The sequence below is a fragment of the Ziziphus jujuba genome, chromosome 10, assembly GCF_031755915.1.
Source record: "Ziziphus jujuba cultivar Dongzao chromosome 10, ASM3175591v1".
Taxonomy (NCBI): Eukaryota; Viridiplantae; Streptophyta; class Magnoliopsida; order Rosales; family Rhamnaceae; genus Ziziphus; species Ziziphus jujuba.
Window position 1 is genome coordinate 12,711,176 of NC_083388.1, and position 72,089 is coordinate 12,783,264.

General features: G+C 29.6%; 5 protein-coding genes across 8 annotated transcripts; 3 read left to right on the forward strand and 2 right to left on the reverse strand.

The window, feature by feature from the left end:
* The first annotated feature begins 2,239 nt into the window (after positions 1-2,239).
* LOC107411329 (E3 ubiquitin-protein ligase RSL1) lies at positions 2,240-6,173 on the forward strand. The gene is made up of 3 exons (XM_016018895.4): positions 2,240-3,197; positions 4,309-5,081; positions 5,883-6,173. Exons 1-3 carry the CDS (start codon positions 2,433-2,435, stop codon positions 6,073-6,075), a joined length of 1,731 nt encoding a protein of 576 aa, XP_015874381.3. The 5' UTR covers positions 2,240-2,432; the 3' UTR covers positions 6,076-6,173.
* An 18,559-nt stretch (positions 6,174-24,732) lies between these two features.
* LOC132799679 (uncharacterized) lies at positions 24,733-25,662 on the forward strand. The gene is made up of 2 exons (XM_060812120.1): positions 24,733-24,791; positions 24,927-25,662. Exons 1-2 carry the CDS (start codon positions 24,733-24,735, stop codon positions 25,660-25,662), a joined length of 795 nt encoding a protein of 264 aa, XP_060668103.1.
* Positions 25,663-28,185: 2,523 nt separating this feature from the next.
* On the forward strand, positions 28,186-47,636 carry LOC107411310 (tRNA ligase 1). Of its 4 annotated transcripts, XM_048468120.2 has the most exons (28): positions 28,186-28,410; positions 29,259-29,548; positions 29,928-30,365; positions 30,806-30,856; positions 31,119-31,201; positions 31,933-32,032; positions 32,661-32,739; positions 33,419-33,542; positions 33,817-33,923; positions 34,693-34,818; positions 35,722-35,786; positions 35,928-36,092; positions 37,073-37,233; positions 37,372-37,403; positions 37,710-37,879; positions 38,877-38,956; positions 39,443-39,508; positions 39,618-39,904; positions 40,842-40,949; positions 41,492-41,589; positions 42,397-42,457; positions 43,073-43,149; positions 43,452-43,523; positions 43,626-43,702; positions 44,099-44,179; positions 45,312-45,414; positions 45,621-45,779; positions 46,846-47,636. In XM_048468120.2, the coding sequence occupies exons 2-28, from the start codon at positions 29,384-29,386 to the stop codon at positions 47,236-47,238; spliced, it is 3,528 nt and encodes a 1,175-aa protein (XP_048324077.2). In that variant the 5' UTR covers positions 28,186-28,410; positions 29,259-29,383; the 3' UTR covers positions 47,239-47,636. The 4 variants fall into 4 exon arrangements, with proteins under 4 accessions (XP_048324077.2, XP_048324078.2, XP_048324076.2 ...); XM_048468121.2 differs by lacking the exon at positions 29,259-29,548; XM_048468119.2 differs by lacking the exon at positions 28,186-28,410 and having other exon boundaries at positions 29,033-29,548.
* A 351-nt stretch (positions 47,637-47,987) lies between these two features.
* LOC107411311 (3-hydroxyacyl-[acyl-carrier-protein] dehydratase, mitochondrial) lies at positions 47,988-50,901 on the reverse strand. Its single transcript, XM_048468123.2, has 4 exons — positions 50,380-50,901; positions 49,581-50,053; positions 48,991-49,106; positions 47,988-48,886 (listed from the first exon to the last, which is right to left on the reverse strand). Exons 2-4 carry the CDS (start codon positions 49,845-49,847, stop codon positions 48,772-48,774), a joined length of 498 nt encoding a protein of 165 aa, XP_048324080.2. The 5' UTR covers positions 49,848-50,053; positions 50,380-50,901; the 3' UTR covers positions 47,988-48,771.
* A 298-nt stretch (positions 50,902-51,199) lies between these two features.
* Positions 51,200-52,288, reverse strand: LOC107411318 (adenylate kinase isoenzyme 6 homolog). Its single transcript, XM_016018882.4, has 3 exons — positions 51,978-52,288; positions 51,750-51,895; positions 51,200-51,658 (listed from the first exon to the last, which is right to left on the reverse strand). The coding sequence occupies exons 1-3, from the start codon at positions 52,179-52,181 to the stop codon at positions 51,469-51,471; spliced, it is 540 nt and encodes a 179-aa protein (XP_015874368.3). The 5' UTR covers positions 52,182-52,288; the 3' UTR covers positions 51,200-51,468.
* Between the last annotated feature and the right edge of the window lie 19,801 nt (positions 52,289-72,089).

Consider the following 72,089-nt stretch of genomic DNA (forward strand, 5'->3'; position numbering starts at 1 on the left):
TCAAGTCTACTAGGGGGCAAGAGGTATCTGGGGGTATAGCCAAAAAAAAAAAAAAAGTTCTAAACCCCACATTGCGAGATCAGCAACAAAATAAAATTTATTTTTGTATCTTGTATGAGATTTCCCTTGGCCAAATCTACTCAGCTATTGGTTTTTATTTATTTATTTTTTGTTATTTCCAATGGGATAAAGGTGGATTTTGCATCCAAGCTCATCTGCTTTTTTCTTCTTCGTTTTTTTTTTTAAATGCAATTTTCATATGATATTTTGTATGTAATAGATTTTAGTCGTAAATCAATAAAAATAAAAATAAAAACAGTTTTTTTGGGTAATATAAAAAAATGGTTTGAAAAATAAAAAGCTGTACAAATCAAATTTAAAATTTATAAATGTCTAGATACATAAAAGAAAGTAAAAAAAATATTTATGCAAAATATTTAATCAAATATTGTTATGGTAAAATAATAAAAAATAATTATGCAAAATATTTAATCAAATATTGTTACGGTAAATTAAGAGAATTAATTTTGTATGGTAAAATAATAAAATTAATTGACATATTTAGTTATTTATCGAATTTTATCTATCTAAATTTATCTATATAAATAATAAAACAAAAGAAATATAACAAAAATATCTAATAAAATATGAGAATAGTAATGTAATAAAATTAAGTGTGTATATGTTATTAAATATATAAATAATTATTAAATTATTTCCAATTGCAAGGTATTTAATTCATTTCATGATGCCATATAGGAAAGATAATTTTTTTTTTTTAAGGGAAGTTAATTGCATTGCGTAAGAGGTAATTTTGAATTGTTTTAAATCATAAAGTAATTTTTAAATAGGGATAAAAACATAGAGGGTCCATATGATATTAACCCTAAATCATATGCGGTATATTATGTATATTTATATTTTTATATAAGGATATATGTTTCTTATAACATGAAAAGAGTTTGTAAAATTTAAACTTAAATAATCAAAAAGCAATTAGTTACTAATATTTACAATTTTTCTTTTTAAGTGATCACTTAGCACTTTAATTTTATTTGGTTATTTTATTTTAAGTTAAACCATAAAAAGAAATTAATATTAATTAATGATTAATAAAAATGTTCTTGTTTAATAATAATGACATGACATAATTCTAACCATTAAATCTAATTTTGTTGACATGTCCGCATTTGGCAAACTTAAATTGAGTTCTTCTAATTTTTTAGAAATGAAGAGAAATTTTTGTTTGTTTTCTTGTTAGCTATTATTGCTAAAGCATTAATAAAGAGATTTTGTTTCTCCAAGCTTGACAAATAAAGCAAACAGGCATTTTCGTGATTTATGCCCATAAAAATGAAGTAGTATGTCTCGGACAAATCCAAGCCAGAGACTCCACTTATCTTAGAATAAAAGTTTTATTATGATTAATGTAACTTAAAAGTTAACATGTTGCTATGCGAAAATTGTAAACCATTTACAAAATTTTAAAGATATTTGTGGTTTAATTTGATATTATACAGCTAAAGTACAAATATGTTAAATTACAGATCATTAGTTCCAAAAACTCCCCCCCCAAAAAAAAAAAAAAGAAATAGTTATTTATGAAAATAAAAAAATTAAAAAGAAATAAACATTCATATTTATATGATTAATAAAAATAATAAATAAGAATCAAACTTAGCCATTTAAAAATATTTTTAATTTTAAAAATTTTCAAATTTAATAAAAATTAATAAAAAAATATTTTTATATTTATTTATATATTTTTACTGTATTATAATCCATCTAAATATAAATTTATCAAAATATGATAAATATATTTTTCAAATTTAACTAAGTTAGAATGTAAAAGTAATAATTTTAAAGGTTTTTTAAAAAATAATTATTCCCTCAAATGAATGCTTTCAAATTTAAAAACCTATCAAATACATTAAAAATTAATCTATAAAATAGTTAGAATAATTATTTTATTTATGTAGTTATTCGCGAAGTCAAATATGCTCCTAGATTAATATCTATAAAATTCAAATTTAAATTTAAAAATAAAATTAATTACGCCAAAGACCACCAACACTTTTTTATTTTTTATTATTATTATTTCTTTTTTTGGGGTGAGTTTACTAACACGTTTTCTATTCAAAAAAACAAACAAATAAAATAAAATAAAATAAATTCCGCTGGCAACGTTGTTATTATAAATATATAAAATAAACCTACAGTTTTATACCTAATTCCAAAAGAGGTTTACACAAAACATTCATAACATTTATTATTTCCCACAAAATCCAAAAATCCAATCGTCCATCCTAAGCTTCGATGATTCCGTCTCCATGGAATAAAACCACAGCAAAACCCTCCACCCCACCTTTCCGAGTTTTTTCCCAAAACAAATTTACTTCTTTCTTTTTATCTCCAAAATTTTTCTCTCGAAGATGGCCACGAGGAGGCCCACCACCACCACTACTAGACGCCCACAAGTCCGCGACGACGGCGAAGACGACGACGACCTTCACTCCTTGGTCTCCGAGCAACGCAACGAGCTAATGGCGGCTGAAACCCTCGAGTCCGACCTCGATCTCGCCTTCAAACTCCAGCTCCAAGAAGCTGTCGCTGCCTCACTCGCCCACCAACCCTCCTCTTCGGCCCCTCTGGAACCTCAAAACGACACCGTTTGCCACTCTGTTGGATTCGCCACCGTCCAGTCTGAAGAGCTCGTCAGGCTTCAGCAGGAGTTGAAGGACCGGCAACAGAGCGAGATCGAGATGCGGAAGATGAGGGAGGATCTCTGCCGTCGGATTCACGACCAGAACTTCGCTAGGGAGATACTCAGGATTCCCGAGGAGGATTGGAGAGATTGGGGTGATAACTTTGAGAAGCCCTTTTGTGGTGAAGGCTCATCGTCTTCATCTGGTGGCTCCACCGCTATTGGAAATGAATGCGAGTACAGGCTTTATTTCAAGGGCTTGATCAGCGACGAAAAGGTTGGGGATCAGAGGATCAAACTGGCTGGGATTGGAGTTGCGATTTGCGATTCCAGGGATAATTTGATATTCGAGGTCAGGAAACCTCTGATCGTCAATGGGATGAACAAGATTGGTGCGGAGGCTAAGGCTCTGATCGAAGGGCTTAATGCTGCTCTCGTTTTGGAGTTGAAGCGGCTCGTTTTTTACTGTGATTACTATCCCATTTTCCAATTTGTGAGTTTTCTCTGTTCCTAAAACATTTCTTCTTCTTTTTTTTATAAATTTATATTCTTGATTCTAACTGAATTGGTGGATTTTCCGCGAATTGAATCGCTCGATTTCGTTTTGTTTTGGGTTTTCAATAATGTCTTTGTCAATTTGGGGTGTTGTTTGGATTGTAATTAACTGCTGTTAATAAAACAGATGATTCATAATGTGAGACTGGTGGATGACTGGAATGGATTTTTCAAAAAATGAAATGAGATAATAGTACATATGAAGCAGGAAGAGGATTGGAAAATTTGATGATAGTAGATGCACGCTTTTGAGATGAAAACTCTCTATGTATGAAAGAACATGGTTCGAAATTATTTCATCTGCGAAATTTATTTGTAATATTGTACTATAAAGTCCATATAAGTTTCAAATAAGATAAATCATTAAAAAACATAGAATTATGAATCATGGAGTATGAAAATGTTCGTCAATCTGTCAATCTATCAAAATCTTTAAGCAAATCTTAATCGAGGTTTTTAGCTCTGCGTGCAATTACTTCATCTTCCTTCCTCTTTCATTCATTTCGTTGTCTCGTCTCACTTGATTTTCCCTCTCTGCAATTGTTTTTTTTTTTTTATTTATTTATTTTTACTTTCTTGACCCAAGTGCATCCCCACTCTTGCTGTTAAATCATTTTCCTAAAGTGGTTCAGGTTTCAGTTGCTCTGAACTGCTAAATGCAGAGGCTGTGCATGGTATAAGCCATTTGAAACTCTGGAGAAGTACATTCCTTTAAAGAACTTGTCTTATCGATTATGTTTTCACCAGTTGCCTAGTTATATATGTTTAGCACTATTCTCTCTCTCTCTCTCTCTCTCTCTCTCTCTCTCTCTCTCTCTCTCTCTCTCTCTCGCTATGACATTTTTCTTATTTAGCCCTAGATTCATCTACCTCCAGCGTTGTAGAGTTTGGGATTTATGGAAAAGATTTGGCAATTGTGATTCAAGTTTTATTCATTAATTGTGTGTTTTGAAATCTTAGTTTATGCTATTTATTATATTAGTATTTGTTTTTTATTTTTCCAATTTAACCTTGAAAGAACTTGTAGACATCGTATTTTATACTTGTAGGTTAACCAAAGATGGCCTGCAAAGCAGCGCAAGATTGCAGTGCTCATCAATCAGGTGAAGAATCTTCAAAGACAATTTACATCTTGCAATTCAAGGCTTGTGCCACGAAATGATATAAAGTTTGCATTTAAACTTGCAAGAGATGCAATAGTGTCTCAGACCAACAAGACTGCAGAATCTAGCCGTTGCAAGAGTCTGAATGAGACTTGTGTGATTTGTTTTGAAGATACTGAGGCTAGTCAAATTTTTTCAGTTGATGGCTGCTTGCATCGATACTGCTTTTCTTGTATGAAACAACATGTGGAGGTCAAGTTGCTTCATGGGATATTGCCTAAATGCCCTCATGAAGATTGTAAGTCTGACCTTGATGTTGGCAGTTGTGGCAAATTTTTGACACCTAAAATTATGGAGACCATGCGCCAACGCATAAAGGAAGCTTCAACTCCTGTCACAGAGAAAGTTTATTGTGCGTATCCAAGGTGTTCAGTTTTAATGTCAAAAACTGAACTTTTGGAGTATTCAACGAAGCATTTAGTTGATGTTGAGCGATCAGGAGCTCGGAGATGCATGAAATGTAATAACCTCTTCTGCATCAATTGCAAGGTTCCTTGGCACCGTAACATGACTTGTGTTGACTACAAAAGGTTAAATCCTTATCCCCCTGCAGAAGAATCAAAGCTGAAATTTCTTGCATCAAAGAATCTGTGGCGCCAGTGTAAGAAGTGCAATCATATGATTGAACTTGCTGAAGGTTGCTTCCATATGACGTGCAGGTATTTTTTTTAAAATTTAAATTTGAACAATAATACCATTTTTTTATTTTTTTATTTATTTTTGGGTGGTGGAGGAAGAAAGTTTTGTTTAAAAGATGTTAATCCACCTGACTACAATTTGTACATCGTCTAAATGTCCAAACTTGTAAAAGGGGTGATGTATTTGTCAAGACTCAGGGATTTTTTTTTTTTTTCTTTTTAAATTTTAATTTGAACTAATCTAGTTACAGCTGGTATGAAAATGGATTTTTGCCTTTTGAACATTGTGTAATCTTTCGTTAGCAAAAATTTTAAAATTAGTTTAAACCAACTTACAAAAGAACTTAGGTCATCAATCCATATTTGTTGGAAATAAAGCAGTCTCTCTCCTGGGTTCAAATCTTCTATCCTTTCCCATTCCAAGCAAAATAGCTGCATAGGAATCCTTGAGATAGACATTATATAGTATCGATGTTTATATGTGATAAAGAAAAAGCCAAAAGCATTGAAGGACTCAAATGCCTTAATTGAAATTGTTTATAAATAGAAGGAAGGGCTTCATTAGTTTGTTTATTTTGACAAAGTATTTTCAGACTGCAAATTAACAGTTGGTACCTGGCTTGCCTTCGGTAAATTAGATTGGGTTCTCAATTTTTCATTAATAGTAGTGCTTTCATTGCTTTTGTTGTTTTGAAACTGCAAATTAATAGTAGTTGATACCTGGCTTGCCTTCAGTAACTTAGTATTAAGTCTGATTGATCTAGATTGGGTTTCCATTGTCATTAACAGTGCTGCTTCTTTTTGATTTTGTTGTTTATGCAGATGTGGGCATGAGTTTTGTTATAACTGTGGAGCCGAGTGGAAAGAGAAGAAAGCAACATGTGATTGCCCACTCTGGATTGAGGATAATATATTGTACGATGAGGATGATGAAGAAGATGAAGACGACGAAGAAGAAGAAGAAGAAGACGAAGACGACTACTATGACTCTGATTCCGATTATTTTGCCATGTAAATGACCTTCACTTCTAAATTTCTTCCTTTTAATCTTGTTATGACTGGACAATAATCCATGGCATATGCTCGTATATATTGCAAATTTTGTTAGGTTTACCCTTCCCTCTAATTTATCTGCTGCATGCCCATCAATTTTTCATCCTCTTTATGAGCTCTAGAAAATTTAGAATTAAAAAAGTTGGAATTTTTTTTTTTCTTTTAATAAAAATAATAAAAGTTATTTAGCAGGTGAAATAGTCATATCATTATGCAAAAGCATAAAAAGCCCCAAGCAAATTACTTGGTCAGTACAGGTTGAAGCATGCTTTGCAATAGCATGGGAAACCTTGGAGTAGAAGAAGTAGAAACACGGTATTGTTGAAAGCCATGTTGAAACTTATGATTGAAATTGTTAATTGCGCCTAGCTAATCTTCCTCTCTTCCACTTTCATTTTGATTCACAATGAGTGGAAAGCAATATTGTTGAACAAGAGGTGTGATTGGAAAGGAGAGAAGGAGGCATAGAGAGGTGAGAATTGAAGGTGGGAAAAGATATCATGAAAATGAAAAGCAAGAATTTCAATGGAGGATATTATTTGAAGAGGGACTGGAAAAACTAATATTTATGTTTTGTTTTTTCTTTCTTTAATCTCTTTACACTAACGGAGTTGCAATTAAAAATAATGAGCAGATTTTCAAGTTGACATGCATATATATATATATATATATATTAGTGAAACTTAGCATGCACATTGGGATACCCATGGAGAGGACATAAAAATGGTGTTGGTTCTGTACGTTGATTGATGGATCATATACATATATAGTAGCCTTGATCACGTGGGTTGCACGTGGTCTTTAAATATATTTTTATTTGAATTTTTTTAATTTTATTTATTTATACTTTTTATATAAGTGTTTGTTCCAATTTTTTAAAAGTTGATATTATTTATGTGAGACAAAAAACGTTAAAAAATTTTAAAATAAAAGTAATGGGTTAATGCAATGCAAAACTAATGTTGTGCTCTTGGATCAAGTTTTTAAACGAACCGATCGAAGATAAAAAGAAATAAATGCATAAACTTTTAAATGGTATGGTTTTCACTGTTTGTTAAATTGGATGGATCGCAAAATGTAGCAAATGGAGTAATCTAATAGGAAACAATTTTAAGGTTTGTCTATTGCTGAATGTTTTTTTTATCCCAAATATGAAAAGTAATAATAAAACTAGTGGTTATTTTTGAAATATAGAATTTTATTTATACTTTTATTAAATTGCTTGTTTGTTGCCACTGGTTTAATTTTTAAAATGAACAGATCTAAGATGTTGAAATTTCTAATGATATGGCTCGACTGTGTGTTAAATTAGATGGATTGCAGATTAATAAAACAACGTGTATCATCAAATGGTGTAATCCAATGTCAACAATCTTTTTTTTTTTTTTTAATAATTTATCTAATTTACAAATTATTTAAAATTTTCTCTTGAAAACACAAATAAAGATGTTCACTTTCGTCAATGCCAAACAACCTTAGGCTCTACAAATTGAAAACTAATTATAAAACCACTCGGTGGCTATTTTTGAAGTATACGGATTGACCACAAAAGTTGGAAACATTATTTGAAAATAAAAATGAACTTGGAAAACGTCTTAGAGATGTTTCACATATATCTAAACAATTTTACAAACATAAATATTAAACAAAAAAGGTAATATTTATCATTTTAAATCTAAAAATATTTATTTAATATAAATATATATTATTATTTGATATATATTAAACATAAATTTGGATAATCTTACCACTTTTGTATAATGGAGATTTTTTTTCTTTCTATTTATCTATATATATATATATATGGATTATTTAACGTATATCAAACATGACTTTAGCATTTCAGTTTTCATAAGATATTTTTAAAATATATGTATTACCACACATGTTTTTAATTGTCGAAATAAAAAGTGCAATTTATATATAGTTTGAAATGGCATGTGAAGAAGGAATTTGTGGAGCAGACATTTTGTCTGATTGCGATCCCTTCTTCTTCTTTTTTTTTTTTTTTTTCCTCAGTTCGTACCAAATATAATTTCTCAAATGGGTAACTGAATTTTGAAGTCTACTTCATGAAATAGCAATTTTTGATCATTTGGTGTGGAAACAGCTTAGAAAGGTTATGCTGCCATATTGTCTTCCCCTGTTTTCTTATTCATGTTGCTATCTTTTTTTTTTTTTTTTTTTTTTTTTTTTTTTTTTTTTTGGTTGTTGTTGTTGGTGGTGGTAATAAAGTTGCTATGTTGTTGATCTTGAATTAATTTGACATCAATGGTACTAATAAGGAAAAAAGTTGGGTGACAAAAGCATAAAGCAATATGCTTATTGGGCAAAAATGCTTTCTATGGTTTATACTGCTTTTGCAGTACATGGGTTTTATCAATATTTGAAAAATTATGCATTTCGGGAAATCCATCTAAATTCCACTGCGAATTATACTCACTATGTCAGATTACCAAAGAGACTAATGCATACTTTCTTCTTAGCTCAATTTCATGCTTATTTCCTGGCCTGTTTTATTATGTACCAGTGGAAACTTGTAATCATTACGGCGCGTGCTTGTTGGCACCTCATTTGTGCTCCACAATAATTGCTTCTAAAATTTTGTCTTCTAACTTTTTTTTTTTTTATTCCACATTCTACCGTACTTTCTGCAGCATGGCTAAAACATTTTACAAATTGCTAGTCACAAAAAAATTTGATCTAAACATACATTCTTCTAGTTTAAATTTTTAAAATAAATAGTAATTTATTATGATATTAAAGTTTAAACATATGTAAGAATAAAAAATGGCTTCCCACCCAGCCATTTATCTATCTATTTAAGAAGTATATAGTCTCATTATGAATCTTTTGCCTATTCAGCCAATAGTTAAAGGCAAATTCTATGTAACGAATAGTTGATTCCATTGTTATTTGGCTTACAAATTCTCTCAAGGATTAATTTCATTGAGACTCTCTCAGGTTTATTATAAATACAAATGTTATCCTTAATTTTAGTATAATTACATTTACTTTCCTTGTTGTTAAGCTTTCGCCGTTATATTTAACTGAGAATGGATAATAAAGTAATTTTAGATTAAAAATGTGGGTTTCATGCTTGAGATAACATTGAAAAATGTTTGGACAATGTGCAAATCATGTTGAAGAAGTTTCTATTTCAGTCATATCAAAAATCAAATAGAACCGTGCTTATTACCCAGAAAATTGTCACCATTGTTGTACTTTACACATTGTGCGGTCTTTACCTACAAAACTGATGCCATTGTTGTTCTCTACCCATTATTCCCGTCATCATATCCTTAAAATTATACTTTAAAAAACCTAAAAGCTCAAATGAAAAGAGGAAGGAAAGAAACCCAAACCACCATTGGTAAGTTTATGTTGTTGATTAATGTGTATATTTTGATATGGTTTTTTATTCTGTTTTTTGATTTCGTCTAGGGTTTATGGTTCTTGTAGATTTGGGTAGCTAAGAAGGGAAACACTTGAAAAAATGTTGGCTCTTTCAAATAAGAAGTTAGTCATTTTTGTTTCTGTACATTTAGGTTGAGCTTTTTTTTTCCCTCCTTTTGATTTGGGTAAGCTTTCGATAGTTCTCCAAAAACAAAAGGAAAAGATGAACAAGGCTTTGACAGAGTGGGGGTTAATTCCCACAACTCATAATAACAATTGCCTTTCAAATAAAAATGTATGTGGTAATGACTCACACACACCTATACAGTTTTTTGATAAATGGTAGATGTTCTTGGATTGTCACTTTAGAATGGTAGATGTTCTATTCTTGATATGTAGTATTTGAACCTTTAGTTTGTGGTTTTTGAATGGTAAATAGTGGTTAGACATTGGGTTTTATTTGTTTTTTTTATTATTTATTTCTTCTTATTTGCAGCAAGATGTTATTTGAGATTATAACAGATATGTTTGGAATTGAACAAGATCCATTCTAAGGTATTAAATTGTGGTTGTAAAATCATTATAGGGCAGAAGATGTCTGTTAAAGTTAAGTTACCTTGGACTACAGGGGATAGTATATTTATAGAGAATGATGTGGATTTATTGGAGTTATTTGCAAAGTTTAAAGAAAAATATGTTGAGAGAATAAGAATGGAGGTAGCCTTTTTGCCATTAGACATGTATGATCCTAATGACGATCTAGAAAATGACCCAACAAATGGCATTCATCAATCTAATGAAATTCCAATCCCAAATGACACCTCTATCCAAGTTGAAACTAAAGCTCAACATCAATCTGAACCCCAAACAGAACCAGTTGCCACTTCTAAATCCCAATTTGAAACTGAACCAAGCCCTTCTCAATTTAATATGGAAACTATTGAGGAATCTAATGCCTTAGAACAGTTTGGATGAAGTGAATTTGAAACCGTAAATGGGGACTCTAGTGTAGATGAGGATTCGAATGTGAACCTGATAATAATTCTGATGTATATGAGTTAAATGATGACGATAGGAGTGTTGGAAGTGATTTTGAAGGAGAGAACCCAATTGCTAGAATGTCTAGGCAGATGGTAGGCAATGTTTATGTGCCTAGACCAGATGGAAAACCTTACTTCTATAATGGACTAATTTTTGATAATGTGGTCAAATATAGAAATGTTTTGTTAGATTATGCCATAGAAGAGGGATTTAATTATATAAGACTTAAAAATGAAAAGGATAGAGTTACTGTACATTGTGCTGTAGAAGGATATCCATGGAGGATATGTGCATCACCAATACCTGATAGTCAAAATTTTTAAGTTAAAATATATAATGAAGAACATACATGTACTAAATTGACCATAAATCCATTGGTTACTGCTGAATGGATTTCTCTGAAATTTGAGCAACAGTTTGGGGACAATCCTAACATAGATGTAGCTAAGATATTTGCAAAGGTCAAGTCAAGATATGGAGTGGAGGTTAAGAATTCAATGTTGTATAGGGCTAAAAACAAGGCACTGGTTAGGTTAGGTGGTGGCCATGGTAAGAGTTACTCAAAGCTGCATAAGTATGGAAATATTTTAAGGATTAAGAACTCTGGTACATTGGTTCAAGTAATAACTAGGAGGAATGCTTTGTTTGAGAACTCCACTTTCCAGAGGTTCTTCTTAAGTTTTCCTACACGAAATGATAGATTCTTAAAGGGTTGTAGACCATTCATTGGTCTAGATGGATGCCATTTGAAAGAACAATTTGGTGGTATGTTGCTAACTGATGTATACTTGGATGCCAACAGCAGTATATTTCCTATGGCAGTATGTATCTGTGAGGTTTGATAACTTGGATAGTTGGAGAGAGTTTTTGAATTTACTAAATGAGTATATTAGGATGCATGAAACTAGAACAATTACTTTTATGTTTGATAGGCAAAAAGGGATTTTGGTAGCTTTGAATGAGATTTTTCCAAATGATAAATACAGATTTTGTGCTAAGCATATTTTTGCCAATTTTAAAGGTAAATTTCCTAAAATGGAGATAAGAAAGATGTTCTGAGCAACAGCAAGGTCACCGAATGTCAAAGAACTTGAAGAAAACATGGAAGGCATGAAGAATGTTAGTCTAGCTGCTTATGAATGGCTTATGCAAGCGTCTACATGTCATTGGAGCATACATGCTTTTGATGAAAGTGCTAAAACAGATCATGTGACCAACAATATGACTGAATCTTTTAACAATCAAATAAATGGGTATAGAAGCAAACCTATCCTACAATTGCTTGAGTTTTTTAGGAGAAAAATGATGGGTAGGTTCTGGAGATGAGAAAAGAAGGCATTGTCGTGGACTACAGATCTTCCACCGAATGTCCAAATTAAAATGAATAGGAATCACAAGTCAAGAAGACATTTAAATGTTATTTGGGTTGGTAATGATGAGTATGAGCTTTTAGATGAGACAAATGTATTTATTATACACTTGAACAGAACCCAATGTGGATGTGGTTCTTGGCAAATGACTGAAATACCATATAAGCATGACATGACAACTATCAACCATATGAGAATGAAGTCTACTGCATATGTTGACAAGAATTTGATCAAGGTAGCTTATCTTAAGAATTATAGTGGTATGATTCATCCTATACCGAATGAAACACTATGACCAGAAGTTGATGTGGAAAGGTTGCAGCCTCCAACATATGGCAAGAGACCTAGAAGGTAAAAAATGATAAGGAGGAGGTTAGATGATGAGCTATCTCTAAAACAGAATAGATCTTTCAACTTTAGATATGGAATATGCAAAAACGTTGGCCACAACAAGAGATCATACTCTATTACAAATGTAAAAAAGTAAAGAACCTTGCAAGTAATTTAATAAGTCTTTTAATTTTGTTTATTCAGTTTCATTAAATTGAATAATAACTATTAATTGATATTTTAACTATAATATTCCTACATTTAGGGGAATAATGAAAGTGGCAATCCATCAACATCGGCTTCAAATGTTCCAAAGCCATCTTCTCAGCAAAGATAGTGGGAGCCACAATTATTTTGTCATCAAGTGCATACAATTAATCAGTACCTTATGTTAGATTATGTTTTGTTGCATTCAAGAATACGATTTGCTTAGACATTTTGGAGTGGCAAATTGTTTATTAAGTGCAATGAGGTATTGACCTTTACACAATGATTTTTAACTAGAGAGATTAGGTTTAACATGAAATGTCATAATCTATTTTTTTGTGCGTATGACATTGTAAGTAGGTGTTTGCTATATATGAATGTGTACATCATATATGACCATGTCATATTTATTTTTGAGGCACAGCACACATGACAATTGTATATAATAGTTATCACCTTGGGGATGAATGATGGAAATGTAATCAATTTATGCACCTAATGAGTTTAATGGGATATTTAGATACTTTAGATATTAATTGTGTGTTGAAGTTGTTCTTTCATTTAAACTTTAATTTATTTTCATATTCATGATACATAGTGTGATTATAACAACTGATATGCCAAAAAATAACATATTTATAAGTATCATATTCTTCAATCCACCTTGCATGTTTTCTAAATTCTCGATTGTTACAGTTAATGATTTAATATCATTTTGCCTCTGATTTTCAATTGCTTGACTATATCGTGTTTGCCTCCACCTGCTGCTACTTGCATTATCAACCATGTTAAACACCTATTCATCCGGTATCCAAAAAGAGTAATAATTGCATTTCCTTTATAAGCAAATAAAGTAAAGCTTTGACGGGGTTCTTGGTTGATTCTGAAATTCTAACCCTTGCCTTTTTGCCACAATTGCACCTTCTATTTTTAAATTTGGTTATGCCTCTATTAACTTCACTTTTACCACTTGATGCTTGCATTTTCAATAATGGAATGTATGATCAGCAGTTTCTTAAGTTATTTTCTATGCTTTTGTTGTGAGTTGTGGAGATTTTATTGCGAGTTGCAATTGTATAGTTTTTGTGAAGTATAAAGAATGAGAAGGTCATGTCATTTTCGAAGAAGTTTTGCAGGTTTTGTGTCTGTGATTTTGTTATGGGCTATGCAGGTTTTGTGAGTTTTGGTTGGAGGAGTGTGTTTTGCATATGTTGTTGAGTTAGGGGATTTAAAATGTGTTTTGCAGGTTTTGTGTGTTTGGGAGAAAAAGCTCTTTTGATAAAGGGAAGGGGATTTTAGAGATGAGCAGGTTTTGTGAGATATAGAGAAGCTGAAATTTAATAGTTTTTGAAAGAGTGTTGCTGGTTTTATAGGCAATGTCTGTCTATCTGTATGAGAGCATTAGTTTTTGTATAAAATTTATCTTCCAGGGGATGTCATTGAAACTCCTCAACTACTATTCGTGATTTTAAATGGTCTTTAACCATTATTTTAACCTTTTTTCAAATTTTCTTAATTTTTAAATCCTAACAGTTTCATCAACTAATGAAATAAGGGTCTTAATGTCATTTCAATATGCCGTGTAGGAAAGAGAATAAATCTGAACAGATGAATCACTCCGTAAAGGTGACGATTGAAATTTTACAGCCTCAAGGCCTATTTCATATTTTCCCATAACTTGAAGGGGTCTAGCTAGAATTTTCCCTTCTCTTAATTGAATTGTGCCTCATCTATTAAAAGTGAATCCGCGAATTTCGTTTACCAAAAAAATATATATTTCATCAATTCTAATATGTTCCCTCTAGCTTCATTTGATAATGCTTACTTGATGATAATACTTACTGTACAGGTGTTACATTTTGCATCCATCAATTAGACAACATTTTTCTTTCTACACAAAAGGGAAAGAAAAAAAAAAAGTTATTGCATTTTGTCTCCCAAACCACAAAATCCCTTAAATTGTATCATGAACTAATATTTTCCTATTAGTTTAGTGATAAGGCAAGTTTTCCAAATAAATTTGTTAAAATTAGGCATACATAGTGTCCAAAATAAAATAAAATTGAATAAGACAATTTGTAAACAAACTTACACGATTCTATATTTGTTTTCACTAAATTTATTAATCAAAATACATGATTGGTGTTCTGATAAGAAAATAATAGTGCACGCACAATATGAGAGATTTTGTAATATAGTGGGTAAAATGCAAAAAGTTATAGGTTTGAAAAGCATATAATGTCCCAATTTATCAAAAATAAAATAAAATAAAAGGTGTAAACAATTTTAACACTCTAAGAAAATTTATAGGAGAAAGACCTAACATAGAAAAAAAAAACAAAAGTTAGTATATTATTAGGGATGCTAAGAGAATCTCCGTTAAAAATGTGAATTATGAAAAGAAGCATGCCACGTAAATAATGTAATTATTGTTTTAAAAAAATTGATCTTCAGTGGTAATATCTAAAATGAATATCAAATTGATGTGGCTTAAATGTTATTAAGTTGAATGTCTATTTGCTAGACATTGTAAAGTTTTTTAAAAACAACATTTTCTTAAAAAGTCAACTTTTTCAAAAAAAAAATTCATAAAATATATAATTAATCAGTAGTTATAAATTATTTATGTATACATTACTTTTCAAAAATAATTTTATGATTGGTTATATATTTATATTATATAAATTTAAACAATTTTAATTTTGATCCTGTCTAAAAAATAATTCATATTAATCATTAGAAGTGCTTTAACAAGTGTTATGGTTTAATGTTTAAGGTACAACTAAGAAGGGAGGGGCAGGAGGGACCTCCATTTCTTCTCCCGTTTCCCTTTAAATTTTTTAAAATTCTAATGTTCTAAAATTTTTAATTTTTTAAAATAATATTTCAATAATATTATCATTTCCTTTTTCATATTAATAATAGAAAATATAATAATAACGTATAAAAATATTTTTTTATTATATATGTAGAGAGCACACAGATTATATTCACTGTGTCATCTTGGCATCCAGATTTAATGGGGCTAGGGTGGGTGCCAGAGCGACGAGGCAAATTACTATCTTAATGTGCTAAATACTTAGCAATTAAATACATTAACAAACGTTATTGTTATTTTATACAACAATTATCATTTAATTTAAGTTTGAAAACGTAAATGAAATTTGACAATTTACTGTACTTGTCATATAAGCTTCCATTATTTAATATAATCAAAATAAACTTCTAGACAATTATAAGTTTCATTAAAGTAGGTAACGTTTTATTAAACAATCAGCGAAAAATCAAATTTAAATTTTAAAAAATTTGTTTAAAGGATAAAAGAAAAGGAGAGAAAAATAATATAGAGCGATTCTAGAAAAATAATATAGAGGGTGTTTAATTAGGCATGAAAGAGTTGGCAACGTATCAATAGTACATATATATACATAAACTTTTTCTTTTCTCTTTAATTTATTTTCAGTTTATTTGAATGCTTTTTTTTTTCAATTTATTTGAATGCTATTTTGTAGTTTCAATTCCTACCAATACATTTTCAAATCCAGAGTTCTCCTGAATAAATAACCCATCTTCCTTTCTAATTAAAAAAAAAAAAAATTCGGGACCAATACACTAAATTAATAGTCACTCTAAATGCATTAATTATGTTTTTTAATATATATATATATATATTTTTTTTCCCAGGCTTTAGCATTTAGCGTTAGTTTCCTCTATTTGCGCTTCTTTCTTTAGAATATATATTCATTTATAATTTCTTTCGTGTCTTTGATGTTAATTGATAAGACTATAATAAAAAATGATTAAAGAAACTTTAACTATAAATGAAAATTTATATTTGTTATATAATATTATGACACACTTAGAAATTTTAAGCATGAATAGTAGGTACTACAAAAATTAAAATAAAAGAACTTAATTAAATTATTAAATGACCAATTATTCACTTTGTTTGCTAATTTATTTATGGAATATTTATTATTTTTTATTTCAGAATATTACTTATTATTATTATTATTATTATTATTATTATAATAATGATTGATAATATTATTGTTATTATTAATAGTAGCAGTATTAATAGTGGCAACCTTTTATTTTTATTTGAAGTGTTTAATGTTTTATTGAAAAAAAAGAAAATACTTACTGTTTAAGATATTTTAAAAATTAGTTAGATACATGTCAATTCTAGCTAATATTCACTATTTAAAAACAATAGATATTTTTATATATAATTTTTGAAATATTTATTTCCAAAAAAATATTATTTATATCTATATAATATATAAAAGAAAAAGTATATGCACCACGTATAAGCATACATTTTTTTTCAAATTCCTTTCAAAAAAAAATTTTTTATTTTTATTTTATTTATTATTACTTATTATTTATTATTCATTACCTTATATTTTATGGATATAACCAAATATATATAAAATAAATTTTTGATATAAATATTCATAACTATCACACAATTGATAAAATTACATATGGTAATAATTTTTAAATAAATTAAAAATGCATAAAATATTTTATTTTCTCTTATTTATGAAATATATATTTATGGCCTAATTAGTATACATATATATATTATAACTCAATTATACGTATATATGGTCTAATATATATACATATATTATAACAGAATTATACATATATATGGTCTAATATTAGATGGTTTAATATATATATATATATATCTATATATGGCCCAATATATATTATAACGAAATTATGGCTTAAATATATCTATATAATATATAAAAGTAAAAGAACCTGCAAAAAAATTTGCCACGTGTCATCCTCATATTCATTCTGATCCCTTTAAAAACATTAAAAAAATTAAAATTCAAAAATAAAATTACCTTAAAAATTCTACTATCTTAAAATGATTACCATATATTTCCTTATATTCATTTTATTTCCTTCCAAAGGTATTATAAATAACTAAAATACAGAAATAAAATTGTTTAAAAAATTTCACAATCTTAATAAAACTTAAAAGGAATAATTTGATCTTGATTTTTCGAAAATTTCCATAATGTATGAATATTATCAAGATTTAGCTATGAACCTTTGAAATAACATGTACAACCGTTTTAGCATAATTTATATAAATAATATTTTACAAATAATTTATATTAATAATCTATATAATATATAAAAGTAGAAGAGTTTTGTGTCACGTATCAGCATATTATCATTCCAAATTCCCTCCAAAATAATCAATAAAAAAAATTTCTTTTTCTATTATTTATAATTCTATTAAAATATTACTAAATAAAGCAGTTATTTAAAAATATGAATTTTTTACCTTCATTAGTTATATTCAAAAATATCTATTTTTATTATCTTAATATTCAATGATTGATTGAAAAAGTATAAATTTTTTTAACCTTTTATGATTGTACTTAACCATATACAAAATCAAAATTTGTTTTGAAATAAATTTTAAATAAACAATAATTATATATTTAAAATATTATATTTATATATATATATATATATAATTTTACTACAACGAATATTGTCATGCACATTAAATATAGATAATAATCAAATTATATGTAATATTAAATAATATATATATATATATATATATAACATACCATAAGTTATATATAATTTGATACTGATTTGTATCATAATATAAAAACTGACATATCTAATATTGAAACTGTAGATATATGGTATGTATATATATACACCTCTTTTTAAATCCAAATTATTTTTAATTAGATAATAATAATAAAAATAATAATAAATATGATAAAATTATACTATAAGGATTTAATATAGGAAAATTAATTATTTGTGAAGAATCAAAAATACGTTTGAATTTGAATATGAATTCCAAAGATGGAAAATATTATACTAATACATTTGAATTTGAATTAAATTATGTAAATACATATGAATTTAAATTTGAATTTGAATTTTATAGATGGAAAAAGTTAAATAAGTAAATATTTTTTAATTTGAATTCTAAAAATAATTTACCTTGTAAGGTAAAAATGTGTTTATAAGATAAATAATAATAATAATTAAATATTAAATAATTAAATCACATTATGAGTATTTAATATATAGAAATTGATTATTTGTAAGGAATTAAAAAATACATTTGAATTTGAATTTAAATTTTGTTGATGGAAAATATTATTTAGATATGTTTAAATTTGAATTAAATTATATAAATACATTTAAATTTTAATTTAGATTACATAGTTGAAAAAAATTAGATAGGAAACTTCCATTGATGAAAAAAATTAAATTGGTAAACATCTACATATCTACTTAATATATAAAAGCAGAAGGGTCATGTGTCACGTGTCATCATATTATCATTTCAAATTTCCTTCAAAATTATCAATAAAAAATCATCTTTTTTTTAATTATTATTTATGTTTTTATAAAAATATTAATTAATATAAAATGGAGTAGCTATTTAAAAGTATGAAATTTTTTTATCTTTATTAGTTGTATTCAAAAATATATATTTTTATTATTATAATAAAATTTTCTACTTTTTATGGTTTTACCCAAATATATATAAAATCAAATTTTGTTCTTAAATAAATTTTAAATAAACAATAAATATATAGTTATAATATTATATATATAATTTTACTATAATGAATATTATAATGCACATTAAATGTAAGTCATAATAAAATTATATGTAATATTAAAATAATATATATATATATATATAAAACACCATTAGTTATATTTAATTTAATACTGATCTATATCATAATATAAAAGCCGAAACATATTGTAGTGAAACTGTATATATATGGTATGTATATATATATCTCTTTTTAAATCCAAAATATTGTTAATTAGGTTATAATAATAATAATAATAATAACAATAATAGTAAATATAATTAAATTATATTATAAGGATTTAATATAGAAAAAATAATTATTTACAAAGAATCAAAAAATACATTTTAATTTGAAATTAAATTCTATAGATGAAAAATATTATATAAATATATTTGAATTTGAATTTTATAAATCGAAAATATTAAATAAATAAATATTTTGAAATTTAAATTCCATAAATAATTTATCTTATAAGGTAAAAATATGTTTATAGGATAAATAATAAATAACAATATTAATAATAATAATAATAAATAAATAAATAAATAAATTACGTTATGATATTTAATATATGAAAATTAATTATTTACAAGGAATTAAAAAATATATTTGAGTTTGAATTTTGAATTTTATAAATACAAAATATTATTTAAATACATTAAATTATATAAATGCATTTGAATTTGAATTTAAATTTTATATATGGAAAAAATTAGATAAAAAAATTCCATAGAAGAAAAAATTAAATAAGTAAATATTTTTTTAATTTGAATTCCATGATTGAAGAATAATATATATAGAGGTTAAATTTATAGTTCTCAATAAACTCTTTTAATATAGATTGAAGAAGAAAAATATTAAAATAAATTTATTAACAATAAAATTTTTAAATATAATTAATTATTATAGATTATTTTTAAAATTATCCATTATGATTATTATGTCGTGCATTGCACAGGAATGAATACTAGTAATATATAAAAGTAAAAAAATCAACAAAAATTTTTGCCATGTCATCCTCACGTTTATTCTATTCCCTTTAAAAACATTAAAAAAAATTAAAATTCAAAAATAAAATCTATATAATATATAAAAGAGTAATCGTATGTGTCACGTGTCAGCACATCATTCTTCCAAATTCCCTCCAAAGCACATTTATTTATTTATTTATTATTTATTATTTATTATTTATTATTCATTATCTTACCTTTTATGAATACAACTAAATATATATAAAATTAAATTTTGATATAATTTAATTCAATATGGTAATTGTTTTGAAATATTTTTATTTTATTTATTATTATTTATTATTTATCATTCATTAGCTTATCTTTTATGGATATAACCAAACGTATATATAATTAATTTGTTTATACAAATATCCATAACTATCAAACAATTGATAAAATTACATATAGTTTAAATTTTGAAATAATTTGAAAATAAATAAAATATTTAATTTGACCAAATATATATTTATGGGTTTGTGTAACCATAATTAAAAATGTAGGCTTGTGCATGTACAACATATATATAATTAAAGATTTAGATAATATTCCTTTGCATGTACTATTATTTAATATTTTATTTTATTTTATTTACCAAATAAATTAAATATATTTGACTATATATTAGTAAGTGACACCTATTGGTTTTTTAAAATTTCAGTATTCAATATTTAATTAGTTTTTATTTCTCTCATATTTCTATTTTAGGCTTTAAGTTTTTTTTTTTTTGTTTTTTTTTTTATTCTTTAATTTCAATTTTTTTTTTATGGATCCTAAACATGATCATGTTAATCATAAGCATGTACATGAGCCATGCGATGGATTTTTGAAAGAAATTATAATTCTGAATCAAGATATGATGTAATAACTCTTCAAAAAGAAGAATATACTTCTGATGAAGAATCCTTAGAATATGCTTCTGATGAAGAATCCTTACTTATTGATTCACCTTTATCTATCAACTTTTTCAAGATGATGGATAAGAAAAAGATAAAAATATTTTTTCAAAAATCCTTTCTTATTATTATTATTATTGTTTTGTTTTGTTTTTGAATATGTGTGTGTGTGTGTGTGTGTGTGTTTTTTTTTTTTAAATGTAAAAACGAGAACAAAGGAATTTTATTTTATATATTCAGCCTTCATACTAAAATATTACATAAAAGTTTGAATCCGACCATATATATATTAGGGCATATATATATATATATATGGCCTAATGTATATTGTAGTAAGTTTTATTTTTTTGGTTTATCATTCCATATTAGGCTTTGATATTTAGATTTATAGATTTGAAGTCATGGTGTAGATGAGATTTAAGTATTTCATTCTATGTTTTTTAAGATTTTTGTACCCTAAATTGTGTATTTGAGATTCTGGTTTCTATACATGAACAAGTGATAGCATTTTTTTTCCTTTTTTTTTTGTTTTTTATGATGATTTTTTTCTTGGAATGGCACAATAAGCTTTGAAATTTGAATGAGATAGACTTTTCTTTTCTTTTCTTTTCCTTTTTTTTTTTTTTTTGGTGGATAATGAATGAGAGAGTTGTTCTAGATTCAATATTTTTTTTTTCTTTTTTCACTAACAGCATCATTGGAATACATTAGTGAATAGTTTATGAATTTGGAGGAAGTCATGTTTTTTTTTTCTTATTGGTTACTTTCTTGTATATAAAATTGAAAACAAAAAGTTGAATGGATTTTGAGGATTATTGCTTATACTGATATAAGCTTGGCAATAAGAGCCAAAAGGAATTGTTCATGCCAATCTATTGGAACTTGGAAGCATATACATACATATATATATATATATATATATATAATTATAGTTTTTATTTGATTTTTAAAATTAGAATACAATTCAAAAGATAAATTAATATTTTAATATAAATCATGATTTTATAAAATTAGAAATTCCTTATTAGATAATTATTATATATATTATATTATGTTTTCTATATATATATATATATATATATATATACTTAGAAAGAGATAATATATGTGAAAAGGAGTTTTTTTACTTTTTTTAATTGATATGTTTAGAAAGATATTTTGTTTTTTATTTGATTATAAAAAAATATATATTTTTAGTATTTTTTATACAAAACATTTTATTTATTTCATAATTATAAATCAAGACGCATTTTTTTAAAAAAATATTGTAAAGCAAATTTAATATCTTTGAATACATAAATATTAAAAAAATATATAATATGTGATAAAATATTGGTTTTATATTAGGCCATATAAATCTTACTACAATAGCCATATAATATTTATGGCCAATATAATATTATATAAAAGTTAGAATCCGGCTATACAATTAGGCCATATATATATATATGGCCTAATATATACCGTAGTAGATTTTTTTTTTTAGGCCATAAAGCAATTACATTTGTGAAATAGCAAAATTATGATTCAAAAGATAAAAGATAAAATTCCTTTGTGAAATAAAAGATAAAATTGCTTTGTGAAATAATATATTAGAGAATCATAACTTTTTTTTTAATTCTTTTTTTGCTTTGTTTTTGAATGTGTGTGTGTCTTTTTTAAAAAAAAAATGTACAAAAGACAACAAAGGAATTTTATCTTATTTATTCAGCCTTCATACTAAAATATTATGTAAAAGTTTGATTTATTAATGATAATATATAACCAATTTTTATTATGCTATTTAAATAATTATTATAATGAGATTTAGAATATAAAATACATTTTTGCAAATGTTTAAATGAATTAAAATGCATTTTAATTTGACCTACAAATGTTTACTTTTGGCTTTGCTGATGGGTTTAAGGAAATAGAGAAATGAAAAAGAAAAGCCAAAAAACAAAAAAAATGATTCTATAAAATTATATACTAAATTTAGTGCTATAGATCTATGTGGTTTTTTTATTTTTATTTTTTTTCATGGACTATGCGGCAACTCAAGAAAAAATTCTCCATGTATGTTGGATGGAAGATGTACAAAACATTTTCCTAAAAAATATGTTGATTGCACTATAGTTGATGAAGATGGGTATCTAATTTACAGAAGGAGTGACAACAGAAGAACAATTGAAAAGAATGGGATTGCCTTGGATAATAGATATGTAGTTCCAAACAACCGTTACTTATTTTTGAAGTATAGTGCTCATATGAATGTTGAGTGGTGCAACCAATCAAGGTTTATTAAGTATCTTTTTAAATATGTCAATAAAGGACGATCAAGGTCTATTAAGTATCCTTTTAAATATATCAATAAAGGACATGATTGCGTTATCGCAACTTTTTATGGAAGTACTAATGACAGTAATGTGCATGGTCGCATGGATGAAATAAATATTTACTATGATTGCAGGTATATATCACCATGCGAGGCAGCTTGTAGAATTTTTTGACTTTGATATTCATTATAGAGACCCTCCAGTTGAGCGATTGAATTTCCATCTTCCCAATGAGCAAAACATAGTATTTTTAGATATTGATTCGATTGATGCTATCATGAATTGAAATACCATGAGCAATTCGATGTTTTCAACTTGGATGAACGCAAATAAAAAATATGTTGAAGCGAGAGAGCTGACTTATGCAGAGTTTCCTACTAGATTTGTATGAAAGAGTTCGGAAAGGGAGTGACATCCAAGGAAGTGTGGATTTGCAATTGGACGAATATTTTTTGTGCCTCCCGGATATGGTGACATGTAGTATTTAAGAATACTAACATAGTTCAGGGATCGAGAAATTTTTAAGAAATAATGAATATAAATGGCATTCAATATAATTATTTGAGAGATGCTTGCTATACACTTAGTTCGTTAGATGATGATAAAGAATATGTCGATGGTATAGCTGAAGCAAGCCATTGGGGATCTGCATATTATTTGAGAAATTTATTTCCAACTTTGTTGCTATTAGATTCATTAAGGAGGCCTGAATTTGTTTGGAACAAAGTTGGTGGTATCTATCAGATGATACACTCTACAAACAACGTAGCATGCTGCATCATCAAGGTTTTATATATTCTTTAATGTTTTTATTTACATAATAATAATGATTAGTATAATTTGATTGTTTATTTATTCCACTTGATAGATTTGCATCTGATTGACGAAGAGATAAAAAATTATACTCTTCTAGAGATTGAGAAGATCTTACAGAGCAATGGAAAAATCTTCGTGACTTTCCAATGATGCATTTCCCTAGCACCATTGATGTTTTTTGCTGCCAAAATAGGCTTATACAAGATGAGCTACGTTATGATAGAATTGCTTTGGCTGAAGACCACAATAAGTTTGTATTAAATCTCACAGCTAAATAAAAAAGTGTTTACTGGGAAAACTTTTATCTATAAAACTTTATCAAGAGCATTGAGGCCAAAGGGAAAAATTGTGTTGACTGTAGCATCGAGTGGTATAGCATCTCTTCTCTACCAGGAGGTAGGACAACACATTCAAGGTTTGCTATACCTCTTGCTCCAAATGAAGATTTAACATGCAACATTAAACAAAGGTAGTCCGCTTGCTGAGTTGATTGTTAAAATCAAACTTATCACTTGGCATGAAGCACCTATGATGAATAGATATTGTTTTGAAGCGCTGGATAGTACTATGAGAGATATTTTAAGATTTAGTAATCCACTAAGCTTGGAGCAGCCTTTTGGAGGTAAAATGGTTGTGTTTGGAGGAGATTTCAGACAATTTTTGCCGATTATCCCAAAAGGAAGTAGGCAAGATATTGTTGTCGCAACTTTAAACTCATCATATTTGTGGAAATATTGTAAAGTTTTGAAGTTGACAAAAAAATATGAGACTTCAAAGTATTGACTCGAACATTGATAATGATGAATTGAAGGCTTTTTCAGATGGATATCAAGTATTGGAGATGGAACAATTGGCAGTCCAAATGATGGTCATGCAATGATTGATATACATGATGATTTTTTGATAAAGGATACAGAAGATTTAGTTGCATCTATTGTAAATAGCACGTATCCTTCTTTCTCAGAGAATATTAATGACCCATCATATTTGCAAGAAAGAGCCATACTTACTCCGACTTTTGACATTGTTGAATCCATAAATGAATACGTGAGTTCCCTTAATCGCACTGAGGAAAATATACATTTAAGTTTTGATGCAACTTGTAAATCTGATTCGAACATTGATCTTATAGGATATCTTCATGCACCTGAATTTTTGAATGCTATAAAATACTCTGGCGTGCCTAATCATCAGTTGAAATTGAGGGTCGATGTCCCCGTTATGCTATTAAGAAATGTTGATCATTCTTCAGGTTTATGCAATGGGACTAGATTGGTCATTACAGGGCTTGGTAATCATGTTTTCGAAGGAAAAGTTATTTCAGGAATCAATGCTGAGTTTAAAGTTTTTATTCCAAGAATGACTTTAACTCCATCAGACACAAGGTTGCCTTTTAAGTTTAAAAGAAGACAATATCCATTGGTTGTATCATATGCTATTACTATTAATAAGAGCCGAGGTCAATATCTTTCGCATGTTAGACTTTATCTTAAAAGATCAGTTTTCAATTATGAACAATTATATGTTGCAGTCTCCAGAGTTACAAATAGGAAATGATTGAAGATATTAATTTGTGATAAATATGGAGAACTACCAATTCAACCACTAATGTGGTATTTAAAGAAGTTTTTCAAAATTTGGATTAATTATGTTGAATTGAAAATTTTAGTTTAATATTATTTTTATGATACTTTATATATGATTTGATTATAATTCTTTTTTACATTTATTATCTAAATAATGTATGGCAATTGTATACGCCGTATATCGCCCGGGTATGCGTCTAGTTACTTTAAAAATTCTACAATTTTAAAATCATTGCCATATATTTCCTTATAATTATTTCATTCTAAAAACATTATAAATAATTAAAATTCAGAAATAAAATTGTTTAAAAAATTCTACAATCTTAATAAAACTTAAAAGGAATAATTTCATCTTGATTTTTTGTAAATTTCCATAATGTATGGCCACTATCAAGATTTGGCTATGAACCTTTGTAATAACATGTACAACGATTTTAGGATAATTTATATAAATAATATTTTGTAAAATAAAAATTATATAATTTTCATAAAACTTTGAATAAAAAATTTAATCTTAATTTTTGAAAATTTCCATAAAATGCGGATATGAAGATTTTTTTTTTGGTGATGGAATAAAACTTGGCAAGATAAAATTTTTCTCTACTTATTTGGTTACTTTTTAAATTTTTTAAAGATTAGATTAAAAAAAAATGTATATAATAAAAGATATTTTTATTATTAAAGATATTTCACATAAAAACTCCATACATTAATACATATTTATATATGGATATACCTTAAATAGAATTTTATTATAAAATAATAAGATTAATATAGGATAATTACAAATGAAATTGATCTCTTTATCAGAAATTTATAATAGATAATACATTTTTTTCAATATTTTTCAAAAAATGCTCAAAATATACTTAATATATATATATATACACATATGACAAGATTTAATTAATATGGATTAATATAAAATTAATTTTATATAAAAGGTGGATTCCGTATTTAAAAGTATAACTGAATATTTATAATATAACGAAAATTGTACAAGATTAATGACCATAAATTTGATTTGTGATTATAACTGAGTTGATTTTTATGATCTTATTCAATAACGAATCTTAATTGCTATCCCATGCCGATTTTATTTTATTAACAAGAATGTTAATATTATTAAATAATTATTATATTCTTAAATATAAAAAATGGATAAATTTGAAATAATAATTATTAAATTTAAATTGAAAAATTAAAAATGATCTATAATTTTAATATCTAATATTCAATATTAAATTATCTAATATCTAATATTTAATATCAAACAAAATTGAAGATTTTTAAGAATATATTAAAGTATGATTTTTATTAATCATAAATATACATATTTGTATAGGGTTTGACTAATATTTACAAGATAAAATATTATATATATGGTATAAATAATTGTAAATAGAACAATGAATTATAAAATTTAATGAAAATAATGATTTTATCAAAAACATTTTAAGAAATATATAAAAGAAAAGATTCCTTAAATTAATATATATATATATATATATATATTATATAATAAAAGAGATATAGAGGATGCTATTATTTTATTTAAATTGAATTTTTTATTTAATCAAATTAAATATAGGAATTTAACATATAAAAATTAATTATTAATAAAGAATCAAAAAATATATTTAAATTTTAATTTTAATCCCATGATGAAAAATATTATATAAATGTATTTGAATTTGAATTAAATTATATAAATATATTTGGATTTAAATTTGAATTTAAATTTTATAAATGAAAAAAATAAAATAAATAAATATTTTTTAATTGAATTCTATAAATAAGTTATCTTATAAGCTAAAAATATATTTATAAAATAAATAATAATAATAATGATAAATAATTAATTACATTAAGAGTATTTAATATATGGAATTAATTATTTGTAAGTAACCAAAAAATATATTTGAATTATAATTTGAATCTATAAATGAAAAAAATTATTTAAATATATTTAAATTAAAATTAAATTATATAAATGTATTTGAATTTAAATTTAAAATTAATAAATATAAAAATTAAATAGAAAAATTTTATAGGTAGAAAAAATTATATAGATAATTTATACAGCTAATTTTTAAATTTAAATTTTACAATTAAATAATATTATATATATAAATCAATTTTATAATTATTAACAAACTTTAACTTTTATAATATAGATTGTAAAAAAAACATTTAAATATATTTATTAAAAATAAAATTTTTAAATATAATTAATAATTATAAATTATATTTAACATCATATATTTTGATTATATTATATCTTTCAATTTTTTTTTTCAATTTTATCTAAAACGTGGATTCATGTTTAATAGTAAATATTTTAATCTATTTTCCTTTAAATTTGTATTATTTAGTTTTGAAAAAGACAATAAATTTGTTAAATCAAATTTTACTTCACTGTGTAAATAACTCTATCCAGTCACAGATTTTTTAAATTTCAATAATGCCCTTATTGAATTTTTTCATTTTTTTGAACGAATTTTATTGAAATCTCTCTCTCTAAAATGTCTCACTCTTCGCTTCATCGCCAAAATTTCAACGGTTGGTACAGCCGGTGAGCCATTGTGGACCTTTTCCGGCGGCTTTTCTCACCCATGAGCCAACCCTAGCTATTCTCTGATCAAGCAGCTATTCTCTTTGCCCTCTTTCTCTCTCTCTCTCTCCTCGTCGATCTCACGCCTTTTTTTTTCTTCCTACGGTAAGTTTTTTTTTTTTTTTCCTTTTAAATTACTAACTCATTCCCTTTGTCCGTCATCGTCCATGTCTCCGATCTTCCGTCTAGGTTTTATTTATTTATTTTTTTTAGGGAACAGCTATTCTCTTTGCTCTCTTTCTCTCTCTCTCTCTCTCTCTCTCTCTCTCTCTCTCTCTCTCTCTGTGCTCAATAAGCATTTTTGATCTCTCTCTGATTTTTTTTTTTTTTTTTTTTTTTTTGGTTTCTTTCAAATTTATTGTGGGCCTCTCTAGACTCTGGTAATGAATATTAAAATATGTGAAGTGAATAAGTGATGAATTTATGTGGTGCCAAGTGGAAATTTCTGCGGCACCAACGAGATAGCTAGTGTTTTAGAGGGATGAGGAAGAAGAAGACCAAATTAAAATTTGAATTTTAAAACTTAAAAAAAAGGTAAATAAATTATAGATATTTTGGTCGTTTTAAATGCTCATGGAGTTTTTGCATTGCAAAAAGAAGTATTCTTTTGTTTTTATGTTTTTTATTTTTTTGGTAGAATATCGTACCTTTTTTTGTAGCAAGAAGAAGCAAGGGGTAGTTTTTTCTTCTTTTTTTTTTTTTTTTTTTCACCTGTTTCCCTCCCATTTTTTTCTCTGGCATTTTTGGTTGAATATCTGACATGGAAAAGGTTTCTACGTGTCATTTGATGATAGGAAGGAGTATATACAGTAGACGGAAAAGAGTTTTGTTTTTTTATTTTTTGTTTTGTTTTTTTGTTTTTTTTTGGTAAAATACAATGCAACAGAGTTGTTTCACCAGAATCCCCGTTGTAAGCCTTTTATGTAATATTATGGTTATTTTGCTACAACAAGTCTATCACCAGCCGCCACATTAGGCACACACCAGGAAGCTCCAGGAGCGGCCGTGTGTTAAGCCATTCATCTAAATTCGTAACAAGGAGGAATTTGTCTCGGGCCAGGCCTATATTACCAATTGAATGTCGGTGTCGCAGAAGATTCTCTGCACTTTCGTCGCTCCCTCTCTTTCAACCTTCTTCTTCTTCTTCCCCCTTCGCTCCTCTCCTTCTTACACGACCCTAGCTCGCTCAATCCCTTCCTCTTCCTTCATTTCTATTCCTCTTACAACCATGCCTCACCACCAGGTAACTAACTCCGCTCTATCCATTATTTGCTTTTCTACACACATACCGCTTACCTTATTATAAGCAGATGATTTTCATTTCTTTTTTTTTTTTTTTTTGGTTTGGTTTTCTGGAAATTTTCTATTTATCGGATTGTTTTTGTTTTGGGCTGTTTATCAGTAAAAATTGGAATGTGATATAAGAAAGTTTGATGATCGTTTTCGTATTTATTGTTTCTGTTGGATTTGCGAGTATTATGCTGCAGTATAAATTACTTTGCAAATTTTGATTGCCTACTACTTTTTATCTGATAACATGAAATCAAAACCAATCTGTATTTATATATATATATATATTATATAGATAAATATTCTTTGTAATGTGTTGGTCAAATTTGCAGCGAAGGATGGGGTATAGGGAATGGGAAGGAAAGCCAATGGCTAACAAACAAGCTACAGAAGCAGCTGCTGATGCTGCTACTAAGAAACTTGATAGATTGAGTATCAGTGAATCTGGTCATTCCAATGCTGCGGGTATCAATTTGGCAGACCAAGTTTCGATGCCAGCTGAAAAAGCAATCTGGAAGCCCAAATCTTATGGAACAGTAAGTGGAGGCTTAGCTGTAGAAGTCGAGGAAACACCTGTTGGTAAGACTGCGGTTGAAATTCAGGGCAGTGGAGCCGGAGCAGCGGCATCTGCGAAGAGCGGTGCTGTCTTGAGTAAGTTATTCAAGGGTAATTTGTTGGAAAGTTTCACTGTTGACAACTCTACATATGCACATGGCCAAATAAGAGCTACTTTTTATCCCAAATTTGAAAATGAGAAGTCAGACCAGGAGGTACTTCCTCTTTTTAATTTCATTCCAATTCATTTTATTTTATTTCTACTTTTTCTGTTTCTTCTATCTCTCCAGTTTCTGATCTAGATCTCCCTAGGTTTATGTCCCGAATTGTTCCCAGACTTGCAAAAAGATGTGCTATTCATCTTTTGAAACCATACATTTCACTGAAACTAGAACATTCAGATTACTTTCCTTCTTGAAACTAACACATCCATGTTAATGGAAGCATATTACTTGCATAGTTGCATTCAGTCGTTTTTCTCTTGCTGCAAACCTAAACTAGAAATGTGATAATTTGTCATAGGATTTCATCATCTTCTTTTGCTAGTTTACTCCTATAAAACACTGGGATTATCTATTTTCTTGGATTACATTGGGAATTTATTTTGTTTGTGTCTCTATGTCTGTTTTTCTTTTAATTCTATTTTGTATCTCAGGTTAGGACAAGGATGATAGAGATGGTGTCTAAAGGCTTGGCTACTTTGGAGGTAATGGAATTCTCCTCCTTTTTTGTTTCATTTAAAAAAGAAATTGTAAACTTTTTCTGTGCTGGAGATTCCATCTTTATTGGCTATAATTTTTGCATCGGTTCTTATTCTCTGCCATTGATAGTTTATTAGAGTGCCTCTACATGTTTATTTTTGTGTCTATAGAGTTTATTTTAATTGATTGATTATCTGATTGTCGAATGATACTTTGTTATTAATCTTCATTTGGTGGGTGGATTTATTGGATCTGATTCTTTTGCAGGTTTCACTCAAGCACTCTGGTTCTCTTTTTATGTATGCTGGCCATATGGGTGGAGCCTATGCTAAGAACAGCTTTGGCAATATGTATGCATATTACACCAAAAATATTTATTTTGTCCCTATATGTCTTTTCTTTACAGTCTATAAAATAAACCACCAGTTACCACATATACTTTTAATTTTTTTTCGCAAGATTCATGTGATGCTCTTGATGGCTTGTTTGTTAATGTAATGTTTTTGGTTTTCAGTTTTTATTTTTTTGTTTGTGAAATTAAGCACACATGAGTGACATCATTTATAATAGCATGATTTTTCAATTTAGTATTATTATTATTATTTTTTTTAAGCTTCTAGCTAGATGGGAAGCCTAATTATTATTTAAAGAATAAGCCAACTATGCACAACTTAAGTAAAATCTTTAAGAAAAAACAGAAAACCAAAAACATAAATGTTACCACTTGAGTGGTGGGTTAACCATTTTCAATTATTTAAAAGTCAGTGGCTACTCCTTTAACCATCCCTTTAAAATATGAGCAAGTGATGCTGATACATAAATAAAGCTAAGTAGATGCTTGTACGAGATAGTACACACATATTTGCTGTATTTCATCTTTCATTGGTTTCATGCTTGAATTTGTTTGATAAGCAAGCATGTTTTGGAACCACTACTGGTATTAGATTCTGATTGAGATGCATATTTGCTAGTGATGTCATTGTGCCGAATGCTTCATCACACATCCCAAAACATTATCTTCCCTTTCATTGGTTTGTTTAGGTTGATCTGTAGTTCACTTGACATTATATTTTTGGTTCAGATACACGGCTGTTGGTGTGTTTGTTCTTGGAAGAATGTTTCGAGATGCATGGGGGGCTGAAGCAGCAAAAAAGCAAGCAGAGTTTAATGAATTTCTTGAGGTACTATTTATGAAGGAAAGGGGGAAAATGGGATTTGCTTTCTGCATTTGTTTGGTCTTCATATTTTATCACAAATTTTTGTTCTATTTTATCTTTCTCATCAGACACATAGACATATTTGTATATAGATTTCATATTTTTATGTGATGTTCTGTTAAATATTAACTATGTTTTACCTGTTGAAGAAAGAAACTCATGTTGAAAGTTTACTTTGGTTAGTTTTAGTATACTGGGATACTGTATTGTAGACAGAAACTCAGAACCACCTATCAGAAGTTTGATTTATTGGGCATGCTGCAGATTTTACAATTCTAGGATGTCTGATACTCAATATAAAGTGTTATTAAAAGCCCAAAATTTTGGTTATCATTGTTTGTATTGTTAGATCTGATCTTGCATTATTGATGGAGTAAACATGCATAAAAAATAAATACATAAAGAAAGGCCCACTGAACTGCGATTATATGAAGCACATTGGGATGGATTCAACCTTTCAACCTCTCGACTGTTTATGTTTTATGGTCTATAATTTTAAATTTGCACAATTGCTGTCAGTGTAACTAAGTTCTTTCCTTGTTTATAAATGTCATGTTTATACCAAACCTGATATTGTTGGTCTCTCTTTCAGAGCAATCATATGTGCATATCTATGGAATTGGTCACTGCTGTTCTAGGGGACCATGGACAACGACCTCGAGAAGATTATGGTAATTTCTTTCTTTCCAAAATGTTTGATGTGTCTGAATGTGAATGTGTATATGAAAAATTGTTAGGTCTGTGCAAATGGTTCTAAATAAATTTGACAAACTTCTTATTGGGAAAACAGAGTTTTTCCACACCCACATTTTCCGTTATATAGCTGATGGAAAATAAGTTCACTGTAACATCTCTGTTGACGCTAGTTTTAATTTTGGGGCCTAACTGAATAACCTTGTCCTTAGCTTGTCACTTGTTGGAATTTTTCCGTCTCTGTGTTTATCATCAATGTCACCATTAGTTAATGTAACTAAGGTACTGCCTATTCTTTGGAAATGGGAAAACTTTCATGTCCATTATTTGTATTTGACATCTTGGTACTTATCTTTTGTTCTTTTCTTTTGATGACATGATATGGTCTTCAGTGTCTGAAAGTAGTTCCCATCATCATTTATTATTTATTTTACTTCCAAATTTCCTTGATGCTCCCTCCTTTATTGCATATCACGGTCTTAAAGTGTATTGTTTTCTGTTGGAAATAAAGCATGTTTCTTTTTACTTATCATAAATTTTATTGTTCTTTTTTATAATTCCTTGATGGAGTCTCTGCCTGATGATGATGTTTGTGGAAGATTTTTTAGTACTCATGTGATATTTAACTTATTTTCTCCTTTTCTTTTCCCTGAGCAGTTGTAGTGACAGCAGTCACAGAATTGGGCCATGGAAAGCCAAAATTCTACTCAACTCCTGACATAATTGCTTTCTGTAGAAAATGGCGCCTACCAACAAATCATGTTTGGTTGTTCTCCACAAGGTGATTGCTAGGTCTTTCTTGTCAAAGGCAACTTGATATCTACATACTACGTGCTCACAGACATGCCGTTTTAACAGATCCTGGTTTCTATTAAACAAATTTGATGTTCATATTTTTTTTATGGAAATTTAGGATTAAGTAGTCAAAACTTTTTCTGCTTATAAGAACATAATAGGCTATTTCCTTATGGTTAATCGTTTAATTCTTTCTTTCTTCGTTTTTGTTATTTTTTGTTATTATTTTTTTAACTTTTTTTTTTCTTCTGTAATTATAGGAAATCAGTGACATCATTTTTTGCTGCCTTTGATGCTCTCTGTGAAGAAGGTACTGCAACCCCTGTATGTAAGGCGCTAGATGAAGTTGCCGATATATCTGTTGCAGGTAAATTGTTTCACTAAATTTTCTTTTATATTTATGGGCAATACTAGATATGCTTTTCTTTCCAGATGTCTTGAAAAATGCTTGTGGTATGTCAATTTGTTTTTAGATGGAAAGAATGCCAAACTGATGGGATGAAGGGATGATTTGATAATAGATCAGCACACTAGTACTTGATTTAATAATTAAGCCACTTTTAATTTTATCTCATGGAAGAAGGATTGAAACTTGTTCAAGTATATTGACCATTCTCAGATTTCTTCTATAAGTTCAGCCTTAGGGCACCTTGATGCTTTAACATAGTATTAATGGCCATGTGATGTGATCAAAGCATGTCCCAAAACAGGTATGCTCCACATGTCGAAGGCCCACACATGAAAGGGTGTAAAGTGTCTAAACCATTTTCTGTCCACTTCCTTTAGGTTGAGCTTTTAGAAATAATGATCCTTATAATTTGGGCTATGATACTGTGCTAAGTTAGCATGAAATCATGAAAGTGGTCCAATTAAGTTATTGTTGAACTGTGCTATTTATGGTCAATCCACATGAATAATAAGAACGATTTTATGATGTGCTTAGTCTGTGTACTCCATGTCATGCTAAACTTTCTTTGATAAGTCTATACTTATTAGGCGTCGAATTTCTTTTTTTTTTTTTTTTTTTTAATTCTTATATTTGTTTAGTTTTTAAATTTGGGTGACTATCCTCCCTTGTCAATTTCGTTTCCTTTTATGTGCGATTTGTTAGTAAGCTGTGTGCAATTGTTGTACAGGTTCAAAAGATCATAGCAAGGTGCAAGGTGAAATCTTAGAGGGTCTTGTGGCTCGTATTGTAAGCCATGAGAGCTCAAGACATATGGAGAAGGTTTTGAAGGATTTTCCTCCACCAACTGAGGAAGGTATGCAGGTTCATCATTTTGCTTTTTTGTCTTCTGTGATTGGTTGCTTCAATATGGAATTAACTTGTCTTTGAGCAGAAGGGTCTAGAAAATCTGATAGGACCAGATCTCACCTTCACTGCTTTGAGGTTGCATTGTTAGTTTTTATGTAGTATACTATATGTCAAATTTTGTTTAGCATACTGGTGTTGTCTCTTGCTGGAAACAGCTTGTTTTGAGGTTCTGGGTGTCTTCTGGCCAAAAGTTTTTATTTTTTATTTTTATTTTTTATTATTATTATTTTTTAACTTAAAATGCGAAGTTCTCTTGAATAAACATTTGAATTGATTTTGTCCTTTTGAAACCGCCTCCTTATAAATGGAAAAAGAAACAAGAGGGAGCATAGCACCAGCAGCAATAGGACAATAGTTGGTACAGGTTGCAAAACGGAGAACTAGGGGCAGTCTATTTACTTGAATGTTGATTCATATTGTATTCTGGAGTTTTTTGAGATCAATAAAAAATAAAGGAGAAAATGATGAGAATATTATAGTTCTAAATTAACAATAAAGAAAGTAAGATTTAGCACATATATTTCCCAGTACAGAAAATTTTGAAAGTGACTGATACATCCATTTTAATGGTGGTTATCTCTGGATATAGACATTTTAGCTACTCTCTTTAATCAATGAGCTTCAACTTTCTGCTTTTGAGTGTTTCATAGTTTCTAGCAAGACCCAATAAAATGATATCTTTTGCATAAATAATGGACATATCTTTTTTGGTCTAGCTTCTATAACTATATAAATCTACCTTCCTTGCACCTTCTCTTGAAAATGACTCACATAACCCAAAAATATGATAGGCAATTTGTCTTGATGTTTTTATCAATATATTTAATACCTGAAACACTTTATGTTTCAGCTGGCCCTGATTTGGGACCAAACTTGAGGGATATCTGTGCCAAAAATAGGTCTGATGAAAAGCAGGTACTCTGTAATTTTTTTGTTCATGGACTCAAGTATGAAAGTGATTTACGGAGATTATTATTATATGACCTTTTTTGTTATCTTTTCTCTCCCCTTTTATTTTTATTTTTCTTCCCTCTCTCTCTCAAAACCCTACCACAGCAAATAAAGGCTCTTCTTCAGAATGTCGGTACCTCTTTTTGCCCTGATTATTCAGATTGGTTTGGGAATGAAGTTGGTGATGCCCATTCAAGAAATGCAGACAGATCTGTTCTCTCAAAGTTCTTGCAATCTCATCCTGCTGATTTCGCAACTACCAAATTGCAGGTTAGGATGTATTCCATTTTCAGCTACTTATAACAATTATTGCGAAGATTTAAATTGTTAGAACATGATCCTAACAATATATATATATATATATATATATTAAACTAAGAAAACATAACACTCCTTGTCTATAAAGTGTAAGCTAGAAAGTGAACCCAATAATGTAAGGTTACCAAAATTCCCTCATATTATTATTATTATTAATTTTAACTATGACTTGCTCATCTTTTTATAAATTATTGGTAAACTTGGAGTGCTTCCACACTAAATCCAAATAAAAGAGCTAACTAGAGAATCTACAAATATTAATGTGCTGATCCATCAAACCCTGCGTTAAGAGTATATTGCCTTTGAATCTGCATAATTACAAAGAAAGGGTCTCCCTTAAACCCTTTGCTATAGGAGCCAAGACTCCTTTGGCACATCTTCATAAAGACAATTTTGCATGTCTTCATTTTTCATATTTTGCGATTAGTTTAATAGATGCTAGCTTCATTTATACCTTTGCTGATTGTTAATTTTGAATTTCGACAGATATATCTTATCTGTTGTATCATTGCTTCGAAGATAGGTCTTTTAACTTTCTAGTTCTGCAAGTCATGACTGGACTTCCATATTTTTGTTTGTGAAATTATGCGGTCTCCCTGCTTCAATAAATAAGGCCATAGGTGCCTGTTGTATTTTCTTTTTTCTTTTTTCTTTTTTTTTTTAAAATGTTTCCTGTAAATGATGATTCGAAATTTCACCTCAATCAGGAAATGATTCAAAATAGATGTTAATTTGTTTTTAGCATTATTTATTGTTTTGAAAATTGGTCTTTCAGGTCTTTCCAGTTCTGTAAATCATAATTGGAATTTCACATTTTTGTTTGTGAAGTTATATGGTCTTCTAGTTTCATTTAATGAGGCAGCAAGTGCCTGATATTTTTTTTATTGAAATTCTTTTCTGATGATGATGATTTTATATTTCACCTCATTCAGGAAATGGTTCGCTTGATGAGAGAAAAACGTTTTCCTGCTGCCTTTAAATGTTATCATAACTTCCAAAAAATTGATTCTGTGTCAAGTGACAACCTTTTCTATAAAATGGTAATTCATGTTCACAGTGACTCTGCATTTCGGCGGTACCAGAAAGAGATGAGGTCTGGTTTCATCTGACTATTATCTTGAATTTTTAGTTCTTTCATGCAATAAAATAAAAACTTGGTTTAGGTTATCTCATCGTTGTTATATTTTGCTCAATTCCTGCTTTCCTAAGTCAAAATAATGGCACATTTCAGGCATAAACCAGGATTATGGCCATTATATCGAGGTAATATTCTTTAGTATATAAAACTCTTAGCTTGCATATAAAACTCTTGACTTTTCCTGGACAAGATACTGTTTAGTTTTTTTGGTTTCGAAATGGTTATCATATATGTAGATTTGGCTAATAAATCCAAATTTACCATTATAGATGCTTATTTAATAAATTGCAAACCTTTTATAGTATGTTGAAGAATATTTGTTGTATTTCTATGTTGGCATATATAAAAATCTTCATATCAGAAGACATATGTACTTTTTCTGTTTACTAAGTTGTATAATTTCAGTGTTGATATTTTTCACGTGTCTTTAGGTTTTTTTGTTGACATAAACTTATTCAAGGCAAATAAGGAGAGAGCAGCTGAGATTGCAAAGACCAGCGCAGGTATTGTAGAAAATGGTAGCACTGGTGCATCATCAAAAGATGGGTTAGCTGATGAAGATGCAAATATGATGGTTAAATTGAAATTTCTTACATATAAGGTTTGTGTACTTCTTCCATTTTTTTGCTTGTTATTTCAAAATTTTGAAATTAAATAATAAACCACACTTGGAAACATGTTTCATCTCCAAGAACCAAGCATTTGCAAAAATCCCTAGCAAAAAATCAGTAGTATTTTGGCGTTTTTAAAAACTTTGAAAGATAACAGAGAAAATACATGGCAACAGTATGTATGAATGAATTCCTTTTTAGCCCTGGCCGAAATACTATACTAGGGTTTTTAATTTGGAATTCAGCTTTCTCTAAAGACTAATTTAGTGATTGATCTGAACAATTAAGCCCATCCCACATTATGTTTTATTCTTTTCCTCCCTCTCTCTGTTTCAGTAGTCGGCCACCCTTTCCTCCTATCTCCATCTGATTGTTCTTTAATTTGCATCATTTTCATGGGAAATGGTTGATAAAATTCACTTCACAATTAACTAAGTGGTCTTTTTTCTCCTATTCATTTCTTTTACTTGAAAAACCTTATTAGCATCTTCTCATTCGTAACCAACTCTACCAGGCATGTTACAAAGAAATGTAAAATAAGTGATCTGTTAGATAACACCAATTGATATAAAGCAAACCAACTTCTTTTAGAAAGAAAGCCGCCTCCATCCATCCAATTTCTTATCTACCTTCTGAATAATGGGTTAACCAATTGATTTTGGATTTCTTCCCAGAAGAATATCCATATTAATTTTTAGGCTATCTATGGAACCTTGTTATAAATTACCATAGGCCCATTTATGTTGCAATGAAGCAATTTACTCTGTTATGTTTCAAACCAGTAGCTAACCTGATAAACTCCAAGTACATACTACTATTGACTTGTTTATAAATATTTGCCAGATCATAGATATTTTACCTTTTCCTGAATAGAAACTTTATCGCTGCTCACTTTAGTTTCTTTTTTATTGCTCCCCAAAAATAGTCATTATCTGAGGGCCATGAGATTCCACAATGATTATATGCCTTTGTTTTTCTTTGTTGCAGCTGCGTACCTTTTTGATTCGCAATGGTTTGTCAATTCTTTTTAAAGAAGGTCCGGCTGCTTACAAGGCCTATTACTTAAGGTACATTCTTGCGCTTTTTTCCAACTGAAAATTTGTCATTTTTTTTTTTTTTTTTTTAACACTCAAAAGTATTGCTACTGATTTATACCCCTATACATCATGGATTTTATTCTTGTTGGTTTGCCTGCGAACATAATACTAATAGTAAATCAATGGTATGTCCCATGGCTAAAGTAAACTTTATATCGTTTCAATTCTAAACAAGTTAATCCTTCAATTATTATATATATATTTTTTTGTAATAATCAATCTTTAATTTATTCCAGTCTAAGACCAGTTTTCCTTAACTAACCGATTACTCTGGTGGTTAATCTTTGTACAGCATGCAGTAGGCATTGAGTAACATAATGCAACTAAATTATTTCCATATTTTAAATCAGTCCTTAATAAAGACAATGATGGCCAGTTTCATGAACATATCTAGTAGTTGAATGCTAGAGAGGTCCAAGTTGTTTATAAAGTTGTATCTCTATTTTTGTGTTATAGGCAAATGAAATCATGGGGCACCTCAGCAGGAAAGCAGAGAGAACTCAGTAAGATGCTGGATGAATGGTAATGCATAATGAATCTCTTGTATGATCTACCATGATTTTACCGATTATAGTTTTGGATTTTTATTTTCAATTTGTCTGGGTGATTAAATTCCCATTTTCATATTTAGGGCTGTTTACATTCGAAGGAAATGTGGAAATAAACAGTTGTCATCATCAATATACCTCAGTGAAGCTGAGCCTTTTCTTGAACAGTATGCAAAGCGCAGCCCACAGAATCAGGCTCTGATAGGGTCTGCTGGTAATTTAGTAAAGGCTGAAGACTTCTTGGCTATTGTTGAGGGAGGCAGGGATGAAGAAGGTGATCTTGAGATGGAGCGGGAGGTGGCATCATTAAGCCCTGCTCCATCCAAAGATTCTGTTGTAAAAGATGAGGGTTTGATTATATTCTTTCCAGGTAAAACCTTTGCCAATTGGCTGAAGTCGTTGAATTTCTTGTGGGTGTTTAGAATTGTTAAAACTAATATAAGGTACTATTAACATAATATAAATAGAGGGGCTTGCTTAACAAGTATTATGCAAAATATTATTCTCTGTTGTGATAAAATAGCCAGCCATCTAATGCATATTTTCAAGCTTATTATAGGTGTCTCCTTTTTTTTTTTTTTTTTTTTTTTTTTGGGGTAAATATGGGTACTTGTTCAATGGGAAATTCTGGACTCGTGTCTTAGATAAATTGACTGCCTTGGATAATAGATAATTGGACGCTTGCGTAGCTGAGCTTCTAGGTTTTATATTTAGCTCTTCCAAAGGTAAGGATCCTTTTAGTATCATGTTGAATATCGATTGATTTAGGTTTACACATGTATCATTTTCTCTATATTTAACTTTTTCGTGTGGTTGTGGAACATTTTCACATTTCCAAGTTCTTATGTTTCCTCTTTTGGATGCACCTAAGTCACTTAACATTTGCAATTTTGAATACCATGTTAATCCAATTAAATCACCAGTTTTTTATATGTATTTATTTTATTTTTATGTTAATGAGATTCATATCGACCTTTGACACATTTCTAACTGACATTCTGCAATTTTGTATTGTTTGGCTACTTTTCTCTTTTCTTTTTTTTTTTTTTTTTTTTTTTTTTGGGTATTAACTGTTAATGCCAAAGATCGTGAAATATAGCATTTCTTTGTGAATCATGTCTTGCATGGATTTCCATTTTATATGTTATTTTAGATCTGTTTCCTGATCCTGCCCTTCAATGCTGTTAAATGTTTTCATGCTTCTCTGTTTCTCCCTCTATTTTCCCCTCTTTTTGCAACAGTTTTCTACTTTAAACATAGCTTCTTATCATTTTTTTCAACATTCATTTTTGACTTGCCATTTTCAGGAATACCTGGCTGCGCTAAATCTGCACTTTGCAAAGAATTACTAAATGCTCCTGGTGGATTTGGGGATGATCGTCCAGTTCAAAGTCTGATGGGTGACCTCATCAAAGGTACAACTTTTGCAGAAAATTTTGTGGATTGGTTAGTTAGTTAATAATGCCTTGAAAATAGCATCTGTTAGGGTAAATATTCATCCTGTTATTATTATGGCTACACAATGAACAATAATCTTGGTCATATTGCCAAACAAGGGAATATTATTTGTTAAATAATATGTAAATGTAAACCAGCCACTTCATCAATTCATGATTGTTAAATCAATCTTACTTGAAAGCTAGAAATGGATTTTGAGCTTTCTTTAGGTATTCACATATGATTTTTGTGTTGTGGGAATTATCCACTTGTTGGACACTGATGGTTTGTGAATCATTCTGACTATGAATGGATTTGTGAATGTGGGGAATGGTAATCAAGAAATTTTTTTGTAAAGTTTCTGTGCTGTTTAAAGAACTCATATATTACTATGATTATGCGTAGTTTCTCTGTTTATGGCTGCATTAGATGGGATTCCTGATAATCAAGTCTTATCAATTGTATTTTGCAATTTGGTTGCAAGACACCTTCTATATAACTTGTAATTTAATATCCATAGGAAGATATTGGCAGAAGGTTGCTGATGAGCGCAGAAGAAAACCATATTCTATAATGCTTGCAGACAAGAATGCTCCCAATGAAGAAGTATGGAGACAGGTAATTTGCTTTATCTAAATTAGATATGTTATGTGTTTGTTGTGTTTGCTTGCTATGCGTACTTGAGTCCTCTTTATGGATTAATGTGAATTATCAAGGTATTAAAACCAAGTATTTCTGGTTGTCGAATTCTAGTGAGCTTCTTATTTATTATTTTGCATGTATAAGGCTTGCTTTATGTTTAGTTCTTGGATGCACCTATTTGTAGAGTGTTGCAGTGTGTTTTCTGTGGGCTCGATTTACATGGCTGGGCTTACTTCCTATCTATTGAAGCTTATAGAACTATGGTATCGTAAAATGTATCTGTCCACCCAAAACATTACTTTGTAAGAATCGTGGATGGTGATTGCGTAATAGGATTAAATGAGGAATTAGTTTGGGCAAAAAGGCAATGAGTCAATTTAACAGTTGTTGTCGGACTGAAGACCATACCAAAAGATTATCATCGGAGGTCAATTCTACTACTTTCAAGAGACTCAACAGTGGAAGTGAATTGCTCCAGGGTTCTAGGTGGCAATGTAATCTAAATAGAAAAGTACCAACTAAAATAAAGTCCTAAAGTGGCAACCTCAAGGAAAGAGCGTCTTGCTCAATGAACAGTGGCTAAAAAATTGTGGCAAAGCATGAGATTTAGATTGAATAAAATTAAAAATACAAGGAAAAATGCTCTAAACATGCTGTCTGTTCTGTAATTTAATTGCCATTATTGAAATTTTATGTTTATTCGTTAATGAGTCCATAACCATACTGTCTGTTCTGTACTAATTGTAAATGCTTCATTATGACTGTTTCTTGCCAATTTTGCAGATTGAAGGCATGTGCCGGAGCACCAGGGCATCTGCAATTCCAGTTGTACCTGATTCTGAAGGTTACTAGTTCTCCCGAAGCTTTTATTGTTTGGATTTGTTGCTGTTAGGTGTTATCCTTTTGCTTTGGTTTCTCTATTTTCTTGTGAAAATTCTGTTTGAAGTTCATCTGTCTTATTTGTTGATATATCTACTTTTGCTTCCCCGCTTCACTAATAGTAATCTTTTTAATTTCAACCTTATTCTGACATGTTTATTTTTTAGATATTGAAAGACCACAAAAAATATGTAATTTCATTAAATGTCATTGCTCTTTGTTTCCTATTTAGATCCAGATTTGCTATCTCCGCTGAAAGCATTTTAGAACTTGAACAAGTTATTTGAATTTTTTTGCATTCTTTTGTAGATTTTTCATCCTCTCAGATACTTATTTGTAGGAATTGGTTCTGTAAATTGTCTTTGATTTCCTCTCATATACTTATTTGTAGGAATTGGTTCTGTAAATTGTCTTTGATTTCAGCATACATTACTTTGCTCATTATGTATAGGTATTTGGCCATGGGATGCCTTGGTTGTAGAATTTTTACTTTCCACAGCATATATTACTTCCACATATCTTTGGAACTTTGTTTCTTAGTTCTATGTTCCTCAGTTTACTGACTTGTTCAAACATGCAGGAACTGATTCAAATCCGTTTTCTCTTGATGCATTAGCTGTTTTCATGTTCCGCGTGCTTCAACGTGTTAATCATCCGGTATATGTTTAATTCTGATTACTTAAGTTTATGAGTAATGCTACATGCACTAACTTACTTACGAACTAACATGGCAAATGATTTGGCAAAATGTTAATGGTTAAAAGTTTAATCAAACTAAATTATAGACAAGTGTAGCCTTGAATGGATAAGTGAAACCTAATTGCAAATAAAATATTTTTAACCATTTGCACATTAGTTGGTAAACATGTTTGTTTTTATATTGTTCATATAGATGGTCAGACTCGTTATCTTCCAAATTTAGATTACCATCTTTCTAATACTTATATCTTATTCTTCAGGGTAATCTCGACAAGGAATCTCCTAATGCTGGCTATGTGCTGCTTATGTTTTATCACCTTTATGAGGGCAAGGCATGTTTTTTATTTTCATGTGGCTATGTCCTACTATATTTGTGGTGATGTAGATCCATATATCCCCTGCATTTTCTAAATGTTTTTGTTGATGTTTTTCAGAGTCGTGAGGAGTTTGAGGGTGAACTAATTGAGCGATTTGGCTCACTTGTCAAGATGCCATTACTGAAATCTGATAGGTATTGCCTTCTATCTTATAAAATGCTTTGTTTGGATAAGGTTAACAGCATCGTATGGAACCCAATTTAGTATCCACTAGAGTAGCTTCATTGCAACCAACTTGGAGAGTGTTCTCGTTATGTATTATGGACTTGATTTTGTATTATGCTTTTGGTTATGAATATTGAAATATGAAAATCAAGTAGGTGCCAGTTAGGCTGTCACACAGATATATTTTTGTTGTTTTAACATGCTAGTATGCTTTTGCTAGGACACTTTGTTCTTCCAATTTAAACAAGGATATTCTTTGTCTTAAAAAGAAAAGCATAAGAGAATGTCATATACTTCATCATATCTGTTCTCTTGGTCTAGCCATGCAGCTGTGGTAATGTTTTGGTCTCATTTTGCATATGCAGGAAACCCCTGCCTGATCCTGTGAAGTCTATTATAGAGGAGGGAATAAGCCTGTACAAGCTTCACACTAACAGACATGGAAGGTGCGATTATGACATTGATATTCTAGTCTTATCATTGTTATTTATTAATTTGTTACTGTCATTCTTAAAGCAAAGGTAGAACACCATAGAAACTTCGCCGACTTTATCATAAACCTTGATTTCGCTACGCTCAATAAGAACCCGGAATAGCAGAAATAGGTTCGTGTTCCAGCTATAGCGGGAACCCCGGAATCTAGAGCTACTTGGCGTTCCAACCCAGTTCCAACAATGCACTTTTCGGGGAAGGATGTAGGATTGTCTTTTGAATCAAATACAATGATTAATATTAGGAATATTTGCATCTTATAGATCATCCTGCCATTGTTGTCTGCATTAATTTTTTCATCAATGGGTAAAATGGAAGTTAAAATGCAGTTTTTATTAGGTAAATGATGTAAAGAAATTTAGGTGTTCCATGTTGTTCGACATATGTATGAATTTGTTTGGGTCCTCCTTAATACATCTGCAATTTGTGTTTAGAAATTAAAGTTGCATCTTAGACACTTTATGTAGCCAAACAAGTTGCTCTAGTTCAAATGTGTCTATCACTGAGTTTAGAGTATCTTTCTCTATAAATAACTTGATTTTTCTAAAATTTTATATTTGTGTATATGTATAATTTATTTATCATATATCTATCAACACATCTATTGGTGGAACTCAAGTCTTATTATAATATTTTTGTAAAATATGACAACTTGTTGCTCTATAATGAGGTGATCAAACTTCCTAAAAGCCCAGTCATGCATTAGTCCAAGGCATTTATTCAAGAAACGAGAGTCCAAACAAAAAACCATAAACAGGACTGGACTTTTTGGCTTTGTTTCATTTTAGCGAAGTTCATGTTTGTAAGATTTTTTCTTTTGTCAAAAAATCCTCATGCACCATTTAAGTTGCACAAAAAAATAAATAATTAAATAAAAGAGTTGAAGTTGCTGACGTTAACAATAACTCTAGTGATGGAATGACACTCTTGTTTCTCTGTCTTATTTCCCCTGTTTTCCTTGCTTGGAATTTGAACAGAATAGATCTGTAAATGCCTTCTTGTAGCATTTTTTGTTTGGCCTCCGCACTATAATGCTATTTCTTATTAAGTGGACATGCTAAACGTTTGCCGGTAATTTGTAATCAGATTGGAGTCTACTAAGGGATCCTATGCAATGGAATGGGCTAAGTGGGAGAAACAATTGAGGGAGGTCTTATTTGGCAATGCTGAATATCTTAATTCTGTTCAGGTCAGTATCCATTTGTTCTTCTGCTTTTTGATTTCTGATTCCCTTATGTCCATCTTCATATAATTTGTACCATATTGCATAGAGTTCCATTTGTTTATATTGACAAGAAACAAGATAATCACAAGATATCTCAATTGGAAACTAGTAGATGAAATTGCCAATTTCTTAGATTACTAAATGAATGTTCCTTCATCTTAATGTCCCAGGTTCCATTTGAGTTTGCTGTCAAGGATGTGTTGGAACAACTGACAAAAATTGCAAAAGGTGGCTACCAAACGCCAGATACTGGAAAGAGGAAGTTTGGATCTATTGTTTATGCGGCTGTCAGCCTGCCAGTTATCGAAATCAAAGGTCTCCTTGATAATGTGAGTGAAGAGTTGCATCTATTCCTTCTACTCTTTACCTGTGATATTACTCATAGAACCTGTTCTCATTTTCTTTACTTATATATCAAACCTAATTGGTCCAATTTACTTCATTTATGCATGCCTAACCTAATTAAACAACTTTCTTCTATCAAATTCTCTGGTAACTGTGAATTTTACCTTCCCAGGCAGTGTGGAAGTCCTGACCTGCATGGCTCTGTTAACAGTTGAATGGTTTTTGTTTGGGCTTTTTGCACTACATTGGTCACATTTTAGACCTGCAATTTGGGTGTGGATGCCACTGAACATATATGACATCCAGACCTAGAGAACAAAGACATTTTCATAGTCCTCAGAAATCTTTTGAATTCTATAATAACCTGCACCGATAAAGTAAATACTTACCCTATACAGACTTTTTGGAGTGAGGTCTGTACTTTGACATTGGAAGACTAGTCTGAGCCAAAGGCCTTGGCAGGACTTTATTTTATTTTTTTATTTTTTTTGGTTTTTGGACGTGCAGGGGGGGGGGGGGGGGGGGGGGGGGTTGGGGTGTGGTTGGGTTGGTAAATTTTGGCAGGATAGTTACTTGACTACCTTGTTGTGAAATTAGTGTGATAGAGCATCATGATTTGGATGTGATGCCATTTCTGTTGCGCATGTGATGAATGGATTCATCTGCCAAAATATGGGTCCGGAATGATTTGAGAAAATAATTTCAATTTTCTAATCACAGTCAAGATCAGCATAAAATTTGATGTCAAGTTAAATTTTAAGCATTTTACTTTTATTAAACTAATTGAGACTTTCCCTGGAAAAAAAAAAAAAAACTTTTGTCTGTTGCTTTGGAAATATTCTTTGTCAACTTGCTTCTAGAAATTTGTTATCTTTCCCTCTCCTGATTCTGTTTTTGCTTTGAAGCTGTATTTTGTTATTAATTAATCCTTATGGTTTGTTTGCTTTCTTCTTAATACTTATGAGAATTCTTGGTATAGTATTCTCCTGTCATGAAAAGAAATGATGATTTCCAATTCCAACAGTTGATTCTTTCCATATGTTTTCACAGTTGGCCGAAAAACATCCGAAAGCTGAAGCTTTTCTAAAAGACAAGCACTTGGAGAACAGCCTGGCTAGGGCTCATGTTACTCTTGCACACAAGAGAAGTCATGGTGTTACAGCTGTTGCTAATTATGGCATCTTCCTCCATAAGAAGGTCCCTGTGGATTTGACCGCATTGCTTTTCACAGATCAAGTGGCTGCATTTGAAGCTTGCCTTGGTTCAGTTGATGGTGAAAGGATTGTCTCAGAGAACCAGTGGCCTCATGTCACCTTATGGACAGGAGAGGGGGTTGCAGCCAAGGAAGCCAATGCATTACCGGAATTGCTTTCCGAGGGGAAGGCTACATGTATTGAAATCAACCCACCTGTTACCATATCAGGCATACTCGAATTTTATTGAGCCTTCTACCATTTATTTGTCTTGTACTGCATGCTTGGTAGGTCGGATCAACTTTGATGTATAAAAGAGCAGAATTTTCCGCTATCTTATGTGTAGTCGTTAAAGGTAGAGCCGAGGGAGAGAATTTTCTTTTGCATGCAAGCAAATTTTGGGAGAGAACTTTTGTATATACAGGCAAATTATATAATGCTGTGTTTTTCTGGGGCTCAAACTGTTGTGAAGCATCTGTTCAATGAAAACCATTGAACCTGGTATGGGTTTAAGGTAGAGAATGGTGGTTCAATTCGAAAAGGCTCTTTATAATCTACAAGTGGACTTGTATAGCATAAACTTACTGCCTTTTGAGTGACAATATGTATATTGTATTTCTAGAAAATTATAATTTTATATTTATTGTATTGTAATGTGTTTTTTGCCTTTTATGTACAAAAAGTTTTGATTTTTATATATAAAATTTAATGTAAAAAAGACGGATTTAGAATGGTCTGCTTGTTTTTTTCTGTTCTTATTTGTATTTGACTTTCAATTTTAACCATTTATTGTTAATCTAATAGATAATATCAATTAAAAAACACGCAAATTAAAAAGATAAGTAAATTTAATTTACATGTTTTCTGAAAAACCAAAAAAAAAAAAAAAAAAAAAGGAATTATACATGTGCTGAAATATAAGCGTTAAAAAAACAAATACTGACAATCATCAAACAAACACAAGTAGATGAAAAAACAAATACCGACGAACATCTAACAAAAACAAACAGATGATCCAAATTTATTTATTATATAAACAGTATATAGACATAATTTTAAATTGAATAACTGATTTTGCACCTTATAACAACTCAAGTTTAGAATTTACAATTCCCGTCATGCTTTTTATTCTATGTTATGGATTCCTCGTCATTCTTATTTTCGTTCCTTTTTTATTGAACATCCACTGTGAATACTTTGCATTCTTTTTGATCTTGTACCTACGGAGTGGTACACCCAACAGCAATCCAATCTTGTTTAAAAAAGAAAAAAGCATAGATCAGTTGATTGTATACAGGAACTATAAAAGTAGACTTAAAATATTAACAATTATGAACGAAATAGGTGATATTATGGAAAAATAAAATAAAACAAAATACAACCGATCGTTGAAATATGTAGAAGCTCAATAGAATTTTTTATTATTATTTTTTATTTTTATCTTTTTAAATTTTCTCACATTTAAAGAGAGTTCTAGGAATATATCGATAGAGAAATGTAGTACATCATTTTGCAACACCGGTATCTTCCTTTCAAGTCAAACTACAGGGTTGTCAATTCAGTTAGAAACTGTTTCTTAATTAAAGACTGTAGAAAGTATATCAGCCAAACAAAAAGAGAGAGAGAAGAGAACTTTGTCTAAAATAAAACACTTTCCATTTGCTTCAGCTCTTTTGTTTTCTTGGTAGAAATTGCTTTAGCTCTCCAAAATTAGAATGTAAAGTGATGAATACCAGCTTCAAGATGCTAGTGCAAATGCAAATGCGTCACTGGTCGATAGAAGCTACTTATCATTCGTAGAACACACTTGTGCCACCGTCAGCGAGGGTAAGATAGCCATAGCTTCGCCATCAATAACAAGCTCACCATTTTTGTAGCATTTTGTTTTGAATTTTGCTCTGCACCATACACAAGTAAACATTCGAATAAGCCAAAAAGATCAAATTGTCTATTTCGCTATGTGATAATAGAGGCAGCGCCTTGTATTGGTGATGTTACTTACAGGTATCTGTTCTTGTTCTCTCTTAAATTTATAGCTTGTACCTCACCAACAACCTTTTCTCCAATATAGACCGGCTTCCTGAAATTCAAGCTTTGGGAAACATATACAGCTCCGGGCTACAAATTACCATACCGATTCCAAAGAACGGGACAATCATTATAACGTCTTGTATCCAAGTCTCTCACACCATAAGGGCAAAGATGGATGATTTTTTAAGATGTGATAATGGAGAAGACAAATTAAAAACATTTTTCCACCACAAATTATATAAGAGTTACTATCCATGAGAAAAATAGAAAGAAAATGCTAAAATTTCTGACTTTGGGTTTGTATATTTTTCTCAAATAACATGGCAGATGCTAAAATTTATCAGTTCAAAAACTTAGATTCAGTTTTTATTTATATACTGAGGTGGCAATCCATGGTTCAGTTGAAAAAAAATTTGGGAGCCAAAATGGGACAAGGCTCAGGTTTTGGTAAAACTATATACCCAATTAGTTTTCTATGATGCTCTTATGATAGAAGTTGACAATTTGAATAAACAAATAAGAGGTGAAGAAAGGATAAGAAATCTAAAACATTTCACTTACGAAATGAGAAGATAATATCCGAGGAAACATGTTGGCAACAAGCATCCCGTGAACTAGTCGATCTTGAAATCCAGCATTTTGAGCAAACTCAGAATCAAAATGCAGAGCATTAGAGTCATGGGTGACCTTGGAATATTCAAGGACATCTTCATTTGAATATGTTCTCGTTTGCTTTAAGATGTCTCCGACTTTAAGCAAACATGGTACTGCAGATGAAAAGTATCTCAAACAGTGGATGTTGATCGAAAGTAAATTCCTGATCAGCATGATTGCAAGGGCCTTCAATACTCGGACTATAATGAAAGTATAACTGCAACTGAAAGTTTCGGATTAGCAAAGCCCATATGGAGGAATCACCAACATGTTCAACCCTTGACTTCTCCGTGGCAGTGAAATAAGTTGATTCGTCAATTAAGAACGTTCCTTGTGGCTAGGAATATCTTCTAAAACCGCTTTTCAGTGTGTGATTAAACCTGCAACCATCACTTCAAGATCTAGGCGTCAACAAGGTTCTTCTAATTAAGAAAGTTCAAACTCAGTGAATGGTTTATTAACGTCAACGAATAAATATAGGACTTCAACTAGATTATATCCACTTTTGAATATTTAAATGCAGGCGCGACAACACATGATCTAATATTTTGTATCCGAACAATCTCAGAATCGTTACACCCATCATTCGTTTGCTTTTATTCATTTTGTCAAGCAGTTAGAGTGCAGTCCAAAAATATGTGAAAACGTTCCTTTCAAGCGGTAATATCAGTAGGGATTTCGAAAAAAAACCAACAGGGTTGAGTACCTGAATACTTGTATTATCCAATCTCCATGTAGTTCTTCATGTTCATGGAGGAAGAGATCGCAAGCATGCAATTCCCGGCTTAAGCCGAAGCGCTAGCTAACAAGATTTGATTGCATTGTTAAGTGGGTAATCGGTTATTGTGTAACCCGTTTACGATGATACAAATACAGGCGTATGATGTGGAAAAATCTTTGACAGGTATATTCGAAATACCAAATGTTAACTCGGTTATCAAAATATAGGACTAAAAAGTGACTAACGAATGTTTAGCAACCAAAAAAACTATAAAAAATAAAAATAAAAAATAAAAAAAACACAAAAACACAAAGACTAATCAATGTACTCAATATATTTTTGTATTTAAAAAAAATCAAAGTATTTGGGTATGCTTTTTATCCATGATAATGCTGAACGTAGCCAAGAAGTTCAAAAATCGTTACATGGATCCAGTCTAATTCTTTGATACCGATTTGCTTTAATCTGGTCACCAGGCTTTGTTTTTTTTTTTGGTGGTGAAGTTAATCTGTCACCATTGCTTTTTATAAGTTTATGCGTATTTTATTATTCTCAAGTGCCAATCATGTTTGCCATGCAGTCACAAAACAAATAAGGTTACGAGAAGACCTAAGACTGTCAATTTCACAACTTCGCCAACCATTAAGATTTTAATTCAAAAATCACAAAAAAAGCATATGATTTTTTTGTCCTAATTGCCCATTACATAGCAGCACAATTATCTCCATAATCAACAAAATGAAAGACTTTTCCAACACAATAAATAAATAAAAACAAAAATTAAAATTAAAACAGACTTCTTAAATCAGTTCCCAAAACTAAAAAAGTTCTTCCATTAACAATTTCTACCCAAAAACAGAGTTTCAACAAGCATTGTTGAGCACAATAAATAAATAAAAACAAAAATTAAAATTAAAACAGACTTCTTAAATCAGTACCCAAAACTAAAAAAAGGTTCTTCCATTAACAATTTCTACCCAAAAACAGAGTTTCAACAAGCATTGTTGTTATACAGATAATGCCCCCCATGGTTAACATAACACTACCAAAAAATACAAAAGAAAAAAAAAAACACTAGGCAGGTGGGTGTTGCCAATTTCTCACCCAATCACTCAAATTAGACACATTTTTTGAAATGTCTTCAATGTTATCACTCTTCAATGCCACCACAATATCCTCAGCATAGCTTTCTTTTGCCTCCTCCAGCAGAACGCCAAATATTTCGCATTCTATATTGTTAGAAAGCTTCGATTCCGAGTACCCTCTGTCCAAAACAAACACACAAACACTTACGTTTTCGACTGAGGCATTTTGACAATCATAACAACGACAATACTAAGAGACGACGTCGTTACCTGTTGCTCAAGCGATCATAAAGCACAGAATTGTCGGTCTGAAGCACAACCACAAGATCGAACCATCTTTGGGGAAAGAAATCGGAACCGTGGTAGTCCACTATGTTCCCTCCTCCTTCCATCAAATCCTCTAGCTCATCGCATACCTGAAACCATTTATTTATATATTGAATTGAAAAGCAATTAAAATTTGGGGATTAGGGTTAGGGTTAGGGTTTGGGACAGTACGAGGTCTTCGTTGATGACGTAGCAATCAAGCTGTTCGTCCCAACCCTCGTGGAGGTTCTTCTCCTTGACCAAATCTCCAACGTTGATGTGGCGGAGCTGGGTAGCATCTGCTAAGGCCGAGGACGTCGTCGTTTTGCCAGTCCCTGGTGTTCCCGTCACTAGTATGTTCGGCTTCTTCCTCCTCTTACCATCGTCTTGCGTCATGGCCTCTTTGTCTCTCTGTCTCTGTCTCAGTCTTTGCACTTCGCTTCACTTCGGTTCGAAAGCTTCTTAGGTTTTGCGAGGGCTTTTGTCTTGCGAGTACACACTGTTTTTATTTATTTATTTTAATAATTAATAATTAAATAAAGGGATATTATTAACACAAGTGCCTAAATCACATAATTTGTTGACAGTTTAGTCCCTTTTTAAACAATAAAATCCCTAAACTCTTTATGATGGGGCACCGTTGGTTCAAAGTTCAATTTCCCTCCAAATATTTAACAAAAAATATATACGGTTGTCATATATCATTATATAAGAGCATTATATATCATTTTGATTCAATGACCCTCTTGTTTTCTTTCTAAATCCTTTTATACTGAAAAAAAACTTTACAACATTGCTTTTGAAATTAAGGAACAATGAGTTGGAATCCAAAATCTCTATATTCTTTCAATAGCATTAGCACATCTATTCATCAAGGAGAAAGCCCTATCCCTTTTGGAGTGAGACTTGTTTGGTGCGATCATCGGCATATCGAAAGGCTCCATTGAGGACATCAAGGTCATCTAGCTAAAGGAAATAGTCGGGCCCTACATCAATTGAGTCCTCAACTCCAGATTCCATGTGGGTCCTAGATTTGGAAACTCCCTTGTTGTTCTTGGATTGATTTTTTTTTTTCCTAGTTTGAAAAGTGGATTTATTCATTTTAAGACTTGTTGAATATTGTTGTAATTGATGCTATTTACAAGGTCGTACCTAGATTGATATCAGTGTTGGAATCATACATACAGTGAAAGCTTGATCGAGATTGAATAAATCATGTGATAAACTAGTGTCATTATTCATTAAATTTTACTAACCTTTTATGCAGGACCTTTCAAGCTATTCTAGTTCCAACAGATCTGTGTATGAGCATATCTAATTACTAAAAACAAAAAGGCTCAAAGGTTTTATTTTCTATTTTTGTTTACCACTGAGGTTTTCAATATCTGGAAACTAAAACTACAGAAACTCTGTATGGAGGCTTTTTAGAAAGCAATTTATTTCAAGACTTCAAACCCTAGCCTCTCAGGGATTCTTAATAGCCTTGGGCCACACTTGTCTCTAAACAATTAGTTAGTGGACTTTATCACTTTATTAGCTAGCTTGAGGATTCAACAGCCATTATTAATTAAGGCTCTTGATCAACTGCTTAGATTGCTTCTGGAGTATAAATCTAACAATCTCCCACTTGTTTAGGAGCAAATCTAGGATTGTGATCTTACCTCGTGCTATTCCATTAAAGTCCCATATGTGAACTCTAAAATTAATAATGTATATATTAAATGTATTTTTTCCTTTGTAAAACATCAACAATTAATTGATAATACGGATCAATTAATTATTTACTCTCTTGATTTATCAATTTCTCTAACGAATCCAATACATTGGCCAGTAACTTTTAATATCCGAGTATCTAAACATGTCAAGATGATATTTCATACAAATTCCATTTTATATATTTCATAAACTCTAGTAATCAAATAATCATTATTCCCAAATCATCAAGATATTGGCCTTTTAAAAATAGACCCCACTTATTGATAACTCAAAGAATAATAATCACTTAACTACTTATTTATAATATACTCAGGATTAAGAAAAATAACATAACTAATATTGCCTAAGATTTAATTCCTTTTCACAAAATATTGTCTTTAATTAAATCTCTCATGATCATCTCAGAATAAATACAACACAATTCATTCTAATATTCTATAATAACATAACAAATTATTTTGTAGAATATTAAAGTTTAAATAAAGCACCCAACTTTATTTATTAACTGTGAGATAATTCATTAATTATGAGAATTTATAACCATGTCTTCTATGAAAATATCCATATGATCATATACTACATAATGAGTCTGGACCTTATACGTAAAATAAAGCTTGCACAAGAATTCAAGAAATTCATACCATTAAATCATAAAATAAAATTACAACTAGTTTTGCTCCTAAAGCATAAATGTAACAAACTCCCACTTTAAAGTAAGCTTGGGATCCTCTTAAAACCCATACAATTTACATACTTTTCAAACACATGTTCAGGAAGAGTCTTAGTAAAAGGATCTGCTAGGTTCTCTTCAGATGCTATTTTAGTAACCATTGTATCTCCTCTATCAATGAAATCACGGATCAAGTGGTACTTTCTTAATATGTGTTTCCGCTTTTTGTGAGATTTTGATTCTTTGGACTGTGCTACGGCCCCACTGTTATCACAGTAAAGGATAATAGGCCGATTTGTACCTGGTATCATATGAAGATCCAAAAGGAATTTCTTAAGTTATACAGTTTCCTTTGCAGCTTTAGATGTAGCCACATATTCAGCTTCAGTTGTGGAGTCGGCAACACAAGTCTGTTTAACACTCTTCCAACAAATGGCTCCTCCATTTAGGGTAAACACATATCCTGATGTTGATTTACTAGAGTTAATATTCCCTTTAAAATCAGAGTCCATATAACCAAGGGTTCAAGACTCCCAGTAGAATGTACAAACATATAATTCCTTATTCTTTTTAAATATTTGAGTATTTGCTTCACTGCAGTCCAGTATTTTATTCTAGGATCTGATTGGTATTGGCTTACGATTCCCACTACATAATAGATGTCTGGCCTGATACATAACATGGCATACATGAGACTATGAACAATCGTAGCATAAGGTTTCTTAATCATGAGTTCTTTCTCTTCGGGAGTTTTTGGTGATTGCTCCTTAGAAAGATGAATTCCATGTCTGAAGGGTAGAAGTCCCATTTTGGAATTTTCCATGTTGAACCCGATCACTATTTTGTCAATGTAGGAAGCTTGGGATAGAGCTGACACCTTATTCTTCCGATCTCGTAAAAATTTGATTCCTAAAATATAGTTAGCTTCACCTAAGTCCTTCATATCAAACTGCTCTTTTATGTAACCTTTTAAATCTGACGTAAAGAACTAGAAAGACTACCATTATACCTTAAATCTTTTTATACATAGATGGTTCATCAGGATTTTTCTCAAAATCGTATAATTTGATAACTTGATCAAACCTGATGTTCCATTGACCTGGATGCTTGCTTAAGTTTATAAATAGATCTATGCAACTTGCAAACCATATGTTATAGACATTTTGCTATGAACTTCTTCGGTTGCTGCATATAGATATCTTCTTCCAGCTCCTCATTTAGAAAAGTTATTTTCACATCCATTTGCCAAATCTCATAATCGAGAGCCGCTGCTACAGCTAAAGGAATCCAAACAGATTTAAGCATGGCTATTGGCGAAAAAATTTCATCATAATCTATACTTTCTTTCTGGAATAATCTTTTACCATCAATCTAACTTTGAAGGTCTCAACCTCTCCGTCTGGTCCTCTTTTTCTCTTGTAGATTCATTTGCACCCAATAGATTTTACCCTTCTAGGAGCTTCTACAAGAGACCATATTGAGTTTGAACCCATAGATTCTATCTCATGGTCCATTGCTTTTTTCCATTCTTGCACATCAACATCCTTCAATGCCTCTTCATATGTAGTAGGATCGTCATCAGAATTATCCAAAATGACTTGATAAGTCTTTCCTAACAAGGCATACCTTGTAGGTTTTCGTATCATTCTTCCATTATGAGTTTGCTGCAATGGTTTTTGTACATATACAGGAGGATCCAAGTTTTAGGGTCCAGTTGGATCACCAATCTCTTCATTATATTCTTGTTCTTGAGCTTCTTGAATTTGGTCCTAAGTTGTTTCCTATGTTTGTTGATCTTCGGGTACATTTTGTACATTTTTTTCTCTTTGAACATCAACAAGAAATAGGGGTGGAAAGCTAAAATTTTCTGGTAGATGTTGAACTGAGTCAAGCTCTTCAAGAACCACTTTACTCTTAGGTTTAAAATTGATCATATAATCCTCTTCTAAGAAAGTGGCATAAGTACTCACTATCACTTCTTTTCCTTCGGATTATAAAATATTTCACCTCTCATTTCCTTAGGGTAGCCAATAAACATACATATTTCTATATGAGATTCTAACTTTTGTTGCTTCTGTAACAAGACATGTGTTGGAGCACCCCAAATTTTAATATGGTTTAAGCTGGGCTTGTGCCATTTCCATAATTCTATGGGTGTCTTTGAAACAGATTTAGATAGAACCAAGTTTAGTATGTATACAGCTGTTTCTAAGGTATATCCCCAGAAAGATTCAGATAATAATGAATAACTAAGCATTGACCTTACCATATCTAAAAGGATTCTATTTCTCCGTTCAGAGATTCCATTTTGCTGGGGCATACCAAAAGATGATAATTGAGAAATTATCCCCTCTTCAGCCAAGTAAGACTTTAACTATCCAGACAAGTATTCACCGCCTCAGTTAGACCGAATATGCTTGATATGGACACCCAATTGCTTTTCTGTCTCAACCTTATACTCTTGAAATTTATTAAAAATTTCAGACTTATGGTGTATTAGGTTTTACATAACAATATCTTGAATATCCATCAGTAAATGTAATAAACTACTCATACCCACCTCTTGCTTCAACGCTCATTGATCCATATACATCAGTATGTACCAATTCCAATTATATGGTGACACAATTTCCTTTGGCTTTGGAGGGCCTCTTTATCATTTTACCTTCCAAACATGACTCACATACTGGTATAAGTTCAAAGATCAAGAAATTTAAAATTTCATTTTTAATCAAACTATGAATTCTACTAAATTAATATGACCTCATCATAAATGCCATAGATAGGCTTCATTTGAAACCTTCATTTTCTTAGATATGGGAAGTTGCTCATAATCAGTATTTTTAATGGCATCAATACTGTAAGACAAAGGAATTAAAAAATATAGACCATTTATCAATAAAACTATTACTACTCTTTATTGAAACTAAGGAATTAAACTGCACTATTAAACCATGTTAAACTAAACAACTAATAAAAATCAAATTTCTCTTAAAATCCAGAACAAACAAACAGTCTGATAAATATAGAGTTTTATTATCAAAACATAGCTCCATTAATCCTACTGCCATTACAGAGACATATTCTCCATTTCCCAACTTCAAGCTTCTTTGTCGTTTACTGAGTGGGCTGCTTTGTTTGAGCCACTGCAAAGAGTAACAAACATGGTTAATGGCTCCTGAATCAATGATCCATTTATTATTGTAATTCTTCACTAAACAAGCCTCAACAACATTTAGACTACCCATACTTGATTTAGGACAATCCTTCTTCTAGTGACCTTTCTATCCGCACTTGAAGCATTTGCCTTTTGGCTTCTTCATTACAACTGGTTTGATAACCGAATCTATTCCTTTATGCTTTTTGTTCTTCTTTCCACACTTAGGTTTCCATTTAGGTTTTGAGAACTTTCAGCATGAGAAGCACTTCCCTGCTTCATGAGAGACATTTCAGCACTCTCAAGCTCGTGCATCAATCCAATAGGAGTAAGCTTCAGTTTGTTCATATTATAGTTCATTTTGAACTGACCGAAGCTATCTGGTAAAGATTCTAAAATCATGTTAATCTTCATCTCTTGTTCCAGATTAGCCCCCATCACTTCTGCAGTATTGATGTGCCCCATCATCTTTACATAATGGTCCCGTACACTTTCTCCAGTCATATGAGTGTTCATGAGTACCCCTATGGCTACTTGTCGAGCAGTACTGCTGCTTTTAACAAACATCCCATATAAAGTCTGATCAATTTCTGATACACATGCCAGATCATCAATTTACTTTCACAGATGTTCTGCAACGCTGGTAAGAATATAACAGTGAGTTGTTGTATTTGCCCATTGTCAATCTATAAATTGCTTCTTCGTTTCCTCTGAAGCATTAACAGCGGGCTCCTGGGGTTTCAGAGTTATTGTAATAAATTTTATTATCTTAAAGTCAAGGGCAATGTAAAGATTGATTTTTCATAGGTTGTAGTTATTCCTATCCAATGGATTTTGACTCAAAATTGTAGCTAGAGGATTCAAGGATGCCATTTTTTGAAATTTAAACTGCACATATATTAACACGTAATCAACATAACAAACATATATGTAAATCTCTCAAACTACTTATTATTAATATTTATTATAACAATAGTTTAGTTTTCATTACAAATACCTATGTTGGGTAAGACATTTATAATAAACTAAATTTTGAATATGATATGTAAAGTGTCCTACCAAGTTAGCTCCCAAGAAAGGTGAGGTGGGTCAAACACTCTTTAAAAACCTACCTCCTTAAATAGAGCCTTCTCAGATAAAATAAACACATACAGTTCAAATTTGATTTTACCAAAATCTACCATTTTGAACATGATATATATAGTGTCCTACCAAGTCAGCTCCTAGGAAAGGTGAGGTGAGTCTCAGACTCCTTAAAAACCTACCTCTTTAGATAAAGCCTTCGTAGATGACACTAACATATATCACTCAAAATTGATTTTAGAAAAATCAACTATTATTTCAATAATCTTTGGGTTTTTGATAACACTAACAGAGTCTCGTTGATAGGATTATTAATGTTACTAAAATTGAATGTAATAACCATTAATTTAGTTTCAAAATTATCTTTAATATCTAAGCATTGTCGACGTTGAACAGTACAACCTTATTAAAAGTTTAAAATTATTTTAAATCCAATCCAATAAAATCTGATTATGCTTATCCGTTGGGGCATCACTTAACCATTTTATTATTATACCTTTAATGGAGCTTGCAAGTTTCAAATTAATATTGAATTAATTTTAACCTTCACCTATTCAATATTTTACATTAATTAATTAGGATTTTCCATGATAATATTATCTAGATAAAACAAATATTATTATGTACATATATATCAAATGATGCAATTATATGACACCATCTATTTTAAATGGCATGTTAAGCACATATCACATGTTATATCCATATAATTTAAACAATTATAAACATAGATTAATTAATAGGCCAACTGCATCTGCTCCTGCATGCGTAAAAAGGAACCAATTTACCACCACAAAAGGAACCAACTGACCAAAAATGGTCCAATTCCAACGGTGCACAAACTCCCATGCGCCATATGAAGTCAAGCTTGTGAAGCCCACTTGTAGACATTTTAGGTGGCACATGTGGGCGCGTGCGGTGGTCTCCAGCGGCAGTCTTCCTCCCACCGATCATAATCCGTGTGCTGCATCTTCTTCTAGTATTGGTTTGTCAAAATACAACTTCAATAGGCATGAAAAACGATGAACAACAACATGTATACAATTTTTCTCAGGTATTTTTACATATCTTTCCAATAAATCCGAATTTACGTATAAAATTTCAAATAAAAATTACAGAAAAAATAAATAAATAAATCAATCAAGGAGGAAACCTAATCTTATGATTAGCCTCCCTTGCTACATCCAAAAAAAAAAAAAACAAAAAGATATAAGCAAAAATCCACCATGGATTAAAGCCAAAAATAATCATTTATTCATAATACAAAAATTATAAATAACATGAATAATAGAATCCTAGGTATTATACATATGATATACATCATATATACATGAAAAATAAAACTAGTAAAAAAAAAGATTCGATTTATCACACACCCATTCAATTAAAGTTTTAATACTAATTATTACAATCATGCATACAGCGGAAGCCTGATCGAGATTGAATAAAGCATGTGGTAAACTAGTGTCATTATCTATTAAATTTTACTAACCTTTTATTCAGGACTTTTCAAGCTATTCTAGTTCCAACAGATTTGTGTGTGGGCACACCTAATTACTAGAAACAAGAAAGCTCAAAGGTTTTATTTTCTGTTTTAGTTTACCACTGAGGTTTTCAATATCTGAAAACTAAAACTGTAGAAACCCTGTATGAAGGCTCTTTAGAAAGCATTCTATTTAACGATTCCAAACTCTAGTCTCTTAGTGTTTCCTAATAGCCTTAGGCCCAACAAATGGGCCACACTTGTCTCTAAACAATCATTTAATGGGCTTTGTCAATTTAGTAGCTAGCTTGGGGATCCAATGCCATTATTAATTAAGGTTCTTGATCAACCGTTTAGATTGCTTCTGGAGCATAAATCTAACAGTTAGCTCTGATCACGGGAGCCATATGAGGGATTGGGGCAACTACTGTGGTTGCTAGGAAGAAGGTCGTGAAGAGATATGTATACATGTAAGGAGGGTTTGGTGAACATTGAGAAGCTGGTTTATGGTGGATGGGAATTTCCAGGTAAAGAAGGAATGAGATTGAGATTTGTATATTTTATATATTTATTTATTTATTCATGTTGTTACAACATTTTATTAAATATAATAAATAAATATAATAGTTTAAGGGATTAAATATAATAGTTTTTAAAGGATTAAATTTGATATATGTATATTTTGGTAAAACAATTAAGTTGGCTTTGAATATTGATTAGTTATCATATTTTCTTTTTGCAGCCTTGTATGTCTTGTAAAGTTTTCTAATTCAGGGGATGGGCGGGCGATGAAAGTGAAAATGATCTTCAATGCCCTTACAAAATAGTTATTTGAGAACTACACACATGTTTTGTTAAATATTTGGACGGAAATTGGGTTTTGGACTAATGATGTACCATTATAAAGAGTTTAGGAATCTAATTGTCACAAAAATTAGTTTAGGGATTAAAGTGCACAAATTATATAGTTTAGGGACTTCCTTTGAGATAATCCCTTTTTTTTTTTTTTCCCTTCTTTATGTAGCTACTTTTTATTTTTATTTATTTATTATATTTTAGAGTGATCACAAACCAAGCACATAATATGTGCATTTTGAATTTAACGAATCACTTATAAAAAATATGACTTTTCTCATTGCCAAAAAATTTTAGTGTCTTCTTAGTTAATTTTTCTGTTATAGTGGCTACTTCTGCATAGCTGTCTTTACACAGTCACTATCTCACTCACACTCGGTCACTCTCACTTTCACACCCTCTTACTTTTCCTATATATATATATATATATTATATTTTTCTACCTGCTTTTATTATTTCTTTTCTTTTTACTTTTTATTTTTAGTAATTCGTTTATCAAACTCATCTTCAATTTCTATTCATTAATCAAATTCTAAAATTCGAATTGTTTATTTTTAGTACTTAATTAATATTTATTTCTTTTTATTTTTTAATAATTAATCAATCAAAATTCATCTTTAATTACCAATCATTTTTCAAAGCTCCAAAATTTTCATTGCCCAATTACCTATTTTTCTTATAAAAAGGAAAAAGAAAAAAAAATATATTAGCATTAATTATGATATAAACAAGTTATTGGTCGTGTTCAATTGGAGAAAATATTACTACCATTTATAATTAATGCTCCGGATCGTCTTTTTATTTTTAACTTCATTACTACTTTCCTAATCTACAATAATCTAGTACTAACCTTCTTTTTATAATTCAAGTTTAAGTTTATTGTGTATTTTTTCTCCTTTCATTTTCATATCTTTTTGTTGATATGTAATGTATAACTCTAATATACATTTTTATAAATCAAAATAATTTATATGCCAATATAATTCTTTTCTAAAGCGATTATTGTTACTAATATACACTAACTGCTATCAGGCAGTGATTTTTTTGTTTTTGATACATTAATTGATTTAATTTCTTTTTACTACGCATTTTAATTTCTCTCCTTTTTTTCTTTTTTTTTTCTTTTTTTGTAATAGCACATTTTAAATTATGTCATGTATGAGGGCTTATGAATAGTAAAACATATCAAATATCATACTATATGCAAGATAGTTAATTTGGAAGGTAATTCCATTAAACTTAATTGCTCTATGCAAAATTTTATAGATCTCTTGTTAACATAATTAAAATTTAGATAGTGTTATTTGGTTGATATATGTTCTAAATCTTAAGTTTAAACCAATATAATATATATATATATATATATATATATTTGTATATACATGTATAATTGCAATAAGTTTTTTTACTTATTTTGATTTCTAATTTGATAGTTTAGCTTTGTTCTCCACATTAATTTTTTTGACCTTCTTTTTTCCCAATAAGAAAGTGGCAGCACTAGGCATATGCTGTAATAATTATTTTCAATGGTTTGAAAAATATAAATCTAAATGTTATAAATAGTTTTAACTTCGCTATGCTTTCAAATGTAGTAATTAAAATTTGTTTGCTAACTATGCTTTAGAGTGTTCATTGTAAGTCAATATAAAAAATGCTCCAAAATAATATAAATATGTCAACTAGTGTATGTATACTTAAACTAACACCTTGTTCGGTAGAAGAAAAAATATTGAAGGAAACTGATTCCCAAGAATTAGTTTTCTGGGATTCAGTTTCCCAAAAATGAGTTTTCTTAGGATTTTTTTTATAATATTTGGTTAATAATAGGATAATATTGGATTTACAAGTAATTAAATAAGTTTGTGCATTAAAATTAAAGAATAAAATTGTATTTAAAAAAATAAGTAAAATTAATTTTCTACGAAAATTTTAGAATGACACCTATTTAAGAGGATCAACTATCCCTGTTAGTTTTCCACATTGTAAGATTTATTTTCTGCTGGACCCTACGAATTCCTCCTTTTAAAGATCATCCAAATAAGAAAAAAAATATTTACTTTCCCAAAGAATTTCAGATTCTACTAACTTTGCAATTACTCAAATACCCTGTAAAAGAAAAGTATATTTAATTTATTTTTTTTCTCATTTTAGTTATATTCATGGATGTATGCCTTTTTCTTTTTGTCCAAATTTCAAAATAGATGGAGATCCAAAAAAAGAACTTAAATGAAAAATAATTTGTTAATCAATTATGAAACGAAAGCAAAATGATCAATATATATATATTTATATAGTTGATCATAAAACATGTTGTAAACATTTATTTTGAAACAAACAACAAAGGTAAAGTAGTTAAATAATTTTATCTTTTACACTACTGTAAGTTTAGTTTTAATGCCAAAAAAAAAAAAATGATCAGTTTTTCTTTCTTCTTTTTTTTTTTTTTTTTTTTTCTATCTTGTTACTTTTTATATTTTAGGATGATCACAAACCAAACACATAATATGTGTTTTTTGGATTCATATGACCATTCTCATTGTTGAAAATTGTCAGTGTCTTCTTATCATATGGTTTTTTAACTTTTTATCTTTAAGGACTTTCAACACTATTTTCACAATGTCACTTTTTTGAATAGTCTTTTTTACTCATAATTATTGGTCAAAATAGATTACAGAAAATACTTAAAAACCATCAACATCTTCATCTTTCTCTCTCTTTTATTTTTTTACTTTTTCTTTCTTTTGTTTTTCCTTCTTTTTCTTTTTTGGGTCATATTTAATAAAAAAATATTTTTTAACTATTTCATGTCATGTTTCATATTTGTTTCTTCTTTCATCTTTCACACAAATGGGCTCTTCTTGTAAATATGATGTGATTTAATGCTTTTGTAAACGTACACTACAATAAATACAAGATTTTGATTATAGCAGTTTAAAAAAATCCAATTACTAATATAAAATAATAGCATCTTTAATCAATTTTTTACCATGTTAAAATGTGTTAAATAAAATTTTACTTTTCAATAACAATTTCAAATACTACAAAAATCTATAGCATTTTCAAATGTTATGAATATACTTAAATAGCATTTTTAAATGCTATAAAATGTACTTAACAAAATATTTAGAATTGCTATTAAATAGAATTATTAGAATTGCTATTAAATAGAATTACTATACAAGAAAATCCTAACATAGTAATATTTATTTTAATGTCAATTTAATCCAAAATGTCACAAATTAAATAATTTGTGACTAAGGTGAATAAGCCATAATTGGATTATAATTTTTAAAATGAAGTTTTTTTTTTATATTATTAGTTGTATAAAAAGAAAGACAATATAAATAGAAGTTGTTAGCTATCCCAAAAATAAATAAAAAAAATTGTTATTTTTTTCCAATTCTTTCCTATTCTAATAAGGTAAAAATATCATGCCATGATTGGATTAACTCAAAAAATAACTTTGGGTTCAAAGGGAGACTAGTTTTTGGGGATCTATATATATATTGAGTAATCTCCCTCCAAACTAATCTCCCTTTTAATCCGAAGTTATTTTTTGAGTTAATCCAATCATAGCATGATATTTTTACCTTATTTATATAAAAAAAGGGTTGATGAGCAGATAGACAAATTGAAAAAGAAATTTTAGGAGAAGATATTGAGGTAGAGATAAAATACGCAGAGTGCTTGTGGCAGAGAACGTGGGTAATGTATATATGTCTTATGTTGTTTTATTAGGATTTGAATTACAAACTATATGTATGAATATTTATTATATATTTCCCATATATTTTTACTCATTTTATTCTCCTCCTTGGTGATGTTAATCCATCTTAATTTCTTGTTTAATGTTGAAACCGATTTAGAGAGGAACTATTATCAGTTATGAAACTTTAATATTAATGTTGACTTATTCGTATTTCTTTTTGGCTTATTTACCTTAGTTACAAATTATTTAATTTGTGATATTTTGGATTAAATTAACATTAAAATAAATGTTACTATATTAGGACTTTCTTGTATAGTAATTCTATTTAACAGCAATTCTAAATGTTATATTAAGTACATTTTATACCACTTGAAAATGCTGTTTAAGTATATTCAAGCATTTGAAAATGGTATAAATTTTCATAGCAGTTGAAAATGTTATTGAAAAGTATAATTTTATTCAACACATTTTAACATGTAAAAAGTTGATTAAAAATGCTATTGTTTTATATTAGTAATTGATTTTTTTTTTTTAAATGCTATAATCGTATGCAATAAAATCTTGTATTTATTGTAGTGTTGCTGCTCAAACCTCCCATGCATCAAGGCTTTGAGCTGAAAAATAAGCATATATGTAAAGGTCATGGAGATAGATAAGTTAAATAAAAACAGAAACCACTCATCATGACACTAAACTGGAACATTTAGTTTGTTCTTTGACTTGTACATAGTATGCATATAAAAGTACTATGATTTTGTAACCAGAGAGAAGTGCATTATCAGACTAACCTTTTTATAGGATGGAAAGAATCCAGAAATACATGTTGTAATGCAACCAAAAATGGAGATGAAGTTGAAGAACCCATGCAGAAACAGTTAATTAGCATCTAAAATGCCTATCTTCCATCTGCTCGTCTTCTCGTTTGTTTTGCTCTTGGGTGTGGCCCTCATCCTCCATCATTTCAATCTCTTCAGCCGCTTCAAATAGCTTCGCATTGTGGAATTCACCAGATGATCCTTCAACCTCCACTGTATGATGGCTATCATCATCTTCTACCATGTTTGTTTTTTCATCATCTTCCAAGATCGTGCTTTGATCTAGATTCTTTGACTTACATTGAAGGCTAGCCCTTCCCATCCTCCACACTCTTTGCTACCAGCTCCAATTCATGGAGGCCCTCCTTCTTATCCTTCATCATCTGTTCTTCTTTTGTTGCTTCCGGTGCCTCCACATTGTCTCCTGATTTTATTTTCATCATGGAAGGATCCTTGGCTTTTTACCCATAGCAAGATGCCAAGGCCAAGGACAATAATGATGGCTCCTATAAACCTATAAGAAACATTTCATTAAGTTAGAGAATAATAATTCAAATACAATAGCATATATATGCATATTCTTTCAAAATTAACAAAAAATTGGAACAATTACATTCCTAGTTTGAGATTCTCCTTGACGATTAGAGTTCCTAGAATCATGAGGAAAATCATGGATAAGGGAATAAAGGGAATAAAAAAGATAAGCCCCTTTAGCTTTGTCAACCAGCTTTGTATGTAGATGGGAAGACCAGAAACAAAATAAGTCCTGCATAGACAAGACATAACATTAATAATCAATCTAAGTGGAATACACATTATTGTAGTGATGTAGCAATTGAGAGAGATTAAAAAACAAATATGGAACATGCTTAGATACTTACACTATATAAATAGGTACACAACTTGATATTTAAGTTCCACAACCATTCAAGGCCCGGAAATTTTGCTTGGCTAGGCCTCTCCATGATATGCAGAGTTTCCAAACTAAAAAACGATAGCAAATATATAAGCTCATATAAATAATTAAGGAAAAAGAAATTCAAATCAGAAGCATTTTTTTTTTTCTTAATAACCCATCAAAATATCCAAGAGCTAGGGGTGACAATTTAAGCCATTTAAGTCATCACATGTAACACAACTAAAAAACGATATAAAATTAGTGGATTTATATTTATTATAAATAGGTTTTGGGCAAATTCAGATCAACCCGTTTAAATGATTATTAAACGTATCACTTTTGAATTATCAATTTTGGGGTTCGTTTAATCTAAAATTGACCAAATTGACCCGTTTAACGAAATATGTTAATTTTGAATTGATCAATTTAATCCAAAATTGATCAGTTTAAGTAAATGTATTAATTAATATGTCAATTCAATCCGACATGATTATAACTCATTTAAATTATAATTTTAATATATTAAATTTACCATTAATAAAATTTCAACTAATTCTTTTTATTACTAAATTATAAACTTATTTAAAATTGTGTTATTAATTTTCTTTTGTTAATTAAAAAATAAAAATATTAAAACAATATTTATTTATTTATATATAATATGTTTAATAGATGTAAGAATTTATGGACATCAAAAAAATAAAAGTTAATATGCCTAAGAATATTACATATATAGAAAATTAAAAACATGATTATTAATAAAAAAAATTTATATTATTTTTAGAGAAGTGATATTAGGTTTATTATGTAAATATATATATAACTATCATATGAGATTGTTATATTATCATATCATATATTATATTAGTGTAAACCTATAGCTATAATTATATAGTCTCACATATATATTTTAATTTAGGATTAATTAATAATTAAATTATTTTTTTATATGAAATAATTAATTTAAACATATTAATTTATTTAATTGAGTAAATTTTATTTTTTCGCTTATTAATGCCAGTTTATAAATGTAGAAGATGCAATTCGTATAGGAAAGTATGCACTTATTTGACATGGTTTATTGATGTTTTTTTTATTGACATTTAACATACCTTAAAAATTTTCATTGATTAGGGCATGCCTTTTTACTTTCTCTTTGTTTCACACTTTTAATGTTTGGAAGAATTACCAACATAGTTGATAGGGATAGACAATTGTTAATATAAATAACTGTTGCCTTTTCCTTTTTAATGGCTTTTGATAAGCATTCACCCATCATTGGTTTATGACCAAGGATCTTAAAATATATTTTGTTAATATATTAAATTTTTTTAAAATACTCTCCAGTTTTTCAATTTTGTTATGTTGTTTTAGTATTTGTCCCCATTTTTTTTTAATTATCATGGATCTTCAATGTAATAAAACTATTGCTTTGCCTTTCCTCCAGTTTAATAAAACTATTGTTCTCTTTTCCTTTAGGTCTTTATGATGCTTTCTCTTTGTTTGCAGATATGGCAATTTGGCAAAAAATTGCCCTTCGTTATGTGTTGAAATGGTTCCTCTTCTTTTGGGAGGGACTTAAAAAGGGTATGGAGATACAAATCTTCCTGCTCTACAAATATGCCATTGCTTCGGTGTTATTGGTGTCGCTAGTTATCATGTATAGATACGTAAGATAACATTTTTTTTTTATATATATATGTTAGAAACTTAACAAAACATTAACATTTTTAATTTTTTCTTAAAATAGGAACACCTTACCTCCACTAATTCGGAGTATTCTCTTTCAGGTTATCACACTGGAGATTCTTGTGTAAGTTCAATCTCTTTTTTAAATTATTAGTTTATAGTATTAGGAATAGTATACCTAACTGATCTTTTGAATTGTTATTCTGCTCAAGTGCATATTTGATTTATATTTTCCTTAATTAGTTGTAAGTTGCCTAGGATCTTAAAATATATTTTGTTAATATATCAAAATTTTGAAGATACTCTTTAGTATCTATCATTTTTGATATTGTCATGAATCTTCAATGTAATAAAACTATTGCCTTGCCTTTTCTCCAGTTTAATAAAACTATTGTTTTCTTTTCCTTTAGATATTTATGACGCTTTCTCTTTGTTTGTAGATATGGCACTTTCGCAAAAGGTTTCCCTTGGTTATGTGTTGTAATTGTTCCTGTCATTTTGGGAGGGAATTTAGTACTTGTCAAGGCTGCATTTGAAAAGGATATGGAGATACAAACCTTCCTGCCCTACAAATATGCAATTGCTTCGATGTTATTGGTGCTGCTTGTTATTATGTATAGGTATCTAAGATAGCTTTTTTTTATTTTTTATTTTATATGTTAGTAACTTAACTCAACATAACACTTAACCTTTTTAATTTTTTCTTAAAATAAGAACACCTTACCTCCACTGATTTGGAGTATTCTTTCAAATTATTTATTAATAATCATTTTTTTAATTTTCTGTATCTCTAATACTCTTAGGCATATTAATTTTTATTTTTGTGATGTTCATAAATTTATACATGTATTAAACATATTATATATAAATAAATAAATATTATTTTAATATTTTTTAATTAATAAAAGAAAATTAATAACATAATTTAAATAAGTTTGAAATTTAGTAATAAAAAAGAATTAGTAAGATTTTATTAATGGTAAATTTAATATATTAAATTGATAATTTAAACGGATGATAATCATATCGAGTTGAATTGACACATTAATTAATACGTTTAGTTAAAAGGGTCAATTTGATCAATTTCGGATTAAGCGGGTCAGCTCAAAATTAACACGTTTAATCATCATTTAAATGGGTTGATCTGAATTTGACCTAAACTCATATATAATATATCCCAGTCCACCAATTTCATATTGTTTTTTAGTCATGTTACGTATGATGACTTAAATGACTCAAATTGTCACCTTAGCTCTTGGATATGCCGGTAGGATATTAAGAAAAAGGTGCTTCTTATTTCAATTTTTTTTCCTTAATTATTTATATGAACTTCCATATTTGTTATCGTTTTTAGATTGAAGACTCTGCATATCCTAGAGAGGCCTAGCCCAGCAAAATTTCTAGGCACTGCAATCATAATCACCTGGCCTTCTTTTTGGGAATTTATAGTGGTCATGTTATAGTCATTGGACTCCACTTCTAGCTCTCAGCTTGTTGCCCACCTCAAGGAAAATTGAGTCCGAGGTCCTCATCTACTCCTGACCTCATTACTCTTCGACGTAGCATACAACATGCTATCGGCAAGTTCTCCTCCAACTTCACTTGCAAATTTCTCCTTTATGGTTTTAAAGAATTCATCTAAGAATATCTACTATTTCTGATCTTGTTTTCTTACTTTCTGTTGTTGTTTTTTATTTTCTCTTGTCAGGATAGGACAGTAAAAAGCTACTATGCTCCGCTTGCACTGGTGGCTTATACATGCTGTATTGGGGCAGAAATTAACATGGGGTACTCTTTTATACATGAAAGCACTTTAGGCCTTGAATGGCTATGAGGCTTAAATATCAACTTGTGTACCTATTTATACCGTGTAAGTATTTAAGCATGTTCCATATTTATTTTTTAGTTTCTCTCAATTGCTATGTCACTACAATAATGTGTATTCCACTTAGATTGATTTTTAATAGTGTGTCTTGTCTATACAGGGCTTTTTTGGTTCTGGTTTTCCTATTTACATACAAAGCTGGTTGACAAAGCTAAAGGGATCCATCTTTTTTATCTCCTTTAGTCCCTTGTTCACAATCTTCCTCACGGTTCTAGAAACTCTAATCCTCAAGGAGTATCTTAAACTAGGAATGTAATAGTTCCAATTTCTTGTTAATTTTGAAAGAATATGCATATATATGCTATTGTTTTGGAATTATTATTCTATAACTTGATGAATTGTTTCTTTCAGGTTTATAGGAGCTGTCATTATTGTTTTTGGCCTTGGTATCTTACTGTGGGGAGAAAGCCAAGGATCCTCCCATGATGAAGATCAAAATCATAATTATAATTACAATTATAATTACAAATTTACACTAATATAACATATGATATGATAATAAAACAATCTCTTATAATAGTTATATATATATATAAACATAATAAACATAATAAACATAATACTACTTTTCTAAAAATAATATAAAAAGCTTTATTAATAATTATGTTTTTAATTTTCTATCTCAAATATTCTTGATATCCATAAATCCCTACATGTATTAAACATATTGTATTTAAGTAAATAAATACTATTTTAATATTTTTATTCTTTATTTTTTAATTAATAAAAGAAAATTAGTAATACAATTTTAAATAAGTTTGGAATTTAGTAATAAAAAGTATCAATTAAAATTTTATTAATGGTAAATTTAATAAATTAAAACTGTAATTTATATGGTTTATAATCGTGTCAAGTTAGATTGAAACGTTTAGTTAAATGGACAAATTTAGATCAATTTCAGGTTAACTGGACCAATTTGAAATTGATACGTTTAATAATGGTGTTAAATGGATTAATCTGAATTTGATCCAAAAAACATTTATAATAATCTAAACCTGCTAATTTTGTATCATTTTTTAGTCATCTTATGAACTAAATTGCCACCTCTAGTCACTCAAATGCTCTTATTTTTTCTATATATTATATTATATTATATATTTATATCCCTGCTCTTATTATTTATTTTCTTTTTCTTTTTTTTTATTTATAGTGATTCATTTATCAAACTCATCTTCAATTTCTAATCATTAATCAAAATCTAAATTGCAATTATTTATTTTTAGTATTAATTAATATTTCTATCTTTAAATTTATTACTTTTTTAGTAATTAATTAACAAAAACTCATTTTTAATTACCAATCATTTTTTAAGACTCCAAATTCTTCATTGCCCAATTACCTATTTTGCTTATAAAAAGGAAAAAGGAAAAAAAAATTTATTAGCATTAATTAGGATATAAACATAAAAGTTACTAGTACGAAGTTGTAGGTGGTTGCAGAAAAATTACTACCATTTATAATTAAATGCTCCATGTCGTCTTTTTATTTTAGCCCCACTACTACTATTCTAGTTTGCAATCCTAGTGTACAGTCTCTCAAGTATAGTCTGATACTAATCTTCTCTTCATAATTCAAGTTTAATTTTATTGTATATTTTTTTCTCCTTTCACTTCCATATCTTTTTGTTGATATGTAATGTATAAACTCTCATTTTTATAAATCAAAAAATTTATATGCCAATATAATTCTTTACTAAAACGATTGTTTGTTACTAGGGATAATATCAAGGGAAGTTCCTAAACTATATAATTTGTGACACTTTAATCCTTAAATTTTGTAATGGTATATCGTTGGTCAAAAACCCACTTTTCGTCCAAATATTTAACAGAACATGTGTGTAGTTCCCACATGCCCATTTTGTAAGGGTATCGAAGGTCATTTTCACTTTCATCTCCCTCCATCCCCTAAATTAGAAAACTTTGCAAGACATACAAGGCTGTCGAAAGAAAATATGATAATTGATCAATATTCAAGACCAACTTAATCGTTTTACCAAAATATACGTATATCAAATATAATCCTTTAAAAAACTATTATATTTAATCCCTTAAGCTATTATATTTATGTATTTTATTTAATAAAATGCTGTAACAACATGAAAAAATAAATAAATAAAATATACAAATCTCATTCCTTCTTTACGTGGAAATTCCCATCCACCATAAACCAGCTTCCCAATGTTTACCAAGCTCTCCTTACATGTATACATATCTCTTCACGGCCTTCTTCCCATCAACCACAGCAGTTGCCACAATCCCTCTTATGGCTCCCATGATTGTAGCCGACATCAATCAGGTACAACCTTGTAAATAGCATCAATTACAAATTCAACAACAACAGTATC

Coding starts and splice junctions, on each gene's coding strand:
- LOC107411318 (XM_016018882.4), bottom strand. CDS start 52,181: ATGACGCAAGACGATGGTAAGAGGAGGAAGAAGCCGAACATACTAGTG. Junction 51,896..51,977: donor ACGTCATCAACGAAGACCTC/GTACTGTCCCAA, acceptor AAATGGTTTCAG/GTATGCGATGAGCTAGAGGA. Junction 51,659..51,749: donor TATGATCGCTTGAGCAACAG/GTAACGACGTCG, acceptor TGTTTTGGACAG/AGGGTACTCGGAATCGAAGC.
- LOC132799679 (XM_060812120.1), top strand. CDS start 24,733: ATGGTTGTGTTTGGAGGAGATTTCAGACAATTTTTGCCGATTATCCCA. Junction 24,792..24,926: donor ATTATCCCAAAAGGAAGTAG/GCAAGATATTGT, acceptor AGGCTTTTTCAG/ATGGATATCAAGTATTGGAG.
- LOC107411311 (XM_048468123.2), bottom strand. CDS start 49,847: ATGCTGATCAGGAATTTACTTTCGATCAACATCCACTGTTTGAGATAC. Junction 49,107..49,580: donor GGATATTATCTTCTCATTTC/GTAAGTGAAATG, acceptor GGTAATTTGTAG/CCCGGAGCTGTATATGTTTC. Junction 48,887..48,990: donor GAGAACAAGAACAGATACCT/GTAAGTAACATC, acceptor TGTATGGTGCAG/AGCAAAATTCAAAACAAAAT.
- LOC107411310 (XM_048468120.2), top strand. CDS start 29,384: ATGTCGGTGTCGCAGAAGATTCTCTGCACTTTCGTCGCTCCCTCTCTT. Junction 33,924..34,692: donor TGCCGATATATCTGTTGCAG/GTAAATTGTTTC, acceptor ATTGTTGTACAG/GTTCAAAAGATCATAGCAAG. Junction 38,957..39,442: donor TACAAGGCCTATTACTTAAG/GTACATTCTTGC, acceptor TTTGTGTTATAG/GCAAATGAAATCATGGGGCA.
- LOC107411329 (XM_016018895.4), top strand. CDS start 2,433: ATGGCCACGAGGAGGCCCACCACCACCACTACTAGACGCCCACAAGTC. Junction 3,198..4,308: donor ACTATCCCATTTTCCAATTT/GTGAGTTTTCTC, acceptor TTATACTTGTAG/GTTAACCAAAGATGGCCTGC. Junction 5,082..5,882: donor TGCTTCCATATGACGTGCAG/GTATTTTTTTTA, acceptor TTGTTTATGCAG/ATGTGGGCATGAGTTTTGTT.